Raw genomic sequence first — 72,089 nt, forward strand, 5'->3', positions numbered from 1 at the left:
TTCTTATTTTTATTTTGTAAATAAACGAATGTTAAATACAAAGTTTTTGTCTTGCCTGTGCCAGTGGTACGATTATAACACACAAGTACCAGAATCTCTCTGCCCCCAAGTTTATTAGACCCACGTCATCCAATTTCTTCACGTTACGGCACGCTGAAGCCAAAACCAACCCTTGGGTGGGACATCAAGCGATTTCAGGACCCAGTTACACCTTTTCTTCTTATATGGGGCTGATTTAGAGTTCTCAATCAGTCTGACCCTCATTATTTTAGGGATAAGGGAGGAGAAGAAAGTAACAGCAATATAAATAATAAATAAATAAGACACGGGGCATGGGGAGAACACACAGTAGCTGGGCTGATATCACTCTGCCACCCCAAGTAATTAATTAATTGATTAAATGAATTAATAATAATAATAATTCTTTGCATTTATATAGCGCTTTTTTCACTACTCAAAGTGTTCAGCAATTGCAGGTTAAGGGCTTTGCTCAAGGGACCAACAGAGCAGAGTCCCCTTTGGCATTTACGGGATTCAAACCGGCAACCTTCCGATTGCCAGTGCAGATCCCTAGCCTCAGAGCCACCACTGCACCTACAAATACATTCAAACTGTAACAGTGTACATCGATACATGTCTAGGTGTTTAATACACCTACATTTCTATATACTGTAGAAAATCGAAAACCAACTTAGTGGCTCATCACTAGATCTCCCAAACCCCAAATTCTAGAATTTTGAAATTTGGCATGGAGGTTTGTTTTAGGGAAGGGGTCCTCAATCACAGTCCTGGAGGACCGCAGTGTCTATGGGCTTTCATTCCAGTCAGGGTTCTAATTAGAACTCAGTTCTATGCCTTGTTAGTGCCTTTCATTCATCAAAGACAAATTTGAGTTACTTTGTAGATCAGAGGTCCTCAATTACATTCCTGGGGGTCAGCCATGGCTGCAGGTTTTCACTTTAACCAATTTCTTCATTAGAAACCTTTACTACTACTAAAGCAATACATTTTTTTATGGGCTTAAGTTTAGTTCTCTTGCCCGTTACAATTCAGAACACTTAGTTGCCTATTTTAGATTCTAGCAGCTGCATTTAAGTTTGCATTGTTGCCCGTTTTCTTAACCAGACATTAGTTAATAATGAGGCAGATAACCAATAAACCAGAAGCTCTCCAGCTCACATGCTTACCATGAAGTATCTGTGATAAAAAATGTTTAGAAATGAATGCAAGCATTAAAAAGCTAAATAGTTCAATACCAAGTTTCATTATCAGCATGGACTGCTTTCTAATTAGGAAACTAGTTGAAATGAAAGCCTGCAGCCACTGCGGCCCTCCAGGACCGTGATTGACGACCCCCGTTTTAGGGTCTAGGTGAGAGATAAGAATGGATTTTGCGAAACTCCTACCCTAAGGGGCCGAAACTACCCCTTCAATACTAAAATATTTTATATCTCAAAAATGGTCAATTTTTCACAGAAATGCCAAAATAAGTCAGTTTTATTGTGACTTTTACAATTTTTTTTTTTTGCAATTTTTAAAAACTTTGTCTTTATATAGGGTGGTCGAAAAATGGGACACATGCCAACTTTTGAATTTTCTTGCATTTCTTTAGCAAAATATTTCTGAAATTCAATATATGACAATGACACACATAAAGAACTGGTTTAGAAAATTCAATTCACACTATGAAGTCACGGCACCAGACAGCACTCAACATTTCAAAACGTCCTTCCAGATAAAGTTTGAATTTCCTTTACTGTGACAGAATGTGACGTTGCCGGTTACTGTGAATTGAACTATTTAAAATACATTAAAAATCATGTGATGTTGCTGATTAGTCATGTTCCGTATGTTGGCTAAGGGAATGAGCAATATTAATACCTAAAAATGACAAAATTACAGAAATCAATAACTGCCTTTTAGCAAACAACCATTAAATGAGATTAGTTCTTATCACGGATTGTGAAAACCTGCAGCCACAGGGGATCCCCAGGGCTGAGTCTGGGAACCGCGGTCTCAAATAATATAAGCAAAATGAAAGCACAGGCTGTGTATATACATACTAGTCCCAGTACCGGTCACACACAGATAATGGAATAATTAAAAAAATGTCTTCTCTTCAGTGCCTTTCCTCCATACTCATCTGTGTGTGAACATCTCTTTGTCTCTCGAGTGTGTTGCCATAAAGCCTGCTTCTCAGACCCTGCCATTATTAATGAGGCATGTTTCTCACCTCCTGATCAGTCTCGTACTTGCCGTCTTTGAAGTCGACACTCCCAGCATCCCTCATACATCTTTACTCCTCCTCCTCATGTGTCTCAGACTCGCATTTCTTCCTTCATCGCATCACCAAGGCCAAACTGACCATTCAGATTGCTTACAGGGACCGGACACACAGACCTTAGTGTTTTATTATACAGTACTGTATACACTCTTAAAACTTAAAGCTTGAGTTGCTGCTGGAAGAGCCCAGTAGGGGGCGCTTACCCTGTGGTCTGAATGTGGATCCCAGTGCAGTAACCAGGACACAGTACTGCAAAAATGGTGCTGTCCTTTACATGAGACATAAAACTGAGGCCCTGACCCTCTCTGTGCATGTTTCGTAAACAGCTGAGTGTATCCTGATGTTCAGGCTAAGTTGCCCACCATGGACTAGTCATTCTGGCTCCCTAATCAACCCCATGTGCCTAATTAGCCATCTCTTTCACCACCTAATAGCTAATGTGTGGCGAGTGTGCCGACACAGAAATTGCTGCTGTCGCATCCTCCAGGTGGAAGGTACACCTTATTGGTGGCTAATGTGGCTCCCCACTCACTACATAAAATGCTTTGAGTAGTGAGAAAGGCTCTATAAAAATGGAAGAATTATTATTATTAAATTTAGGTTTTCTTAATCTATTAGGGTCCTGCTAGGTGGCCTACCATACACTAAAGGTTTCAGTTATATAACAATAGTGCTATGAGGAACCACACAACCAGGAAAAAAACCATGAAATGCCAATAAAGAACCAGCATTTTTAAAGAGTGGAGATAGATAAATACTGATTTTTTTTTTATTAGTACGTATAATACAATAATGCAGTGATACATGCTGTTATGGTGTATTGTCATAAATAAGAGCCAGGGAAGAATTCAGATCATTTAATTTTCCAATAACCTTGTATATGAAAAACAAGGGGTGCACACTGTTAAACATCCACAAAGGTTAAAATATACACCTGAAATATCCATACTGCAGTAAAGCATTGTCATACCTGATCAGACGTTGTACAACATAAGAATGCTGTACTTTGATGGCTAGTAATTTCACACTGGGTACAGAGAGAGAAATAATTCAACTTGTATAGTGCCCAGCAAACAGAACTGGTGTATCCAGCAGGGGGCTTCAGCTCCATGGGAAAGGCAGCTTTCATTTTATCAGCAATTTTGCAGCCAATCTACGACTCTCCGCTGGCCATCTGCTGAGTAGAACTACTCCAGATACTCATTAGCCAGACCACTTTTACTGCCCTATTCGAAGGTCATCATTTACACTGCTCAGATTGTTACAATCTCTTATTCTCTAATTAACGAGGCTATATTTAGAAATGCAGCACATAGTTTGAATCTGCTCAGTAACCATGGTGGAAATATTAAGAAAACAGAAATATTGTAGAAAAGAAATTATGCATTTTAAAGCAAGCTAAATTAACCATTAACTCACAATTCTGTAAAAAGCTACGTTTCCCCCTAGGAACAAATAAAGTTCTGCCTATCTATTGATCTATATACATTGCAGTATAATCATTTATACATACAGGATCATCAGAACTACTCACAAATATCAAGCATCTGAATGTAACCAGAAATGAAAAATAACAGATAATTGTGATTGATGATCCCAATTATGTTATTGTACATAGTTTAACTAAAGAAAGCAGAAACATTCTTTACAGACAGCTGCCACAAAAATAGCAAGGGTAGTAACTAGAGAGGGGTGCACTGTGCAAAAGATAGGGAAACTATGTGCTATATTGGGGCTTTTGAGAGCCTAATCATATATGGTAATGAACACAACTAACTCACTGAATACGCAAAACATCTGGGCTTTTAAGGCCTCTCAAAGAGTCCGTCGGCAAGAAGAATGCAGTTCTGAAAAATGATAGCACTGTTCCAAGGCTTACCTGGCAGGTCCAGATCGTTGGCATCTTGTGTTGAGACTTTAACAAGTTTGGTTACCTGTTGCTGTCCAGTATTAAACATACCTAACCCTATTAAACCCTTCAGTGAAAATCCCCAAGGCAACCTATGAGACCAGAAAGATACAAGAATGTAGACCAAATTAACATAAAAAGCATTTAGTGTATTAAAGTACAAGAATATAAAATTAAAAAGATTAAATGTAAACCGTAAATAATAGAAAAATGATATTCTTACAGCAGTACAGCTGCAATGACACACTTTCAACTACTGTACATTATTGTAGGTAAATATTCATTTAGTTATTTCATAATGTAATAGCCCAAGAGATTAGCTTCCTGATCTGAATTTGTTGGAGATAAGAAAAATGACAATTCAAAAGGTCAGAGCACAAGGTGATGTGACCTCTAACTGACATTACAACCCTCACGTTCAGATGAATTACTCAGTTCTTCAGTTTACCAAATTAACAGCCACACCACCACAAGACAATTTTAGTATTTTGTTATGCGAGTGTCTCCAGTCTCTCTCTGCCCTGATCCGGTTTTTAAGCTAAGCCAGCAACCATACCACATGCACTTCAGAACAGGACATCCACCTGAAGTTAAGCATCTTCAGGCCAGGCCAGTACTTGAATGGGAGGCCATCTAGGAGGGCTTGAGTTGCTGCTGGTACAGGTACTGGTGAAACCAGCAGGGAGAGCTTACCCTGTGGTCTGAATTCTGGATCCCAATTCCCCAGTGCAGTGATGGGGACACTGTGCTGTAAAAATGGCACCATCCTTTGGATGAGATGTAAAACCGAGGCCCTGACTCTCTGTGGTCATAAAAGATCCCCGAGTATCCTTCATAAAGAGTAGAGTGTTTCCCCAATGTCCATCCATCATCCAACCCGCTGAATCCGAACACAGGGTCACGGGGGTCTGCTAGAGCCAATCCCAGCCAATACAGGGCACAAGGCAGGAACCAATCCTGGGCAGGGTGCCAACCCACCGCAGGTTTCCCCAGTGTGATGGCTAAATTGCCCACAACAGCCTTGTAATTCTGGACCCATAATCATCTCCAGTCTCTAATTGTGTGTCTCTCTCACACCCCTTCACCTCCTAACAGCTCATGTGTGGTGGGTGTCCTGGTGGAAAATTAGCTGCCGTCACATCATCCAGGTGGATGCTACGCATTAGTGGCGGCAGGAGTGGACTGGGTGTCAAAACAGCATCCTTCTGCAAGTGAGGTGACGAGGTCAACCCACTCGGCCCATTATTCATTGTAATTTTCTTAAAATTTGTGATGAGTACACAGCCTGCTACTTGCTATGAGCTTATGATATGAACTCTATCTAAACTGTTGCAAACGTAATCTGTACACACAACTTAAAATTTGACGACATGCTTAGAAGTAAAATTTAATGAAAAATAAAACTGTAGTAACATGGCTTACACGTTATTAGAGTACATATCAAATGTCAGTGTCATGTCCAAGTGCCAGTACCCTAGTAGGCTAGTAGCTTATGCAGTTCGCTGCTTTTAGTAGCCACATCATCAACAATATTGTTAGTGTCAAGTTTGGCTAGGATACTTTTCTCCACCGACCTCAACATGAACGCATCAAGATGTTTCTCCTTGTCCATTTTGCTTCATCCATATTTGGCAACAGACGCTGAATGGCTGAAATGAATGACAATGATACGAGATTAAACAAGGCCGAGGTCATGAGTGGGAGTTAATAGAACTTTACTTAATTCAATGCCAAATAATTACCCATATAGGCGGCCTAAAGCAAAGTAAGTGATTACAGGTATGACAATTATTTTCAACTCGATAATCAAACTGCTCATTTACAATGGAATAAATAACCGAGGTTATAATGAAAACCTCACATGATTGAAATGTTCCATTAAATTAACGACAAACTATAAGAGGTGACATGATTGAAGTGTTTAAAATTATGAAGGGAATCAGTCCAGTGGATCGAGACTGTTACTTTAAAATGAGTTCCTCAAGAACACGGGGACACAGTTGGAAACTTAACGGTAAATTTCACACAAACATTAGGAAGTTTTTCTTTACACAAAGAACAATAGACACTTGGAATAAGCGACCAAGTAGTGGGGTATACGGTAAGACTTTAGGGACTTTCAAAACTTGACTTGATGTTTTTTTGGAAGACCAGAAAACAATAAACTGCATAATACATAATCTAAACTAATTATTAGTACCAAAGAACGTAAATACTAGACATGAGATAAAATAAATTGCAATAATGTATATGCTAACCGAAACGTAGTGGTATCAAAACAGAAATCGGCAAAAGGCAGTTTTGACCAAATTTTTCCCTGCAACATTGTGTACTGACAACTAAAACAACTTGATGACATAATATGGTATATTATATAGGACTATATAAATCGCAGTACCAGACAGATAATGTTTAGTAGTTTAGAAGATTAATTTTAATGTCACACAGTAACCAGTACATAAAATTTATTTCATGCAATGGCCGGCCCATGACCAGACCAGAGTCCGTGACCCACCGGGCATTGCCCAAATGCCCTAATGGCCAGTCCGCCCATGAGTGGAAGTTGAAGTGGCTCCCCACTCAATGAAGTGCTTTGAGTAGAGAGAAAAATCACTATATAAATGTAAAGGTTTATTATTATTATTGTTGGGCAACGTTGGTCTGATTGCATCACAAATGAGCAAAATACACACTGTAGTTGGTCAACTCATCTTTCTTAATCTATAAAATATTACGTTTTATTCTTCTCTGTGCTGTCAATTTTAATGAACCTATGGATGCATTTTTTATGTCTTAAAAACTAAATCTTTCAAATTATGCTAAATTGTTGTTCGACTCTTCAATTTAAAAAACCCCTTAAATTTATTTAAGATGTAACAAAAGCAGTTTCTATGGTTTTTGTTCTCTTATACTTGCTAGTATTTTATAGCTCCATTTTAACAGAATTATTCTTGAATAGTACACACATTCCCTGATGTAGTCTCTTTGTCACTGACCTTTGACAACTGACTTGATAATTCCTTTACGTAAATACATCATCACTAAACTTAAGATATTCTATTGTATCCAAAAAAATAACTTACACAAAATAAACCACTTTACATTTAAAATTAATTTGCATATTAACTTTTTTTTCCTGATTTCTTATTCTTTTGCATGTTTGTAACACAAAATGTTTTATAACCTTTACCAGACTGATAGATCTCAATTACTTCTGTTCTCATTTGTTCCTGAATTTCTTTGGATCTTGGCATGATGTCTAGCTTTTGAGGTGCTTTTGGTCTACTTCTCTGTGTCAGGCAGCTCCTATTTAAGTGATTTCTTGATTGAAACAGGTGTGGCAGTAATCAGGCCTGGGGGTGGCTACGGAAATTGAACTCAGGTGTGTGATACACCACAGTTAGGTTATTTTTGAACAAGGGGGCAATTACTTTTTCACACAGGGCCATGTAGGTTTGGATTTTTTTCTCACTAAATAATAAAAACCATCATTTAAAAACTGCATTTTGTGTTTACTTGTGTTATATTTGACTAATGGTTAAATGTGTTTGATGATCAGAAACATTTTGTGTGACAAACATGCAAAAGAATAAGAAATCAGGAAGGGGGCAAATAGTTTTTCACACCACTGTATGTTTGGCAAGCAAACATTCACCAGACATTGGTCTGATAGAATTCTGATTTCTTCACCCATAACTTCTTTTCAACGTATTTCCTGCAACTTGTATTTCTAATGTCCAGTGTGTTCCGCCCTTTAGCCATAGGTTTGTCCTGAATCTGGGGAAGAAGCACAATCTAACGGTTTGAAGTGAAACATATTCTTTATGCACATCATCCTTTAATTTTATTGGAGTTCAATTATTGTTATTCTTACTGACCACTGCTTGCAAAAGCTCCTTGAAGAGAGATTCTCCCACAACACCCCTCATTTAATTTTTCAGAAAGCTCCAACTGCTTGCTGTGCTGAGTGGCTACTTCACTGATGAGAATCAAATGGGGTCAGCAGGTTGTTGTCTTATTTAAAGCTGCACCTGCTTTTAAGCTTTACTTAGTAGAGGTCATCCTTCACTATGAATCAGTGATTGCAGGTTTACTCAAGCATTTCTTGGGAAGAATTTCAAATCTATTATAATTGACCTGCAGGTATTACTTCTAAAATTTGTATATAATCCCCTGTTGCTGTCTGGGACACCCCCTACTTTTGAGATCTGGTTAAAATTTCGAATTAGTCAGCTAAAACACGTTCATAATAGTCCCAACTCCCTCTCTCTAAACATTGTACACATACATATATGGGGACAGTGATGTGTAGGGGGCATGCTGCACTCCAAACCCTGAATACATTGTTTGCACAGGCACACTATACACTCACCTAAAGGATTATTAGGAACACCATACTAATACGGTGTTTGACCCCCTTTCGCCTTCAGAACTGCCTTAATTCTACGTGGCATTGATTCAACAAGGTGCTGAAAGCATTCTTTAGAAATGTTGGCCCATATTGATAGGATAGCATCTTGCAGTTGATGGAGATTTGTGGGATGCACATCCAGGGCACAAAGCTCCCGTTCCACCACATCCCAAAGATGCTCTATTGGGTTGAGATCTGGTGACTGTGGGGGCCATTTTAGTACAGTGAACTCATTGTCATGTTCAAGAAACCAATTTGAAATGATTCGAGCTTTGTGACATGGTGCATTATCCTGCTGGAAGTAGCCATTAGAGGATGGGTACATGGTGGTCATGAAGGGATGGACATGGTCAGAAACAATGCTCAGGTAGCCCATGGCATTTAAACGATGCCCAATTGGCACTAAGGGGCCTAAAGTGTGCCAAGAAAACATCCCCCACACCATTACACCACCACCACCAGCCTGCACAGTGGTACCAAGGCATGATGGATCCATGTTCTCATTCTGTTTACGCCAAATTCTGACTCTACCATTTGAATGTCTCAACAGAAATCGAGACTCATCAGACCATGCAACATTTTTCCAGTCTTCAACTGTCCAATTTTGGTGAGCTCGTGCAAATTGTAGCCTCTTTTTCCTATTTGTAGTGGAGATCAGTGGTACCCGGTGGGGTCTTCTGCTGTTGTAGCCCATCCGCCTCAAGGTTGTGCGTGTTGTGGCTTCACAAATGCTTTGCTGCATACCTCGGTTGTAATGAGAGGTTATTTCAGTCAAAGTTGCTCTTCTATCAGCTTGAATCAGTCGGCCCATTCTCCTCTGACCTCTAGCATTTTCGCCCACAGGACTGCCGCATACTGGATGTTTTTCCCTTTTCACACCATTCTTTGTAAACCCTAGAAATGGTTGTGCGTGAAAATCCCAGTAACTGAGCAGATTGTGAAATACTCAGACTGGCCCGTCTGGCACCAACAACCATGCCACGCTCAGAATTGCTTAAATCACCTTTCTTTCCCATTCTGACATTCAGTTTGGAGTTCAGGAGATTGCCTTGACCAGGACCACACCCCTAAATGCATTGAAGCAACTGCCATGTGATTGGTTGATTAGATAATTGCATTAATGAGAAATTGAACATGTGTTCCTAATAATCCTTTAGGTGAGTGTATATTAATTAATGTGTCAATTAACTTGATTGATAATTTGAAAAACAAACATTCCACATGCAGATATACAAATCAAATTCACTGGCTAATTTAAACACCTGTATAGGACAGAACATTCCACTGGCACTCTAAAAAGGTTAAATCTCACAGGGTCACTTTCATTTTCACAGGTCCAGGTTTCACAGGAGACAAAACACAGATCCTTTGTTAAAAGTATGCATGATTTTGCCTGGACAGATAGGGGCACCAAAGTCAAATTCACTTAAACTTGGCAGATCCTCACATCCAGTATAGAGCACCAGACTAACTGTGATATCTAACAAACTGTAAAGAGTTCAAACATCTTGGGAGTGCTTTAGTGTTCACAGTTTTGTAACCAAAGAAATTCAAATGGAGGAGAGTTTTGTTTGCACACCTGTCACTTTCACATATCTCAGTGACACACTGTCTCTCTAATGCGGGGTAAACTAAAATGAGTCACGCTGCATTGGGCTGCCTTTATTTGCATAGATTTTGGAAAAGAGGGACACTAGTCAAATTCTGTAGCATATCAGCTACACTTCCATATTTGCAATCACTTGAAAAAGACAGAGCACCTCTATCAGTTTTACAAATCTGGACTAAATGAGTCCTTAACTCTTTGATGGCTGAATATTTTCCAAAAAACTCACACATAGCAATGGTTTCACACATAAGTCAACATAAAACATCTGTTGCTATGTGATGTGGCTGCTGTTGGCGTATGTTCGGCATCTCTGGCGGCAGTGGCTGTGTGGGGGCACGTCGATGGTTAGCAGGAATGCACGATGGGCCAGCTGCCTGGCTGTCTTCACACAACAGGTGGGTGGCGGTGGTGGTAGCAGTGTGACGCAATCTGGTTTGTACCTCTTGAAATCATAAGTGGTGGCCCTACCAGGAAAATGCTTCTGTAAGTGCATCAGCGACACAAAAGTATTCAGGGCCACGATCAGCTGGAGACCGATCAGATGATGCTGGTACCTCAGTTTTGTTTTTGATATCCATCCGTCCGACAAGTCAGAGTCCTTTTCAACAAAATTATGTAAAACATCCATGGAGTATTTTGCTTTGCACATTCGCTTTGGGGTCTCGCCAGATGTCAGTGCCATTTTAGAGGTTGTTTGGTCTTCGCTACTCATGCATGCGTAGCGAATCGAGGTAAAATCAACAAACCTACGTAACTTTCCTTCTAGAAAAGAGAGTCAAACTAAAACATAAGAGTGAGTTTTGTTGCAGTTTTACAGCTGATTACTGTCCTTTACTCCTGAATTTTGACAAATGTTGACATCAGTCCTGAAAGAGTTAATTGATAATCACGTCAATTCATCATTGCTTATTTCTTTAAACCTTTAGAGTTCCTGTTAAATATGAAGGATTTGTGTAATGGATATGCTGTACAAAATCACCAGTAGAGGTCATTTTAAATGCAGAACACTAAATGGTAGGACCAATAACGTGGGGTGAGGGATGTGTTTAATTATTAACATTAAATGATCCGCAACTTATTTATACAACAAATACTTACTTGAGTACAGTTGGTATCAAGTGACTATGGAAGAAATTCCTACTTGGATAAGTGTTTTTCCTGAAGTTAAAAACTTAAATTAATTTAAATTAATAGAACTGAATTAAATTAATTAACTGAATAGAAAAAAATATATTTGGAGGCACAAAAATGAAAGTACAGTTCACATGAGGTAACAAGAACTTTTTCAAGAATTGATGCATGCCTTACGTGCACATGGATTTAATACAAACCAATAAGGTGTCAAAATAGGACTACACGTACAGTTAATAAAACTCATTTTGAATGATGGCTTTTAAGTTTATAAGAAATGAAGATTAATAATACTGGAAACCAAACAATACACTGTTTGATGAACAATGAAAGTAACAATGGATGGAAGTGAGATAGTATCAGAAAATAAGTAGTATATGAAAGTCAGTATATAATAAAAGGGCTAAAGAAATAGAAGGAAAATGAACAATGTGCGAAAATGAAAACTCAAGAAATTCGTACTACTAGAAACTCAAAACTAACTTCTTCTTTTGGCTGCTTCCATTTAGGGGTTACCACAGCGAATCACCCGTCTCGATCTATCCCTAGGTGAGATGGCACTAGAGTTTCTAACTAGATTGCTTAATAAAATCTTGAAAAAGTGAGAAGATGCCCGAGAGGTGAAGAAGTAAGTTAGTACCTATTTTCAAGAATAACTGAGATGTGCAGAGCTGCAGTAACAACAGGGGTATAAAGTTAATCAGCCACATCATGAAGATATGGGAAAGAGTGATGGATGCAAGGCTGAGGGGAGGTAGTGATCTGTGAGCAGCAATATGGTTTCATACAAGGAAAGAGCACTACAGATGTGATGTTTGCTTTAAGAGTGTTGATGGATAAATACAGAGAAGGTCAGAAGGAATTGCACTGCATGTTTGTGGACTTAGAGTAAGTGTATGACAGGATGCCAAGACAGGTACTGTAAGAGGAAGTTGGGAGTAACAGAAAAGTATGTGAGGATGGCGTAGGATATCTATGAAGGAAGTGTGACTGCCGTGAGGTGTGCGGTAGGAATGACAGCCTGGTGTAAGGTGAGAGTGGGCTTACATCAGGGATTGGCTCTGAGAGCTTTTATGTTTGCAATGGTAAAGGACAGGCGGACAAATGAGGTCAGACAGGAGTCTCTGTGGACTGTGATGTTTGCGGAAAACATTATCTGTAGTGAGAAAAAGCAAAACTTACATATTGAAGAAAAGAAACGTTAACTAAACCACATTTACAATTTTATAAAATAGATGAAGGGCAAAAAGAGCATTAATCAGATGAGGAAGACTATGCATGAAAAAACAAAATAACCACAAAAGTTTTTAATAGAATAGAAACCAGATCTTATTTTTAGTTTGTTTAAATTTATATTGTGAAAGACAGTTACTGATAATGAATTGGGTGAGAAGTAAGGTTGGTACAAAAGTTAAAGCCATTTAGTTTTTTATAAAAATGTTTTGATCAGAATAACTGTAGTTTATCAATTATTTTTAAGTAGTGTGGCAGTAACCCCCAAAGAAGACAGGAACAGTTCAATCAGTTATATTTTTATTCAGTCACAGATGAGTACCTGGATTCTAATTTGCAAAGTTCCATTTTTTGATTATCTTTTTATAATTTCTTCTTCCTCCCACTTCCCCTTACATATTCAAAAAGCATTAAATCGTTTACTTAAGTATTTTATTTCATTACACTAATGGGCCATCTGTTCTTAAATTTTTTACTTGTCAGATAGACCCTAAAGGAGGAAAAGTCATCTTTTCATGTGTCAAATAGACATGTTCCTAAAGAAACTGGAAATTGTCATAAGACAGAGTGCAGTAAGCTGACCAAAGACAGACGCCTGTATGAATAACCTGCCGTTCCAGCAAAATGGCTTTGTCAGCTGTTAATCTTAAGTATCTTGCAAGCAGTTAATTTTTCTTTCACAGTAGATGTTAATGGTGTCTCTGCATTTACGACAAGTGGGGTTCTGCCCCATCTCCCTCCAGATGATGCTATTTTGTAAAACAGAAAAGTACTGCCCATGACTAAATTATTTATTGCATTGTTAAAATGTTTATTATACACTCAGCATAATCAGTATCATCACATCTTTCCAGTTTCGGCAGGTAAACACCATCACTAGAGCCCTTAAGCTGCCTCCCATGCACATGATATGGTCTGAATACAGCAGAAAACACAACCAGAGGAAAAAGATGCAACTCGATTTAATAAACCAGTTGATCTACATACAGAGGCATCTGTCTTACTTGTGATGTATCCAAAAACCTGACTTTTAGTGGGCACTAAATCCTTACCACTGCACAGTTTTCAAGACTCATTTGGCTTCATTTTCATGGAGATCCTTCTGACCTTGTGCCCGCCAGACCCTATGTATGCCTTTCTTCCTTGTCCAAAAAGAAGCATAGGACATAGAATGTATCTCCTGGTCACAAGATAACAAAGCAACTAAATTATGTTTGCATAGCAGTGGAGAGGGTCTGTTGTGTACTGGAGACACAAACATGGCAAAAAAGGGGCGCGAGACTTCCAAGACCACCAACAAAACAGCCTAGAACCTTCATTAGCCTCATCACAGGCTGCCAAACTCCACAGGCAGGCTTCAGCCTACACATGCCTGAAATGAAGCCTCAGATCTTAAGAGTTCAAACAATGTCTTAAATGTTCCAAAGTATACAAAAATGTCCCTTTAAGGAGAGGACAGATAGATAGGATTTTTGTCACGAGAGGAAAATTTGGCATTTTGCAGAAGCTCTTCAAATAAATAAATAAACACACACACACACACTGTGGTCTGAACAAACACCAGCATGACTAAAAAGAAAACTTCTGACTGGCAGGCATATTGTCACTGGTATAAAGGAGTCTCTGCAGCGTTTCTTGACACACTTTTGTTGAATTATTTGTTAGTTGAAAGTCCTGAGTGTTTATGTGTCAGAGAGAGGATGTGCGGCATGGTTCATAATAGCACTCAGTTTTGTTTAAATTCTCGCCTTCTCTATGAACTCCAGGGGGTCCAAAGTACATCCTATAACTGAGCCTGCCCTTTAATTGGCTTATTGACTTGGTGGGCCTCTCTTGAAATGACATTACCAGCCCATCACACCACAGTGTAGAAAACTGCACAGGCCACCAGAGTTGGAGAAGATGTGAAAGATGTCATTATCTACATTAAAGGAATGATGTCTTCCTAGGACAAAAAGTTAAAGGAGCCAAAAAAAGCTGTGGCTAAATGAGTTAAGTTCCAACATAAATCTTTGTAAATTTAGAATTTACTGAAAAAAAGGGGGACCGAAGGGTGAAAAGGATATGCAAAAAAAAGCAATCTGGAAGAAACAAATTCAAATCCTACAAGCAAAATCCAAGGACAGAAATGACATGAAATTCAGAGCCAGCAAACCAAAGAAAAACAATATTCACAAGAACACCAGCAAATTCAGTGAACCACTGCTGGGACCTTCCCTCCAACCTCAATATAAAGTGGGTTCCAGCCCCAAAACACAAGGTTTGGCAGTACATTTAGAGACACAGTATGTGAAAAATAAACAATAACTATAAAAAAATACTTAAATACAAAAAAAAAAAAAAATTAATACAAGCCAGGGAATGATCCCGGAATGTAACACTCAACGTGTTGCATGGCACCAAACTGCAGAGTACCAAAGTAGTTCTTTTCCTCTTATAAGATTAATGTACTCCTTCCTTTAGTAACTTGGGAAACATTCACAATATTAATAAAGCTGCTATTGCTAATTTTGAAGTTGCACTCCTGGTTTTACAGTACGAAATAAATTATCTTCATACAAATATTTCTAATGATGCATGGGTTTCTAATAAATGAATTTCTACACAGACTGATGTCTTTATAAAGTCTTCATCTGATGAGAGGTAATGTTTAAACTTATTAGAACACTGTTTCCAAACATATGAAATAATGTGTGCATTTCTATAATGCAGGTAGGACAGAAAAGTGCTAAAGAAAGTTCATTAAGAAAATGATGGCTTAACTCAATGGCAGTGGGTAATGAACCGAGGAAAGATCAATGGAGTTTACCGAAATGTGCCATTGCATGCTCTGACAGTTTGTTCTCTGATTTGATAACAGGAGAAAAGGACAATTCCGTTACTAGCAGCAGACGTAAATTATAGAGGAGAGAGGTTCAATTGTCCAAAAGCCTCTGAAAATGTGAACAGCCAGGGTCTAAAAAGTTGAGCAATGATGTGGAAGGTAACCATTTACTAGAAAGGAGCTTACTTTCTATCAATACCATGATGAGAAAAGTGTGGGCATTAAGGATGAGGATTGTGAATGGGGATATTTGTGCCATCATCAGGGGAATCCTGGCATTAAGAAGGAAGATTGTGAATGGGAGGCAGATGCTATTAAAGGAAGCACAGAGTCAAAGCCTGAAATCAAGGATATAAAGAAAAATGAGGGTGTAAAGACTATCAAGGAAGAAGACATTAAATCAGAAGTGGTGCATCCAGATGAAGACATTACTGGATTAGACTTCACAACAAGTAGACCTCTCTCTCCGTGCACAATCATTTTATTCATGTGAAGCCCAAATCCTTCAACAATGACATGACGAGGATTGAAGACAAATCATGTTCAAGATTCTTTGGGGAATGAGTAAAATTAAAACTTAGTATTCTGCTTGTGGCTGATGTGATGCTCCTCATTTGCTGTACTACTCATGCAAAGAGACGGCAGTTTTGAGAGTTCTAAGAGAGAATGAAATTAGAAGATATCATTGAGAAGTCAAAATTCAAATGGGGTAATAAAAGGAAAAATAATACTTAAATAAGCCTACAATGTGTAGCCAGAATTGTCCGAAAATAGAGCAGTAAGTCACAAGCCAAAGAGGCACATGTAACCAGAGGCAAGAAACAAGAGACATAAATCATAAGCAATAGTCATAACCAGTAAATGTAAACTAATATAAAATGAAACAAAGTTTTGTTTCTTTCACAAATCCAATCTTAGTCGATCAGTCATATGTGGTGGCGGCTTTTAAGACATCATGCTCGTCACTTCATGACCTGTGACCTCCCAGAAACGGAGCTTCACATCCTAGCAAAATGGTAAGAGTCTATAAAGCGTTGGGAGAACGTGAATAGTAGTCAGCAATATTAGCAATTCAACAAAACAAAAGGTGAATATAACCAATAGTTTCCTTGGCCTCAGAAGCCCTGAAAACCATACTCAATCTTTGGGATTCGGTTTTGATTTATGCTGTAAATCTGAGGTTGTATGTTGTTCAGTCATAGTTTCTGAACTGCTTGCATGAGAACGATTACTACAATAAAGGTTTTAGTTGTGTCGCTATGTGAAGACAAAGGTATGAAACAATTTAAATGCCTGAAACAAGTCAACATAAAATTTTTTAAAAAATTAAAAAAAGATGTTAACAGCCCTAACTGAAATATTTACGAGATGTTGCTTGGCTACCCTATTCCTGTTTGCAGAGCCGCAATCCTATAATGGATAAGGCTGGTTTGGAAAATACTGCAAGATGTGTTGAGTATGAAGATTTTGTGCGGAGATTTTACTAATCCCTCATTGTCCAAAAGGCATTCATGATATTTAGCTGAACAGATCACTTGACGTGTGGGTCTGCACAATAAGGAATAAATGGTGTAGCTTCACCAGTTTATCAGTACAAGAGAACTGTAAGGGAATCTGGTTGTCACGTCAGTGGGTAATCCTACACTGCACAGACAACAGTTGTGTTTAGGGAACATGTTAATAACATGACTTTACATGGACCACAAAAACACTCAAAGCAAGCAGCAAATGTTACAAATGAAGCTCTTACAAATGAATGTAATTGCCTACTCCATGCATAGTTTTCACAACATGAATTTCAAAAAGTGTTAAATGCAGTATGAGAAACAGAAATTTATATAAATAGGGAAAATTCACGCTCGTGTGTGGGAAACTTTGTTCCCTCATAATAGCCAAAAATTAAATACTGCACTCCTACATGACAACTCCATGGCTTGACTCAATGGCAGAAGGTAATGTAACTATGAGGCAAGATTAAAGGAGTTAACTGAAATGTGCCATTGCATGACCACTCCTCAGTCCTACACAGTCTCAAATCATACAGGTTTTGTTATTAGTGTGCCATTGACAAACTCTAACACCCAATAAATATCCAAGATAAAATTCAAAACATAGAAGTTACTGAATTATTAGAACCTGCTGTTAGTACCATAAAAACAATGAAGCAGGCTTTTAAAGAAGATCCAAAAAAGTCATCTTCTTTTTCCATTTCAATGTGGGGTTGATGTGCCTTCTCCATACAGCTCGGTCCTGCACCTCCTCACCAGTCAAGCCCTTTTCCTTCAGATCTTCTTTGGCCTCTGTCACTTTCTCTTTCCCTGTACTTTCATTCCCATCTCTCATTTGCCCACATCTTCATCATCTCTCTTCATCATATGTTGTACCTGTAATTGTGTTATTTTTTATTGTGTCCTTTTTTTGTAACTCTACACATCCATCTCAACATTCTCATTTATGCCACATCCAGCTTGCCATGTCTCAGTTCCGTACATCATTGCTGGTCTTACCACTGTCTTAGAAACCTTACCATTACCTTAACTTTTCAATCACACAATACTCCAACTGTTCCATCCACATTGCCCTCTATGGGTTATCTCTGCATGTAATTTTTCATACTGGGCTACCACTGGTTCTTGACCTTTAAATGTTTCTACTCTATTCAAGAATTCTCCCTGCAGGCTAAGTTCTGAATCCTGATCATCATTAAACCTCATATAATGAGTCTTCCTAAGTTTCTGTCTTCCAACTTCCCCTCTAATAGTGCTACACAGCACAATGTCATCAGCAAAAAGCAGGCACTAAAGGATTGGCATCTTATCCCATGACTCATCTCATCCATAAGCAGATCAAAGAGGCAAGGACTTCAAGAAGACCCCAGGTGCAGACACTCTCTAACTCAGATCTTGTCTGTTATAAGATTGGGGTATTTTACCCCAACACTGCTTTTAACTTGATTCTTCTCTCCTTAATACATATCCTGGACAATCCTCACATACTTCAAGTACTCCTTTCTCTCTCATGCACCTCCAAACCTTTTGATATGGCGCTCTGTCATAAGCCTTCTTCAGATCAATAAACACAATACTGTATGCAAACCTTTCTGTTTTTATTTTCTCAATGTTTTCTATATCCTGTCTCAAAGACTGTATAAGCTGTTCCTCTCCCTGGCATAAAACCAAACTGCTTCTTCCCTATGGTGGTCTCCTCTCTAGGCCTTCTCCCTATAATCCTTTCCAAAATTTTCATCATGTGTGATATCATCTTTACCCCTCTATAGTTTCCAAAAACCTGAATGTTGCCCCTCTCCTTATAAATGGGTACAATGACACTGTTACTTCACTCCTCAGGCATTCTCTGCATTAGATCAGATAACACATCCACTCCCACTTCCCGTAAACTCCTCCAATATTTCTATCAAGTATTTCATCTTGTCCTGTTGCCTATTTTTCTATTCTTTTCAATGTGTCTCTTACACAAACCTGTCTAATTCATAGTACTAGCCACTCATTTCCTCAATATGTTCCTAACTGTGGAAGCAGACAGCTTAAATCTCTGGGACAGCTTTCTGTATCCTTCCCCTAAACCATGATGGTGAACAATCTTTGTCTTCAGGTCATTTGAGAGTTGTTTTGTGTTCCCCATGTTGCTACTCTTCAGAGAAAATTAAAGGAGGAGGAAAACTTACAATTGACCCCCTTAAATACTCTTTCTCATTATAGGATTCACCTGTGTATGTAGGTCAGAGGTCACTGAGCTTACCAAGCCAATTTGAGTTCCAAAAATTAGTTCTAAAAGTTTTGGAATCAATAAAATGACAACGGTGCCCAAATTTATGCACCTGCCTGATTTTGTTTGAACAATTATTGCACACTTTCTGTAAATCCAATAAACTTCATTTCACTTCTCAAATATCACTGTGTGTGTCTCCTATATGATATATTTAACTGACATTTTTTATCGTAACAACCAACGATTCATACAGGAAAATAATGACTATTAACAAGGTTGCCCAAACTTTTGCATCCCACTGTATAAGACTGATATCTGCAACAGTTAAAAATAAAATTAAAGAAGCCAAATGCAGTTAGAGAAGAATATTACTACATGTAATTTCCACAACGTTCCTTCTGTGTTATAGTGGTAGAATAATATTTGTGAATAATATTTGCAGACGTTAAATGTAGGAACGAAGCCTTCTGAAAGTTGCATAATGGAATACTGCACCCAAAAATGATATTTTTTTTGCGTTACTCAACCTTTGTAGTACATAGTGATGGACTAGAAAAAATGTTAAATCTCATGTATATATGTAAAACCTAGATAATAAAATCTACAACAGAATAGACATCTATGGTTACCAACATTAGGCAACAGCAAACAATATTAAAATATCCATGGGGGGAAAAAAAATTTAAAAAATGCTATGCCTTTGTGGTCTTTCTTAACCCGGTCTTCCATCCATCCATTTTCCAACCCGTGGAATCCGAACACAGGGTCACGGGGGGTCTGCTGGAGCCAATCCCAGCCAACACAGGACGCAAGGCAGGAACCAATCCCGGGCAGGGCGCCAACCCAACGCAGGACACACACATCCACACACCAAGCGCACACTAGGGACAATGTAGAATCGCCAATCCACCTAACCTGCATGTCTTTGGACTGGGGGAGGAAACCGGAGCACTCGGAGGAAACCCACGCATACACGGGGAGAACATGCAAACTCCACGCAAGGAGGACCCAGGAAGCGAACCCGGGTCTCCTAACTGCGAGGCAGCTGCACTACCACTGCGCCACCGTGCCACCCAAAGACAAGTGTTTTTAACAAAATATTGTTAAATAAAGCACTTCTGGAAAATGCTGTTGTGAATGACAATTGAATATGCTCACACACAAACGAATATTTGAATTGTAGACCTGCCTTTTGTTGTTACATTTATATTCTTATCCACAACTGGAATACCTCAAGATTGCGTGAAATGGCACAAGTGAACTTGACTTGCTTGTTGAAGCATCTCAAATATGCAGAAGTACGAGGCAGATTTTCTTCCTGATAATGTTTTAACTTGTACTCGTCTCTTTGCACGTTCGATATCACTTGAAACGTAATGTTATCCAATGAATAAGCTGTTATAGGGCTGGACTCTTGACTAATGAATGAGGCGGAGAATGAGTCTTCAGTTCAAATGTTCATTTGTATCTGAGCGGTTCCATCTTAGTTCATAGGAGCATTTTCTGAAAGAGGTTTATTAAACACGATCTTAATAAAAATACATGTGTTTGGAATGTTGTGAGCATACAACTGGATGACTCGACATGTGAATTATGTGACATGAATAACAAAATGTCTTCATGGACCTTTCTAATATTGTTTGCTGTTGCTACAATTGGATGACTTTGCATGAGTGTATCAGCTGAAACATAAACAAATGGGTGATGGAGGGGAAAAAAAAGAAGAGGATCTATTACCAGAGTTGAAGCATTGTTTTGAGTTTTGTGTATTTCTGTAGGGGTAAGCTGCAATACACTAAATGACTGTGTCTTGTTGGGCCACTTTGTAAATGTGCTACATTTACTTAAAGCTGTGCATTTCTGTATTTCCACAGATGTATGCAAGAGTTGTGGTGTCTCTTCACCATCAGTTACTCAGCCCTCTCTTCAGCACAAAGCACAGCAGGATGGGAAGTGAAGATTTAGAATGGCCTGGGAACACCTTCAGATCCCACTGTATGAGCTGGCAAATATGGCTGAGGAACAGGACATTTGGGGATCACTGATAAGACTGTTGCCCCTGGAAGAGATTCAGACAAGCAGTGCTTAATGAATGCATGGATGGAGATCCCAAAATTCATAACATTGGATGGATAGATGGATAGATACAATACTTTATTAATCCCCAAGGGGAAATTCACATTAAGGTAAATGTAATTCCTTACACACAGGAAGAGAAAAATGTTGCATTCAATTATGCAATGAGGAGTTTGAGGCTATAAAAGTTAATATTATGAGAATATTTTAGCAGTCCTAAGGGATTCGCTATTCTCCACAATCTGTGTACAGAAGTATTTAAAAATGTTGCATTAATAGCATCCTTGCTGTGTGTAGGACAACTTGAATGGCAACATCTGAATTTAATAGAACACATGAGGCCAAATTGGGGGTAATGTGTACAGCTTTGGTCTCCATGATATAAGCAGCACTTAAAGCTCTGGTCAAATTCAAGGCACATTTTATTAACTGAGAGGCAGCAAGCATGAGCTATGACAAAAGGTTAAAGAAGTAAATGGAGATTAAGATGTGACATGATTGAAGTTGTCAAACTTATGGGCTGAATTAGTACAGTGGATCTGCCCTGTTAATTTCAAATAAGTTTAACAAGAAACTTATAGATACAGTAGGAAGGGTAAATTTTGCACAAACGTTAGAATGTTTTTCTTCAAACAGAGAACCACAGACACATGGAAATAAATTACCAAGTAGTGCGCTACAGTATGACTCTGGGGACATTCAAAGCTTGACTTGATATTATTTGTGATTAGGACTGGAAAGCTTTGCTGGGCTGAATGGCCTGTACTCACCAAAATTGCTCTGATGTTCTACTGTATCTTCTCCTCATAGACATTCCATAGCTGTGTCACAATCAGTGCTGGAGTCTTTTCTCTGTGTATGTTAAATCTGTAAACCCTCTTTGTTTAAATTTCTCTTTTAACCTCATAGGTATTAGCCCAAATCTCCCACTGCCTCCCTGCAATCTCCTCACCAATGAGTGGGCATAATCTTAAACACAGTCTCGTCAAATGGGTTATCTTGTATTTTCTACCCAGTTCTCCCATTTACAGATCTTTAACTAAGCATCATCCTGAATAAGTCTCCCTCTCACTATCGGACACTGTCAGAAAATCCTGTTGTGACACCAGATACTCTCATTATTCAATACATCTCATTTGTCACCCAGTTCAGTCATGTGTTTTCTTCATAACATTCACAATATTCCACCTTTAATTACACAGTATATTACCCTTTGTAAGGATTCTAGCTCTTTCTTGCCTGGAATATTGCATCTCTCCGAGGTGAGATCTCAACAACCACATCGAGACCACTGATGCTCCTCCAAATTGCAGCTGCTTCACCCATGCTATACATCTCCTCTCTTTCTACTGGCCTCCACTTATAACAAATAACCATCTGAACACTTAGTGTCTTCAGATCCTGACCCAATGCTATGCCTTTGTGGTCTTTCTTGACCCGATCTTCCATCCATCCATTTTCCAACTCGTTGAATCTGAACACAGGGTCACGGGGCGGTCTGCTGGAGCCAATCCCAGCCAACACAGGGCGCAAGGTAGGAACCAATCCCGGGCAGGGTGCCAACCCACTGCAGGACACACACACCCACACCCCAAGCACAAATTAGGGACAATTTAGAATCACCAATCCACCTAATCCATCCAAACGTCTTTGGACTGTGGGAGGAAACCCACGCAGACACAGGGAGAACATGCAAACTCCACGCAGGGAGGACCCGGGAAGAGAACCTGGGTCTCCTAACTGCGAGGCAGCAGGGCTACCACTGCACCACCGTGCCGCCCCTGACCTGATCTTGACAACCTATTTTACATGTGCTGGACATTAAATCATTAAAATTTGAAATTGGTTGATCACCTAACTTATAGTACCAACAATCCTAAATTTTACAATAGATGACATTTAGGATGTTTCTTAGGGGCCAACAAACTACCATAAGAGTATAAACAAACTATAAGTACATTGTGGGACAAAACTGACCTCAAGGACATATTTTCTGGGAATTTCTGCCATGACTGTAACACTTTTCAAAATGTGTGGCATCTGTGAAACATGGCAGTTACTTAAAATGACTGCAAAATTATGTAGAAAAAAAATATGCACTATCAAGAACAAAACCACTTGACAGGCAAGTCTGCTTGACTGCATTTACTACATGATGGAAAGGTGGAAGATTCCTGTCCTTTGACAAGTGAACCAAACTGTGCTTAACTGAAACCAAAACACCCTGAGACTGCATCCTAGAAATGCTATGCAGGCACCAATCTCAAAACAGCATTGATTCTGAACGTATAAAATTTGTAAATCTGTAACATTTTGTATAAATCACTTGTGCTTCCCAGGATTTCAAAATATTCTTCCCATATTTGGCCACTTTTTATCTACTAAAAAGTGTCCTACATCAAGTACTGAGGAGACCATTCAGTTCATCGGGCTAATCTTTTCAGCTAGTTTAATCCAGATTCCCTACAACACTTTGCATAAAGATAAAAATCTACTTGCCTCGAGCATTGTTCATTATATCTACTGGCATATTTTAATCAAATCCCTTAATTACTACCTATTGCATGTCCTACTTGCACTTCTATGTTAAACAATATCTTGAAAGAAGTGACAAGACTTTTTACCTGGCTTTTGTGTATGATTCACTGCATCATACATCCACTTTGTGACACATTTCTAAGTTACTGATGTTTAAAAAGCAAAGTGGCTGCAAAGACCAAATATCCAGTGTAGAGGATTTCATCAACAAGTGCATTAAGACAGAATGCGATATTGGTGAGATGGGTGCAAACACACAGCAAGCATGAGAATCGCCACAGTGGATCATCTTGTTCCAGATCTTCCTGTCCTCTCCATCTTGTTCTGTTACACCCATCACCTGCATATCCTCTCTCACAACATCCATAAACCTCCCATTAGGCCTTCCTCTTCTTCTCTTGCCTGACACGTCTGTCTTTAACATCCTCCCCCCAATATACCCAGCATCATAAAGCAACTTATACACTCACCTAAAGGATTATTAGGAACACCATACTAATACGGTGTTTGACCCCCTTTCGCCTTCAGAACTGCCTTAATTCTATGTGGCATTGATTCAACAAGGTGCTGAAAGCATTCTTTAGAAATGTTGGCCCATATTGATAGGATAGCATCTTGCAGTTGATGGAGATTTGTGGGATGCACATCCAGGGCACGAACCTCCCGTTCCACCACATCCCAAAGATGCTCTATTGGGTTGAGATCTGGTGACTGTGGGGGCCATTTTAGTACAGTGAACTCATTGTCATGTTCAAGAAACCAATTTGAAATGATTCGAGCTTTGTGACATGGTGCATTATCCTGCTGGAAGTAGCCATCAGAGGAAGGGTACATGGTGGTCATGAAGGGATGGGCATGGTCAGAAACAATGCTCAGGTAGCCTGTGGCATTTAAATGATGCCCAATTGGCACTCAGGGGCCTAAAGTGTGCCAAGAAAAACATCCCCCACACCATTACACCACCACCACCAGCCTGCACAGTGGTAACAAGGCACGATGGATCCATGTTCTCATTCTGTTTACGCCAAATTCTGACTCTACCATTTGAATGTCTCAACAGAAATCGAGTCTCATCAGACCAGGCGACATTTTTCCAGTCTTCAACTGTCCAATTTTGGTGAGCTCGTGCAAATTGTAGCCTCTTTTACCTATTCGTAGTGGAGATGAGTGGTACCCGGTGGGGTCTTCTGCTGTTGTAGCCCATCCGCCTCAAGGTTGTGCGTGTTGTGGCTTCACAAATGCTTTACTGCATACCTCGGTTGTAACGAGTGGTTATTTCAGTCAAAGTTGCTCTTCTATCAGCTTGAATCAGTCGGCCCATTCTCCTCTGACCTCTAGCATCAACAAGGCATTTTCGCCCACAGGACTGCCGCATACTGGATGTTTTTCCCTTTTCACACCATTCTTTGTAAACCCTAGAAATGGTTGTGCGTGAAAATCCCAGTAACTGAGCAGATTGTGAAATACTCAGACCGGCCCGTCTGGCACCAACAACCATGCCACGCTCAAAATTGCTTAAATCACCTTTCTTTCCCATTCCGACATTCAGTTTGGAGTTCGGGAGATTGCCTTGACCAGGACCACACCCCTAAATGCATTGAAGCAACTGCCATGTGATTGGTTGATTAAATAATTGCATTAATGAGAAATTGAACAGGTGTTCCTAATAATCCTTTAGGTGAGTGTATAACCCATGATATTCTCCAAATCTACCAAAGATAAAATAGCATATTATAAGCTGAAAATCCGTAAACTTACTGTACTGTTAATATGAAAAATATATTCCTGCGGTAAGCTCACTGTGCACATAATCTTAGACTGAAAAGAAAACTAACCATTAGTAAGGAATGGTGTCTGTGCATCTGGGAGCTTTAAAAAAGAATTGGGACTACACAATGAAAGTAAGGTAAACTGTGGACACAGAGATGAGACAGAATGGGAGACATGTAGACCAATAGACACTCACAAAAAAGGAACAACCAGCCTCGATGTGCCACTTATAAGCTCTGAGGGAATACAAACAGATGAGTGAATCTCTAGAAGTGATGACGATTTACATGAAAATGGGACTCGGCCATGTTCAATGATCCATAGAAATGACATGTGAATAACTCGGCCCACAGTGCTACTCAATTGAGGGTTAGTAAGAGGAGTCTTCACTTGCTTTTCTGGTGCTTCATCTGTGTCGTTTCTCTCTGTGTTTTGTAAGTACATCCCTTGGGGTGTGGTCCTCTGACTGAAAATCAGAACTCACTAGTGCTATGCCACCAACTGCTTCATTTTCTAGTTGAACCTTTGCACTGCAGAAATATGCGCTGTGTAAAGCAACAAAATGACCAAGCTAGAGCTGCAACAACACAGAAGAACTAAGGAAGAGGTTCTTTAGCTCCAGTATCAGGATCCTGTGGAATTCAGTAAACCTCTCGATTTAGTGATGGCATATTAAGTCATGCTTTTGTGTGTTCTTTTTGTTTACAGTTTTGCCTTTTGATTTGAAACCTGCACCATACCAAACTCCTTCCTGCCCAAAAGCAATGTGTAAGTGCAGTGGCTAAGTAAAATGTTACCCGACATTGTTGGCAGATCATGCTTCCTATCAGATGTGGTGTTTGCTGACAGAAATGCAAAACAGCATTTCTAAATAAAATCTGTGACTTTAAGTAATTATGGCAACAGTGACAGATTAAATGTGTCTCAAATTTGTCACATTTTTCTACTTAGGGTTTCAAGTCTGTTCAATATACACAAAGATATGACATTCAGAATCATCTGAAATAAACAATGTGTGGTTAGTGCAGCTAGATGAGGTGGTAGATTTTGATAGTTTCATATTACCCATGCCATTTTCCTACTGTAGCTTTCATGTAAAATAAAAAAAAAATCAGTTAAGTGCATAGTGTGTACAACTGACTAAAATTTACATTTATGTAAAATACTGTATATACTTAAGTATTAAAAAACAAAGTGCCAGTTGTATCATTTTTTTTACCTAGGTTTAAATCATCTTAACCATGTAAGCCTGTGAGCAAGTTTAAAATGCTAGGTCTATGGTTTGTTTAAAATAATAATATTTTAGGAATATGAATTAAGTTATCCTAATTGTTTAGGCAAAATTCTTTTATTTTTAACAGAAATTTAACAACATTATAATGTTGCATGTTTAAAGTTAACACTGTAAGGCAGAAAGAGTATTTTAAAATACTGGTTAGGAGAAGTCATTTTTTATGTCAAATATGTTCTATTGCACAAAGCAACAAGCTATACATGATACAGTCTATGTTTTGTTCTTTAAAAAAATAAATCTATTATTGAAAGTACCTGTATTCAAAAGTTCTTCAGTGTATTTGCATAAAGGAAGCATTAGAATTACACATTTTTATTCTGCTCTCTTCTAACTGGACATACACAAAATATATATTTTTTTTCCATAGAGATGTTAAAATAATAAAGCATACAAAATATCACAATATGCGTTTATTCTATATATATATATATATATATATATATATATATATAGAATATATTTCAAGTTTTTACTGAAATTTAAGAAGTTCAAGCAAGTGTATGAACTGAAATGGTACAAAGGTAAACTGTCGTTAGGGAGTTTGTTATCAAAAACTCAAAAATAATGTAATTTTCAGAGTTATACAAAAAGGCCTTTTCTGGAAGCAAGTAATTGGTTGACAACTTACAGCTTTTCTGCAGCAGTGGAAGTTAATTACAGTAAGCTTTGAATGTTCATGCCAGCAACTCATACATATGTCCCAACGTATGTTGACTACGTACAAACCCCTGTGTCTGTATAATAGTGTTGGAACAAACTGTGTGACATGTGTGCTGCACCTTCTGGGGCATTATCAGGACAACACTGCACTGTATATTGCTGTCATAATGGCAAGGAGGAGGCAAATAATAAATGAAGACAGACAGACCGACCATTATAACCTTTAAATGTGGTGGTCTTTCTGTTACAGAAACTGCAAAGAAAGCCAAGTTGTCAGTAAGAAACTTGCAAACCGGAGGAGACTGCGCAGGAGAGTGCATACCCGACCATTCAGAGTGCCTCAGTCGCTCTACACAAGAAGCCGAGAAAAACAGATATCCAGAAAGGTCGTCGCTTCTCATCCTCATATGTTCAGTGATCCAAGACGGACGCCAATGGAATAACGGAGGTGATACGCGCACTGAGAATGGGGAAAATGAAGTGCATTGATTAATTAAGCCTTTGCACTTCAGACTATGAGGTACTGCCACTGTGTGGCCATAAGCAAATTACTTACACCTGCCTGTGCTCCAAATCGAAACGCAAACGAAATGTAAACAATTGTATCTTTATAGGCCTAATGTGTGTTCGAACCACTCGACGGTACCCACGCCGCCCTAATAGAAACGCGTCCAAACTCCACATCACTCTGTCTTCTTCTTTTTCTTATTTCGGATGCTCCCGTTAGGGGTTGCCACTGCGGATCATCTTCTTCCATATCTCTGTGTCCTTTGCATCTTTATCTGTTACACCCATCAACTGCATGTCCTCTCTAACCGTCCACATCAGTCTATACATACCGCAATGTGACTAACGTCTTTGACGATGAATTACGGTGCCACTGTCATTTTTTTCTCTCCTTCCCGCACATGTGTTGTCTTTCTGCTTCTGCTGCACAGCCTTTGCGATTTATGAGTCGAAACTCGCGCCATGGAGTCTCCTGGTGTCATTCCGCTTCCATTTCCGTCGCTTGATTGACGTCATCATCAGGCCAGGTCCGGAAAAGGTGCGTTATTTATAAGATGTATGAAAGTGGGGCAAAGCAAAGAAATCAAACCGTCTTTCTCTCCTGTCATAGAGGGTTGTGCACATGTATCTGCGCAGTTGCGTGTAGTGGTTTCAATCTCGCGATGCAGTCATTCATTTATTTTCATCTTCTGAATTTCTTTATAAATCGCCGTGGCTCACAGCCGCTGTCACTTAGTGCGAATACGGGATGCTGCGCGCATTGAGTTCTCCGGGATTGGGTGAATGGATGGATACACATTGAGAGGGATAGGGATGGATGGCTATTCTTCATAAAAACACTGCAATGATTTATGTGCTTCTCAATTTAACACTTGGTGTCTTATCTATGACAGTTTTGGAAATTGTAGTCAGATTAATGTTCAATCCCAACCAAGCAAATGCAAATTGGATTGGGGGCTGGATGTTACAACACTAATATCAAATGCGCAATGTACGGTGTTAATCATAGTGATAAAAGTAAAAGAGAATTAATAAAATCTCATATATATAGACAGGATTGTTTTCCAGAATATAACAAACGTGGTCCTTAGGAAGTCGTTTTTCGGCAGTAATGACACACAGGGCCGTCTTGTATGGGCATAATGGGCACTGGCTGGGGCCCACGATGTTTTTGATGTATATGTATGTTTCTCTGTTATGCAATCAAAACAGGGGCCCCAGCGCACTACTTAACAGCCTATGGTTCTGCTAAATCGGCCCTGGATTTAGTAAAGCATTAATCTTTAAATTTATACTGACGTTGTAGACTTGGTCAATTCCGTAAACTGTTCAGTTTTCAAATGCAGCAGTAGGAACGGTAAGGTTTTTCGTGCTGATCACCTGCTGGGGGCCACTTGCTCAGGTATGCATTTAAAATAGAGCAAGTCTTCGTTTTATGATTTTTAAAAGGGAAGATGATTTGGCAGTTGTATTTATTAATAATAGCGCATGTTTTTCTGGAATCACTAAATTGTTTGGAAACTACTTGTAATGCTGAGATCACAATTAATAGAAGTTTTCATCTATGCCATCAAACCTCACTCTGTTCTATTCACGTGCATTTCTTTTTACAGTTTAAGGAGGAACGTGAAAGTCTTTGATGATTTACTGCTCAGTTTATCCAAAACATCAATTAAAGATGTTCTCAGTTTTTGCAAGGAAATTATCAGAAGCAACATACTTGCTACATATTGCATTTCTTTAAATACAGTGTGACTGACTACAAAATACATTTTCAGCTAAGATTATCTATCTATCTATCTATCCTATCTATCTATCATTTGTTTGTTTCTTGTACATTTCACTTCATACAATAATGTGCATGGTGTGTTTTTGTCACAACTTGACAAAAACAGGCAACAGAGATCTTAGAAATCTCACTTGTACTCGTCACTTGGAACTGTAAAGGTTTAACAGTAAACTAAAGTGTAAACTGTGCAGTTTGTTAGTCGGGCATTCATATTTTCTGTGTAATGAGAATTCAGTGTTAGTCTCAACACCTACATTTTTTGAAATCTATTTAATGTGTTTTATTTGTTTGTTTATTTAACTGAGTCATGTAAGCTTTTCTTCACATGTCCAGTAGTGGCATTTGTCTGCCTTAACTGGCTGATGAAGTTTGAATCGGTAAGCTGCTCTCCACCTCTGAATTCACTAATTATATGTATTCTGAGAATTGAGACACAGTTTTTTAGTCATGAGCCAGTGTTCTGCTCTTGAACTGTGTGATCCACATTTTTAAAGAAAGACTCCTGAATAATGTATGATTTGAAAAGCTACAAAAATGAGCCCGTGACACAGGGGAAACTTTATAGACCCCTGTTGTTTGTTATAATATTTCTTGAGCTTCTATAAAAATATCTATCTATCTATCTATCTATCTATCTATCTATCTATCTATCTATCTGTCTAACGTAGTGGCAGTAAACAATTTGTTAAAATATTAAGCATCTTTAGAACAAGCCAGTTTGTGCAATGGCTATCACTGCTGCTTCAGGGATTCAGCATCCTAGCTGTGAATTTCATGTTCTATTGTTATCAGCTTGAGATGTTTGTTTTCTCATGATTTGCATTTTATACATACATTATAGTGCTGACATCCACAAAGACATGTTAGGCTAATTGCTGACTGGAAACTGTTCTTGTATGTGTGTACACTGTGGTCCCCGGCCGGGCTCCAGCCCGACTTGTGCCTCCTCCAGACCGCGAGGGGGCGTCCGTCCTGGTTATGTAGGGCGCCTCGGGTAAAGGGCTTGGAAGCCCAGCCCTGTAGGGACCCGTGGCCACCGCCAGGCGGCGCCCCAATGCCTGCATATCCCTGGAGCCCAGCACTTCCTCCACACCAGGAAGTGCTGGGGGGAAGACGACAGGGGACACCCGGACGGCTTCTGGGTGCACAGCCGGCACTTCCGCCACACTGGGGTGTGGCTAGGACTGATTGCCGGGGAGCAGCTGGAGCCCATCCGGGTTCCCATTTAAGGGGCCATCTCCCTCCAGTCAGCAGTGGATGTCGGGTGGAAAAGGACAGGGCAGGAGAGAGGACGGGAGGCGGTCAAGAGAGAGGCACAGAAACTGAAAGGCCTGGACTTTGGGGGATCGGTGCTGGAGGCACTGGGGGTGTACGTAAATATATTGTAGATAATTGTTTATAATAAATGAGTGTGTTGGGTGCAAAAAAGATGTCCATCTGTCTGTGTCCGGGTCCCAGTCCACAACACATATGTGTTCATTGATGGAATGACATCCTGTCAGTGGCTGTTTTCTACCTTGATTGCCTTGTCCATGAATTACATTAACTGGTTTTACTTTTGGGAATGTTAGCATGTTATAGTATTGACTGGCATATAGTATAGTTATAGTACAAAGATACAGAATAAAGTGGGAAAACCCACCAGCTACAGTAGCACAGGTGCATGAGTTCAAAGTGGCAATCAGTGACTGATGCTTTGACAGTCTAGTAGGACATCTAGAACTGCTTCAGAAAGTGGCAAGAACGATGGGATAAGTGTGTTCAAAGTGAGGGGGAATATTGGCAATGTGTCTTTTACTGTAATCATTTTTTTTTTTATTTAAACATTCACCGTATTTTATGATCACACCTCGTATATTATGTAAACTCATTTTCATAAATCAGGAAATTTTTTTAATAACTGAAGAGAGAAAACATCGCCCAGTTATGTAAAAAACATCACGCTTTTCCCCCTGATAACTCTAGACTGGTGCTGTTAATGTGCTGTAGGTATAAATAAATAAAAATATTACATAATAATAATAATAAAAGGAGTTTTATTTGTATAGCACATTATCATAAACTCAAGGTCACTTTACAAGAAAAATCAAAATTATAAAATACAAGCATTAAAATGTTCACAAAACACAGAGCATTATAGAACATGTTAGAATATATAGCATAATATTTTTTATTATTGTAAAAAATGAACTGATGAGTAAAGACTGTCAGATTTAAATAAAAGGATGATAATGTTGAATAGAAAGATTTGTTTTGAGATGGGACCTAAATGAGGATAAATTTGCACAGTTATGGAGATGCTGTAGAAGTATGTGTTAGATTATGGGAACAGCTGCTTTGATAGATAGATAGATAGATAGATAGATAGATAGATAGATAGATAGATACTTTATTAATCCCAAGGGGAAATTCACATACTCCAGCAGCAGCATACTGATAAAAGGAATATCTGTCTCCCATAGTAGACAGGCATGTAACAGGAATAGAAATTGGACCAGATTTTGAGGATCTGTGTAAGTGTACTGGTGTGTAGGTTCAGAAATGTAAGAAGGAGTGAAACCAGTTAGATCTTTAAATGTAAGGACAAGTGAGTTACACTCTATACACGCTGCTATAGTAAACCAGTACAACTGAAATAGAACAGACACGATATGTGCAGATTTCCTAGTGTGAGGGGAATGAAGAATTTTGAATTTATTTCAGTTTGTTACTATATTTGCAGACAGACCTGAAAAACAGTGAATTACAGTAATCTGCACTAGAAGTGATGAGAGCACAAACAAAAATTTCTGTATCATAAAAGCTAAAAGAAGACCAAAAACAGTAAATGTTATGATAGTGACAAAATGCTACTGTAGTCGAAGGAAAGAGATGTGTGATTAAAAAGAACGTGTAGGATCAAAAGTAACACCAAGGTTACGGACTGCACTAGAGGGGGAACACTGTGATTCCATCTCAATTAAGGCAGAAGTCATTAAGCCTTGAAAGAGTGGCTTTGAATCCAACAAGCATAGCTTCAGTCTTTTCACGGTTCAGAATTACGACAGGATAAGATAGAGGACCATATCTGACCATTGTAGGGTGTTAGCAGACTACCAGCATGGGTTTAAATGGCAAAAGTTGTTCTTCACAAATTAATTAGAGTTTTCTGGGAAAGCAAGGAAATGATAAGATTATGGAGGTGAATACAAGTAATTTAGCTTAATTGACAAAAAGCATTTCAGGTGGCACATCACAAGTGGCATACGTCAGGGTCACAGTGGACAGATCAGTACAAAATTCGCTTGAACACATTATGGTATAATGAATTGGTAGAGATGAAAAGTGCGCCAGCTTGTAGACTGGTGTGTTGTCCTGTGGTCTTATAAAAATGCAAAGCTGTAACTGGCACCTTAATAACATATGCAGACAGCACTAAATTAGGTGGTTAGGCGGGTAAACTGCAGCCAAGAGTTAGATTTGATATGTGGTCCATAAAATTAAATTCAAATTGTTATAAATAGAAAGCAAAAATTTATTTCTATTATCACACAATGAGGGATATGAAGACATACAGTTTATCGTTTGAGAAAGTCCTAATGAAATGACCAGTGTCAACATCCAGATAGTGTTCAGAAGCAATGAAAATGTTTAACAGCATGTTGTGTTATATAGCCACGATCCCTGAGTGTAAAGCAAGAGGTTATGTTTAAACTAATCAGCAAAGTTCTGAGGTCTGAATGGCCAGAGACAACAGATAATGAGCTGCAAGTTAAGACTGAAGAAACTGAGTTAAATGTGTTTGGTGCTTTTTGGCTCTTTTTTAATATGTTGTTCTCTAATTTGTTTACAGAGTTAAAAAAATAAGAAAGAATCCATTTTCAGTAGTAGATGAATGGCAAGATTATGGAGGAGAAAAGTCCATTTGCCCAGCAGCCTCTGAAAATGGAATATAAATGTGAAATTGCATACTCAGAAGAGGCGAGCAATGACGAGAAAGGGAGGAATCGCAAACTACACAGGGGTCTCCATGTCATGAATACATGGGATAAAAAAAGTGTGGTTATTAAGGAAGAGGACTGTGAATGGGAATACCTGCACCTTCAGGAAGAGAGTCCTGTCATTAAAAAGGAGGATTGTGGATGGGAGGCAGAAGGTGTTAAAGAAGAGTCTGGGTCAAATCTTGGGAATAACGACCTGGCGAAAAATGAAGATGTAGAGAGTATCAAGGAAGAATTCATTAAATCAGAGTCAGTCGCTCAGGATGTGTGTCCAGATGAGGAGGTTACTGCAGTAGGCATCTCGCCATGTGGATTCCGCTCCATGCAGAATCATTCTGTTGATGGGGACTCTGACTCTTTCAAGACTGACATAAATAAAACTGAAAAAGCATCATGGTCAAGTTCTTCTGGGGAAGGTACGTGTAAAATAAAAGCTCATTGTGATGTCTGGGGTAGACATGATGTAATGAGGCCTCTCTCTCTTCATTTTTAAAGAAGTTAAGGATTTCACTTTTTACATTTTGTTCTGAAAAGTAAGATTCTTTTTAAAACTTACTACCATAATGGCATAGATTTGAATTGAAAACGTAATTCAACCCAGACTAATTTCTTCCTTGTTAGTCTCCTAAAGTGGTACCTTTAAGTGCAATGTCACAGTTTAGCATCATTAAATCAAGGAAAATTGCAAGCCTAAGTGCTGTTTAAAATGGAAGTGTGCAGATATTGAGCATACAGGAGGTTTTTTACAGGTGTTACCCATAATTCCCTAAGGGTGCTGATGGACATTTCAATCACTTTTAGAATAGCAGTGGGGAGAGTTGCAAGTTAAAGCCCAAAGTGTCAGAAATACAAACCTACCTGAAAACCTAGACAACATTATTTTTAGTGATGGTGCAACTCACAGCTTTTTCTTCTGTTATAATAAGTAGTATGCCTGCTCACAGATTCCTTAGTCCTTTTCACAACAAAAATTAATTTGGGTCCTTCCATGTTAAATCAACCGATTTTCCAGAAATCCCACTCACTTTGGTCTCAAAAAATTCTGAACAAATACCAAGTGTACGCACATTATCCAGTAGACGTCCTATAATTTCCAAGATACTTCCGATTTTGTGAGGGGAGAAGGTTGTCAAATGTGACCCAGCTTAAGTTTTTCATCAATTTCACAAGACCATATCTCCATAACTAAACCACCTAGCAGGCTCGAATTTTGCAAAGGAACAAAATCAAAATGTTTGGTCCAGATGACACTACTTGGTAAGAGCAGACCTTCAAAAATGGAACAAAAAAAATGTTTGCATCTTTGGCTTTGCCATGTTTAGGCTTTCATAAAGTAGACTTCTAAATGATACAGCCTGCTGATTTTTTTTCCATGTTTAGATACCTACACAGGGCTTTTCAAAAGGTTATAAACAAGAAACTGCATCAGGGTTTTGACCAGCAGACCTCTCAAATGGGAAAAATCATTTTGGGTCTAATTTTCCGACCAGCTTAATGCACTGTGGGAATGTCCATGCATTTAAAAAAATATTTTCCGGTATCCTACATCGTCCCTTCTTTCTCATAAAACAATTCTTACTTAACTTATGTGAACCCTTCATTTTTATTTTCCATTGTAAACATGGTTTAAATTCACCAATTGTCAGTAATGATAATCATCAAGTTCTTCATCACTAACTTGGGCATTGGATTAAAGGAAACAATAAATCACCAAAGGCACATTAACCACAGCACAGGAACAACAGCTGCTTGATTTCTCATTAAATACAACACAAGTTACAATGAAACCAGTAACGGCACACTGCACAATAACATGCAGTGAATACACATGACTTGATCATTCATCCTCTTTGTACGTTTAGCATTTGTTTGCTCAGAGGTTGATGCTTTTGCTGCTTCCTGAGCAGCTCTTCTTTTCTCTACCCTAACGGTCCACTTCTTCTCTTCTTTCATCGACATCTCTTTGCATTAAAACTGATTAAGTCAGTTTTTGCGTTGCAATTACTTAGTACGTTTTTTTTTATTTTTTACTTAAGCTAGCACTTAAGTCTTCAAACTGCCTCAAGAATGATTTAAGATATGAAGAGGTAGGCAAAGGTGGTAGAAATGAGAACGGCTCCCGTACACATAGGCCACACAGCCGCCCTGCTGGCCGCTGGAGAGAGTTGATTCTACACTAAAATAAAATAAAAATAAAAAGAGGAATCAACAATCATCACCCCGAAAGCAGATGATAGACGTCACGTAGTATATGTGCACCAAATTTCAGGTCAATAGTTCAAACAGTTTGCAAGCTGCAGGTGTTTTAAAATCCTGGACAGACAAACAGACAGCCACGGTAGCCTATTATATATAAAGATGTTAACATCTTGGTATTGCGGCAGCATGAATGTGACTCATTTCATTTCTGTTTCAGTCGAAGTGCAGAGTGTCTTTGATGGTACTGCAGCCTCTCACTGACTGTTGTAGGTGCACTAAGCAGTTCAATGACAACTATCATCTCTAGGTGGCCAGTGGAAACACTGTACAGGAGAGTTTGGATGCATGGAACATATCAGGATGTTTGATTCCACTTCTCACTTATCACATCAATCCAACATTTATATTCATAGGTATACCCGACATAACCTCCGTAGGACACGTGGTCTAATGTGAGGGATGCATTTGATCCATCAGGAGTTTGATGGCGAGAGGACAGGATCTTAGCTGCTGCTTCAGTGCTGAATATTCAGACAATCAATTGACTTTCTTCACCAGACACCCAGCTGATTTTGAGTTTGCCATTTTCTGTAGGTGGTGTTCTCCAGTACCAGGTACTCTTTTGGTCATGGAGAATCACATTCTCTGTTCAGCAACTTGAGATAGGAGATTATCATTTGATCAGAAAAAAGTTTGACATTTTGGCAGTTTACTGATTGAAAACTCAATGAGAACCATTATTGACACATCACGCATTCAGCCCGTGTTTAGGATGGACAATAAACATTAAAGATTTGCAAAAGAAAAGTAAGATTTGTGTTTTGAGAAAGGAGGAATGAAGGGACAATGCAGAATGAATGAAACATATTTTAAAAATTATCTGCACATGCCATTAGGATGCTCTGAAAATGAAACCCAAAATGATTTTTTTTGGATTTTAATGGTCTGCTGTTCAAACCCTGATGCAGTTACTTTTCTGTTTATTGCATTTTCAGAAAGTCCTTCTAGGTACCTGAATAAGGAAAAAGAAATTAAAAGTCTGTGTTGCCTAAACATAGCTAAGCAAATAACTCAAAGAAAATATTGGTCAATTTGAAGGGGCTGCTTTGACCATGCAGGATCATCTGCACCAAATGTTTTAATTTCGTCACATACTATACCAATTAATGTACCAGCGTGCAGTCTGATCCTGGTCAGTGATTTAGTTCCTGAGCTATGAACTTGTGAATTTGATGATAAAATGAGGCCAGATAAACTCCATCCCCCCCACACACACTTCAGTAGATTGTAAATGGGAAAGTATTGATCTTACATCAAAGTAATTTTACAGGGTGTCTCTTGACTAACATGGGTACACCTAGTATTTTTTGCAGAATTGTTTGAAACCAAAGTGCATGGGCCATTGGTTAATTTGACATGGAATGATCCATTTCTAATTAGCCCTGTATGTAAAATTCAGAAGTGAAGCATTGATGGGTAAACTAATGTTCTGTTACTTAGCCAGCAATCAGGTCTGGTCAGGTTGGGGAGCATGCACTAGTACAGCGTGTTGTCGCACCCACCACACAACAAAACAACTCGGGATCCTGATTTGGCAACCCCCCAGGCAGACAGGCGGTCCAGTCCCACTCTCCGGAAATGACCATCTATATGCTGTAGGATCCTGTGAGCTGTAACTTTCTGCTGTTAGTTTCAGCCACAGGTCTTGTGCATAATATTCCATGTTTATGAGCTGAATGCCGAGGCTTAATTCAGTCACAGTCGGCTGGGAATCCAGCAAGACAGCTATAGAGGAATCCAGTTTATTTAATAGTGGACTTATTCCATAGTGGGTTTTTTTTAAAATTAGTACAGTGGACCCTTGACTTACAAACTCAATTCATTCGCGAGGGCTGGTTGTAACTCAAGTTGGTTGTAAGTCAAGACTATTTTTCCCTTAAGAAATAATGGAAATACCCATAATGCACTCCGAACCTCCCACAGCAACACTTACTTAACCTTTTCATAATAAAAAGGGTTGTATAATGTGCATAATTTACCAAAACACCAATAATTTTTCTAATGTACTATCCAAAAAGTTATAAAAAGTGCCTAGCCTACCAGAAACAACAATTTCATACTGTACTCACCATTTAAGTTGACATCTTTCGGCTGCAGGAAGGGAGGAGGAGGAGAATGAAACGGAAGGTGGTTATTGTTTAGAAGGAGCCTCCTTATGCAAAACTTTTCTTTGTAAAATTGTCGAGATGGTGGATTTCGACATGCTGTACATATTAGCGAAGTCGGTTACACGAACACCACTCTCATATTTCCACACAATTTCCTTCTTCGTTTTGATTGTGATCGCTGTTTCTCAAGTTAATAATGACAGTAGTCGAGCACTCAGTTCAAAGCTGGTCGTGTTGAGAACTGCTGTAATAATACACTCCAAAGCAAGCCGGTGCTGACTCAGCCTGATGACATCATCATGTGCCGCGCCAGCCGGCTAGCTAATATCCCATAACAATCACTTTCTTTACCTTCGTTACCTTCTCTTCCTTCCTTAGCAGTTATGCGTCTTGCTTGCCATGGTCTTAGTGAATTATATATAGATAAATCACTGCACTGACCGAAATTACGTCCACAAGCACATGTATCTGGGCTCCGACTGACGCTTACGAATGCTCTCGGCTGTTTGTTTACAATCGCACAAGCGGATACACGTGACCACATTCAGGTCATAACGCAAGATGTTGGTCATAAATCAAAACAAAAATTTTGGTCGTAAATCAAGTTGTTCGCATGTCAGGCCGGTCGTATATCAAGGGTCGACTGTAACCTCGAAGTTAGATTTGATTATATTTGGTTTTGTTAGTTGGAGATCGGTTATGTTTATTTATGTTTAGTACTAATTTGTTGATGCTTTGCAGTTTGTTTGAGTTGTGAAATTCCCCCTGCAGAACTGAAATGATGTTTTCTGGTGTGTGTGTGCGTGTGGCATGGGAGAATTGAGTCATCTTTCTAAGGATAGTTGTGGCTCCATGCAGTTCTCAAAAGACAGGATGCTTTTGGAATTGGACTTGTCCATATCTTCCTTGCCAGTGTTACCACATCATACATTGAAATCATCCAATAGGATGAACTTTTTTGAAGAAACCGGTCTATACCACATCACAATTTGAGTAGAACTAGGGATAATGACACTGGTTCATTTGAAACAGTCACAAGTGTTGCCCAGATGTTTCATGCAGTAAATGTCATCAGTTTGTTTTCTGTAGTTTCAACAACACAGAGGAGCAGACAGGATACAAGGAGATAACAGTGTATATTTATGCATCTCTTTTAAGACCCTTCATTTTTCTCTTTGCAATGAAAGCAGACCTTCTAGTATCTGTCACCTATCTCCAGATTTACAACTCTTTCCTGTTCACCACTAGCTCATCACAGCAGGACTTGACAGGATGGTTGTGGGAGCCTTTAAAAAGGACAATACATTTGAAATATGTTAACATGAAGATCCAAAACAGCATCCTGTTGCAACCTTTCTCTGCCTTCATACACATTATAAGACAAGCATTAGAGTTTTGAAATTAGCATGCTTTCACGTTTGTGGCAGACATTCATTTACCCCAAAAATATATATTGATAAGACATATTATTAAAACAAACAAACTCCAATAGTGGCTTGCACTGTATAGGCTGGTGGGCTGCAAGGTTTTTGTCTGTGTTGATTTTTTTTTTGGTATACCATTTTGTTCTTCTTTTCAACCTGTAATAAATGTATATGTTTAATATGTCACTGTGCTCTGTACAAATACTTTATAAATCTACTTTTCCTTTCTACTTACATGTACAGCTAACACAAAGCCAGATTTAGCACACAGGGGCTCATCATTTATCACTACTAGGCAAGCAATAGAAGACAAGACAGGGCAACTGCAAAATGGGCATTGTATACTATTTTTGTGTGTCAAAGTCAACTTGAGTCTGTATCCTCTTTGCTTTGTTTGGAATGGCATAATTCACCGAAGTGGGGGCCTGCACATGAAGAAAGAGTATACAACCTTGGAACATTGCCCGGCACATCTTTGAAGCCGACGGACAGATGGGAGATAACGTCACCCGATCCGGAAAATCCTTCCAACGCAGCGGCGAAAATGGCAGACTCTACACATCAGGCCCCCACTCCCGAAGGTCTTGTCATGGCTTCCTTCGTCTGTTAATGCAGCGTAAACCGTCATTAAAGAAAGTGAAGTTATTTCTCCTATGTGATTTCTTACCGCTGTATCACTAAGGGAGGGGGTATTGCCTTTTTATATTACCGTGTTTCCCTGAAAATATGACCGGGTCTTAAATTAATTTTTGCTCCAAAAGATGCACTAGGGCTTATTTTCAGGGGATGTCTTATATTTATTCATGTATAATAATATACATTTATCCAAATACAGTCATGTCATCTTCTTCTGGAATACCGTCATAACTCTCCACATTCAAACCCTGAATTTCTTGCTACTCCAGCCGCTTTTAGGATCCTCCAGGATCGTTGTGCATTTAATGAATGGTTCGATGTGGCGAAGCAAAATGCCGGCATGCAAATGCATTCGTGCGTGATTTTATATTCAAGCGTCGCATATTCTCCAAAGTAATGACATGATACATTTTAAAAGTCTCACATACCATCTTCTGTGCCATCTTTTTTTTTTTTTTTGCACCTTTACAATACCCTCAGAATGTATGGCAGCGTATTTGAGAAACAGAGAAAAAAAAATAAGGACATAATGAAAATGTCTATTTTGTGATTAAAGTAAAAATTTCGGCTTTAACCTCGAAATGTCCACTTTAACCTCGTAGTTTATTTTATCATTAAAGCAGACCGTAATAAACGTCATCTTAAAACCGACCCAGTTGTTAAATCGGTGCGCGCTAATGGGGATTCCTCCTGAACTGACAGCAGCAATCGCCAAACAGAACACATTACATTTATGATATTCCAACTCTCTGCACCCTTTCATGATGAAATGCATTAAAATATGAATGTTACATTTTACAGATAAATCATTAACTTTGTTTAAATAATGAATACTGCTAATAGTTACACATAGGGGGTGGCAGAGTGGTAATGTTGCTTTCTCGCAGGGAGTAATGTCCCTTGTGTTCCTTGCCCAGAGTTTGCATGTTTTTCCAGGTGGGTTTCCACAGTGGGCTCAGTTTTCCATCCAAGGACATGAAGGTTTGGGGATTTGGTGTATGTGAGTGTTTGTGTTCACCTTGTAATGAGCTGATGCCTCATCCAGGGATTTTGTTTCTGTCTTACGCTGATGTTGCTAGAATGGGCGCATCCCTGAATTGATGGATGTAATTATTAAACATCCTTTTCAGAGATATTGTGGCAAGGTGTCCTAGGAATTTAATGGATGTTTCGGGTACACGCGTCACATCGAATGAAGTATAAACCTGGCCTTAGCCGCCTTACTTTTCAGCTGACGATCTTGACTAGGGGTTATTTTCGGAGTTGGTCTTATTTTCGGGGAAACACGGTATATCTATATAGATTCATTTTATGTAAGTAATTAATAATTAAAAAATAACTTATTCCAACAAGGGAGCTATTGCCCCCTGCTGGATACACAACCCTACCTCACTTCACCTTTTTGTTTGTTTTGGTGATCGAAGAAGCCATTTGAATAGACAGTGCTTTGGAAAAAGCATTCCTGATATCCTCCTTTTATTCTCATAGTTGTCTGGAGTTGGACCTGGAGTGATACCTAAGTTATCCATCTCTCTTTCCCAGGCTAATGAATGAGAGATATACAGTTATAAGGTTTACCCTGTAGTTCTGGGCCTTCTGATGGGGCTTTATCTAGTTTAGTTTACCTCTTGAAAGCCATTGTGTCACAGACCTGTATTTAACACTTCTAATCCTGTTTAACCCTTCAATTAAACCCCTGACCACACTCTACCTGAACCTCTGACACCAGAAAGATGTAATAATCTAGGCCAAATGAATGTAAAAAAGTTTATCTTATACAGTGGGTATGGAAAGTATTCAGACCCCCTTCAATTTTTCACTCTTTGTTATATTGCAGCCATTTGCTAAAATCATTTAAATTCATTTTTTCCCTCATTAATATACACACAGCACTTCATATTGACAGACAAAAAAAAAGAATTTTTGAAATTGTTGCAGATTTATTAAAAAAGAAAAACTGAAATATCACATGGTCCTAAGTATTCAGACCCTTTGCTCAGTATTTAGTAGAAGCACCCTTTTGAGCCAATACAGCCATGAGTCTTCTTGGGAAAGATGCAACAAGTTTTTCACACCTGGATTTGGGGATCCTCTGCCATTTCTCCTTGCAGATCCTCTCCAGTTCTGTCAGGTTGGATGGTAAATGTTGGTGGACAGCCATTTTAGGTCTCTCCAGAGATGCTCAATTGGGTTTAAGTCAGGGCTCTGGCTGGGCCATTCAAGAACAGTCACAGAGTTGTTGTGAAGCCACTCCTTCGTTATTTTAGCTGTGTGCTTAGGGTCATTGTCTTGTTGGAAGGTAAACCTTCGGCCCAGTCTGAGGTCCTTAGCACTCTGGAGAAGGTTTTTGTCCAGGATATCCCTGTACTTGGCTGCATTCATCTTTCCCTCGATTGAAACCAGTCGTCCTGTCCCTGCAGCTGAAAAACACCCCCACAGCATGATGATGCCACCGCCATGCTTCACTGTGGGCACTGTATTGGACAAGTGATGAGCAGTGCCTGGTTGTCTCCACACATACCGCTTAGAATTAAGTCTAAAAAGTTCTATCTTGGTCTCATCAGACCAGAGAATCTTCAGGTGTCTTTTAGCAAACTCCATGCGGGCTGTCATGTGTCTTGCACTGAGGAGAGGCTTCCACAGGCCACTCTGCCATAAAGCCCTGACTGGTGGAGGGCTGCAGTGATGGTTGACTTTCTACAACTTTCTCCCATCTCCTGACTGCATCTCTGGAGCTCAGCCAAAGTGATCTTTGGGTTCTTCTTTACCTCTTTCAGCAAGTCTATTCTCCCCTGGTAGCTCATCTTGGCCAGACGGCCAGCTCTAGGAAGGGTTCTGGTCATCCCAAATGTCTTCCATTTAAGGATTATGGAGGCCACTGTGCTCTTGGGAACCTTAAGTGCAGCAGAAATTTTTTGTAACCTTGGCCAGATCTGTGCCTTGCCACAATTCTGTCTCTGAGCTCTTCAGGCAGTTCCTTTGACCTCATGATTCTCATTTGCTCTGACATGCATTGTGAGCTGTAAGGTCTTATATAGACAGGTGTGTGGCTTTCCTAATCAAGTCCAATCAGTATAATCAAACACAGCTGGACTCAAATGAAGGTGATCTCAAGGATGATCAAAAGAAATGGAAAGCACCTGAGTTAAATATATGAGTGCCACAGCAAAGGGTCTGAATACTTAGGACCATGTGATATTTCAGTTTTTCTTTTTTAATAAATCTGCAACAATTTCAAAAAAATTTTTTTGTCTGTCAATATGGGGTGCTGTGTGTACATTAATGAGGAAAAAAATTTATTTAAATGATTTTAGCAAATGGCTGCAATATAACAAAGAGTGAAAAATTGAAGGGGGTCTGAATACTTTCCGTTTCTACTGTATATTAAAACTCAAATATCACATTTTAAATGCAAATTATATCTAAAATAATACTTTTGCTTGCTGCCTGTTTTGACTAGTAGCCTGTTACTAGTACAGTTAGAACCTAAGTAGTAAAGAAAATAATATTCAGAACTTATAAAACAGATTCAGACCCCCCCACCCAATCTTCAACAATATCTATATTTCTTTCAAAACTCATTATATTTTTATATAGAATTTCTGCTCAAAAGTGTCAAAAAGAAACTCCTCCTTCTTAACATAGTTTCCTTTTATGTTTAATAATCATTAACACATTTGATTAACTTTTCATTTCCCAGCATAAGTAATACTTCCTTATTTCAAATTATATTTTAATTCCCTTTTGTCTGTTTCATCCTTAGTATTAATAAATCCACTTAGTTCAAAATTTCAGTTATTTTGTGCAGCACTTAAAAGTGGACTTGTCCTTTATGGTTTTATCTGATGTCTTTAATTTTCAAATTTCCCAGGCTAGCAGTCATGACAGTTTCAATCTTTTGATGTATGAGTTCCTCCAGTCCATTTCTGACCTGATCTGGTCCAAGCCTGAGGTTTCACTGGTGGGTCAGAGTTGTGCAGCACAATTACATTTGTGTGTGTCTGGCTTTTTCTGTCATTCAGAATTAAAATCAAACCAGTGTGTGTTGCAGAAAGAAGAGAATCTGTAAATTTGTAAACTCAAAAAAAAAAAAGAAGAAATTCTGCACTAGTCGATTGTTTCCTGCACATCTGATATTTACCTAAAATTGTGCATTTATGTATTTCTGCAGATTTACAGCTGAGTGGCTTTGTCTCTCCACCATCAGTTATTCAACCTTCTCTTCAGCATAAACCACAGCAGGAACTGCATGATGGGAAAAAGAAGATTCCGAACTTGGCATCAGAGATTTTAATGCCAAATCCTTTACATGGTAGTTGTCAACCTGTTGAAAAGCCAACCAGGACTAACACAAGAAATATTCATCAAGAGGTGCAAAGTTCACATTCAGTAGCATTAGTTGTCTGTGAAGATTCGAGGAAAGCTTTACAATGCAATTCTGAATACAAAGATACAAACAGTTGTATAAAATGGAAAACACATTGCTGCTCTGAATGTGGTAAAAGATTCACCACTAGTACAGACCTTCAGAATCACTTAAGAACTCACAAAGAAGAGAAGCCATATTGCTGTTCTGACTGTGGCAAGCGATTCGCTTTCAACAGCAGTCTTAAAATACACAAAAGAATTCACACGGGAGAGAAGCCATATTGCTGTTCTGACTGTGGAAAAGAGTTCTCTCACAGCCGCAGTCTTCAGTTACACACAAGAATTCACACTGGAGAAAGGCCATTTTGCTGTGCAGAATGTGGGAAACAATTTTCACAAAGGGGTCATCTTCAGACTCACAAAAGGATTCATGCTGGGGAAAAGCCTTATTGCTGTTCTGAATGTGGAAAAGAATTCTCAACCAGTAGCAATTTTCAGACACACAAAAGAATTCACACTGGAGAGAAGCCATATTGCTGTACTCAGTGTGTTAAGCGATTCACCACTAGCACCGATCTTCAGAATCACTTAAGAATTCACACTGGGGAGAAGCCATACTGCTGCTCCGAATGTGACAAACGATTCTTCTGTAGTAGTGCTCTACAGAAACACACAAGAATTCACACTGGAGAAAAGCCGTATTGCTGTGCTGTATGTGGTAAACAATTCTCTGAGAAACGAAGGCTTCGGGTGCACACAAGAATTCATGATGGAGAGAAGCCATATTGCTGCTTTGAATGTGGAAAACAATTCTTCTGTAGTAGCCAACTTCAGAGGCACACAAGAACTCATACTGGAGAGAAACCACATTGCTGCCTTGAATGTGGCAAACGATTCTCCACCAGTAGCCATCTTCAGAGACACACGGCAATTCACACTGGGGAAAAACCATATTGCTGTCTTGATTGTGGCAAACACTTCTCCACGAGTAGTCATCTTCGAAGGCATGCAAGAATTCACAATGAGGAAAAGAAATCCACCCTCTTTTAATAAATCGCACAGGACTGATAATTAAATGTAAAAATAAAAAGAGGAATATTCCAGGAGGGAATCTCTATCACCCCTCTTGTTCTGGCTGGAATTAAACCCACAAAGCACCCTCCTTGATAATGTCTGTCATGAATTTATCATGCTCAAAATCAACTCCATCCCCAGATAATCACTCACCTTTCCTTTGTAGTTGACCTGAAATGATACAGCTCCAGAAACCAACACCTTGGAGAGCAGTTACACTTGATAAAACAATTATTCAAATGATATCCAAGTAACAGCCAGACTTGATAAGTGTGAAAATGCAATGTTCATGATTTGATAATTAACAACCATAGAAAATCTCAACCACAATCATGACTCTGTCATCAGAAATTTGAACTGAGAATCCAAGCAATAAAGCAAATAATAACTCCCTGAAATTGTAGACTGGTCACAAAATGGTCTCCATAAATTGGACCATAAAACAGTAAAACACAGCATACACATTAACTGATACATAAGAGTCAATGCTTTACATCCTGAGATCTGCAAGAGGCATGGGCCTGATTGAAATCGATGCCAAAAATATTGGACTTCACGATTACCTCATGTACTCTAAATACCAACATGTACAGGAAGTATTCAAGCATAAAGCCTAAAACAACCTCCATTATAAAGCTTAATCAGCTATTTGCTAAATGTGAAGGCATGACAGAAGCATACCCACATGTGTGAAACAGTGGGAAATATGCAGCCCTCTTGCTCCATCCTATATAGCTCAAGAACTTATTCATGGATGGCTTACAAGGGGTGAACCAACACCAAGAGATGAGCACCTAATTATGCCTGCACAGGGTAGAGGTCTGCACACAAATGTGGTTTAAGGCATCCAGAGGACAAAGGCAAAACAGAGTAGTCTTGATTTTGTCAGGCAGATATAGTAACAGTCACGCATGTGGTTGATGGTTATGAGGTCTTGATGCCTGAAGTTTATATTTCCAGAGACACAACAAAGCTGCCAGATTCATACACTGGAATACATGCAAATAATACAACCTAAAAGCTCAAGAGATACACTGGAGCCACATGCCAGACTTCATAACAGAAAATGAGGAGGTGTAAGTCATTTGGGGCACACCAAACACAATGGACAGAAAACCGTTATTAAACAACAACAATTAAATAGCTGGACAAAGTGTGGATAATAGATTTTTCTTATCAAAGTGGCTATTTCAATATGAGAGTGAAATGAAGTACAGTCAGAGCTATGCAGCATGTGGAGCAAAACCATTAAAACTGTGTTAGTGGTGTTGGGATTCACAAGAATAATGTGAAGAAAGGACCATATTAACATCATGCCAGTTACGATCATCCGCTACAGACCACAAAAGAGGGCATCAATTCAGTTTACTTTATTATAGAGTTGTTCATATGAGTTTCCTGGAAAAAATACAGCTATTTGATGGAGTCTTTGCTGAAAATTTTTGAGAATAACTGTAAAGGTAAAACAACATGTTTTAACTGTTGAATGATATTCACTCCTGCTTTGAGAGTGTCTGCGCCAAACCATTTTGGAGAAGTCAACATTCAAGAGGAACTGTATTTCTGTTTAGATTGATTCCTCCAGATTCACTAGCCACAAAGTCTTAAGAATTCACACTGCTTTAGAGAAATTAACCCCTTGAGACAAACCAGCCATCTTGCTACCTTGAATATGACAAAAACATTCTCAATAATGAGAAGTCTCAATTCCACGCCAGATTTCACGCTGGAGAAAAACCATATCGCTGTTCTGAGGGAGCCAAACAATTCTCCTGGCAGGTAGCCATCTTCAGAAACATACCAGAATTCACTCACATCACAATTCCCAAAATGAGTAAGCTAGAAGAAAGAAGAGGACAACAAGTAGAGTTGACAGTGATCAGGCCAGGTTGTGAACCTGACAGGTTTTAGAAGCAGCACCAATAAATGTGCTGCCTTCTGTCATGAGTCTCATTGGATAGTAGTATTCAGACGTCTTCTTCAGTTTAAAGTGATGCATTAGACCAGACTATATTTTAAAATTTCTTGTATGTTTTTTTTTTCTATGCTGCCTTTGTGAATAAAATCTTGCATGTAGTGTATATTCGGGCTTCCTTAGTTATATTTCAGGTTTTAAAAACTAAAGAAAACTGTTAGCTTTAATTATGTTCAGTCAAATGAAGCTTTTAAGTCAGTTTAGAGCAGCAACATAAGTAAAAAGGCAAATCCACCTTAATAAAATCTGTCACATTGATATATGTCTGTCATTCCAACACATGGCGCATCACATACATTTGTAATATAAGGCATTGCATTTGTCATTCTAATAGATGGCACATCACAGACATTAAGAATGCTTTTACAAATCTCTTACCAAGTAGCATATAACAGAGATATCCATCCATCCATCCATCCTCTTCCGCTTATCCGAGGTCGGGTCGCGGGGGCAGCAGCTTAAGCAGAGATGCCCAGACTTCCCTCACCCCGGCCACTTCTTCCAGCTCTTCCGGGAGAATCCCAAGGTGTTCCCAGGCCAGCCGGGAGACATAGTCCCTCCAGCGTGTCCTGGGTCTTCCCCGGGGCCTCCTCCCGGCTGGACGTGCCCGGAACACCTCACCAGGGAGGCGTCCAGGAGGCATCCTGATCAGATGCCCGAGCCACCTCATCTGACTCCTCTCGATGCAGAGGAGCAGCGGCTCTACTCTGAGTCCCTCCCGGATGACTGAGCTTCTCACCCTATCTTTAAGGGAAAGCCCAGACACCCTGCGGAGGAAACTCATTTCAGCTGCTTGTATTCGCGATCTCGTTCTTTCGGTCACTACCCATAGCTCATGACCATAGGTGAGGGTAGGAGCGTAGATCGACTGGTAAATTGAGAGCTTTGCCTTACGGCTCAGCTCCTTTTTCACCACGACAGACCGATGCAGAGCCCGCATCACTGCAGATGCCGCACCAATCCGCCTGTCGATCTCACGCTCCATTCTTCCCTCACTCGTGAACAAGACCCCGAGATACTTGAACTCCTCCACTTGGGGCAGGATCTCTCCCCCAACCCTGAGAGGGCACTCCACCCTTTTCCGGCTGAGGACCATGGTCTCGGATTTGGAGGTGCTGATTCTCATCCCAGCCGCTTCACACTCAGCTGCGAACCGATCCAGAGAGAGCTGAAGATCACGGCCTGATGAAGCAAACAGGACAACATCATCTGCAAAAGCAGTGACCCAATCCTGAGTCCACCAAACCGGACCCCTTCAACACCCTGGCTTCGCCTAGAAATTCTGTCCATAAAAGTTATGAACAGAATCGGTGACAAAGGGCAGCCCTGGCGGACACTGCACTGCTTCCCCCTCCTGAGACGCCGGACGGTGGACCAGAATCTCCTCGAAGCCGTCCGAAAGTCGTTCTCCATGGCCTCTCCAAACTCCCCCCAGGCCCGAGTTTTTGCCTCAGCAACAACCGAAGCCGCGTTCCGCTTGGCCTGCTGGTACCTATCAGCTGCCTTCAGAGACCCACAGGACAAAAAAGTCCTATAGGACTCCTTCTTCAGCTTGACGGCATCCCTCACCACCGGTGTCCACCAACGGGTTCAGGGATTGCCGCCACGACAGGCACCGACCACCTTGCGGCCACAGTTCCGGTCAGCCGCCTCAACAATAGAGACACGGAACATGGCCCATTCGAACTCAATGTCCCCCACCTCCCTCGGGACGTGGTTGAAGTTCTGCCGGACGTGGGAGTTGAAGCTACTTCTGACAGGGGACTCTGCCAGCCGTTCCCAGCAGACCCTCACAGCACGTTTGGGCCTACCAGGTCTGACCAGCATCTTCCCCCACCTTCGAAGCCAACTCACCACCAGGTGGTGATCAGTTGACAGCTCCGCCCCTCTCTTCATCCAAGTGTCCAAGACCTGAGGCCTAGGGTGTCCTGGTGCCAAGTGCACATATGAACACCCTTATGCTTGAACATGGTGTTCGTTATGGACAATTCGTGATGAGCACAGACGTCCAATAACAAAACACCGCTCGGGTTCAGATCGGGGGGCCATTCCTCCCAATCACGCCCTTCCAGGTCTCACTGTCATTGCCCACGTGAGCATTGAAGTCTCCCAGCAAAACGAGGGAATCCCCAGAAGGTATGCCCTCTAGCAACCCCTCCAGAGACACCAAAAAGGGTGGATACTCCAAACTGCTGTTCGGCGCATACGCACAAACAACAGTCAGGACCCTTCCCCCACCCGAAGGCGGAGGGAGGCCACCCTCTCGTCCACCGGGGTAAACCCCAATGCACAGGCTCCGAGTCGGGGGTCAATAAGTATGCCCACACCTGCTCGGCGCCTCTCACCGGGGGCAACTCCAGAGTGGTAGAGAGTCCAGCCCCTCTCAAGAAGATTGGTTCCAGAGTCCAAGCTGTGCGTCGAGGTGAGTCCGACTATATCTAGCCGGAACCTCTCGACCTCTCGCAATAGCTCAGGCTCCTTCCCCTTCAGAGAGGTGACATTCCACGTCCCAAGAGCCAGTTTCTGTAGCTGAGGATCAGACCGCCAAGGTCCCGCCGCCACCACCCAACTCACACTGCACCCAACCTCCTTGGCCCCTCCCATAGGTGGTGAGCCCATGGGGAGGAGGACCCACGTTACCTCTTCGGGCTGTGCCCGGCCGAGCCCCATGGGTGCAGGCCCGCCACCAGGCGCGCCATCGAGCCCCACCTCCAGGCCTGGCTCCAGAGGGGGGCCCCGGTGACCCGCGTCCGGGCAAGGGAAAACGTCGTCCAAGGTTTTTATTCCTTATTAGAGGTTTATTGAACCGCTCTTTGTCTCATCCCTCACCTAGGACCAGTTTGCCTTGGTGGTTCTACCAGGCATAAAGCCCCGGACAACATAGCTCCTAGGATCATTGGGACACGCAAACCCCTCCACCACGATAAGGTGACGGTTCAAGGAGGAGTAACAGAGATATGTGCACTGCAAACGTTAATGCTTAGGTCTACATTGATCACTGTGTTGTCATCAAAATTGTTCTAAAAGAAATTTGACGAACAAGAGTAGACCATTCTGACCATCAGGCTTGTTTGTTTAGTTAATAGTTAAGCTGAACCAGTATCTCATCCAGGCACTTTTAAAATGTTGTCAAGGTTTCTGCCTCAACTACAAGACTCAATTGTTTGTTACAAATTGCTATAATATTGTGCATCTTGGTTTTAGACGTAAATGCACTTTCCTTTAATTTCCACTGCTGCCCTTAAGTATGCTATTTGCCATTTAATCAAAAGAATTTAACTCTTAACTACTTTATCAATGTATTTCATAATCTTGATGACCTGGAAAAGGTCCCGACACAATCTCCTCTGCTTCGAGACTAAAGAGGTTTAATTCTTTCAGTCCATCACGGTATGACATGTCCCTAAATCCTGGGATGCACTTGATTGCTCTCCACTGCACAGCTTAAAGTGTCCTTCTTGTGGGGTGGTAACTAGAACTGCACACAAAACTCTACATGGAATGTCACTAGTTCATTACATAGCCTGAGCATCACATTTCTTGGTTTATATCCAACAGTTTTTATGATTTAACCTAACATTTTATATATGGTTTTAATCGTTTATGCACATTGCTAAGATGATGAAAATGTTGAGTCAATGTAAACCAAAGAATCCTTTTCAGAGGTTGCTTCCTGTAGGCCAGTGTCTCCCATCTTGTATTTATAACTGATGTTCCTTTTGCTACATCAAACTTCATATTCCAGGTGTTCATCCAGTTCTGTTGGTTGTCCAGGTCTTTTTTCATTTTTTTGCCACTACCTCAGTGTCTGCTATTTCCCCAATTGTAGTGTCATCTGCAGATCTGACAAGTTTACTGACTATACCAGAATTAACGTCATTAATACAAATCAGAAAAAGGATAGACTCATAAAGGCTACAACTGATGACCTCACTCTGTCGTCCTCTTATCTGTACTCTTTGTCTCCTGATGGTTAATCGATTTGAGATCCAGCTTTGTAGACTACCTCTGGTGCCCAGGACCTCTAGTTTTAGAATTAATCTTTGGTATGGGATGACCATATCAAATGCTTTTCGAAAGTTTCATTAAATTATGTTGTATGCTTTACTTTTGTCAACTATAATCAGGTTTGTCAAGATCTTCCTCTTATAAACCAAAGCTGGCTGTTATTTAGTATGTTATTTTCATATACATACTTTTCTAATTTATTCCTTATTATAGTTTCTATAATTTTGCATGGCACAGAAACAAGACTAATTGGTCTGTAATTACTAGGATCCATTTTGTCTGCCTTCTTGAAAATTGGAGTCACATTTGTAACTTTCCAGTCCTCTGGTACGTCTTCTTTCTGAAGTGACTACTCAGATATACTTAACAAGGGTTTATAAGTGACGTCTTTCATTTCTTTCAGTACAACTGGTAAAACCCCATAAGGTCTGGCGCTTTTATTAATCTGCAACATATTGAGGACCTGAAGCATACCTGACTTTACTATTTTAAAATCTTGGAACACTGAGCTGTTTTTTACTTCTATTTGAGGCCTTCCATGTCTTTCTTTCTTTATGAATATTTCTCTTAAATATGTATTTAGTTCTTTTGCTACTTTTCAATGATTTCTCCTAGTGCATCTCTGAGGTTTCTTAAATTTACCGAACTGCTGCCAGTCTCTTTTAGATTATGGTCATGCACCTTCAAGTAGTTTTTGTCCAGTTTAGAGTTGTCAGTCGACCTGATTCTCTTTATATTGGGATGTGGGGAAAAGAAAGTAATAGCCAACTAGACCACATGAATATGGAGATAACTGACAGTAGATGGGTTTGAATTTGACCCTGGATTCCTAAATGTGTGAGGAATAAGTAAAAACCACTCTGCCAGCCCATTTGTAAATGTATTTCAGAATGTTTCGGGCACGTAGCTTATGCAAATACTAAAACTATTATAAAGTTTAAACTTAATAGAGTATACTTTGAGTAGGTGCAGTAGAGTATAAAAAGCATAACCTGGAATAAGCTTTTAAATGCGCAAACAGTTGCGGAAAAGTAAGATGACCCAAAGAGATTCTTTCAGCATTTTAATCGTAAAAGAAATGTTAAGTGCAGAGTATTAAAAAAAGTACAGTTGAGCAACAATACAGTGGTGTGAAAAACTATTTGCCCCCTTCCTGATTTCTTATTCTTTTGCATGTTTGTCACACAAAATGTTTCTGATCATCAAACACATTTAACCATTAGTCAAATATAACACAAGTAAACACAAAATGCAGTTTTTAAATGATGGTTTTTATTATTTAGGGAGAAAAAAAAATCCAAACCTACATGGCCCTGTGTGAAAAAGTAATTGCCCCCTGAACCTATTAACTGGTTGGGCCACCCTTAGCAGCAATAACTGCAATCAAGCGTTTGCGATAACTTGCAATGAGTCTTTTACAGCGCTCTGGAGGAATTTTGGCCCACTCATCTTTGCAGAATTGTTGTAATTCAGCTTTATTTGAGGGTTTTCTAGCATGAACCGCCTTTTTAAGGTCATGCCATAGCATCTCAATTGGATTCAGGTCAGGACTTTGACTAGGCCACTCCAAAGTCTTCATTTTGTTTTTCTTCAGCCATTCAGATGTGGATTTGCTGGTGTGTTTTGGGTCATTGTCCTGTTGCAGCACCTAAGATCGCTTCAGCTTGAGTTGACGAACAGATGGCCAGACATTCTTCTTCAGGATTTTTTGGTAGACAGTAGAATTCATGATTCCATCTATCACAGCAAGCCTTCCAGGTCCTGAAGCAGCAAAACAACCACCACCATATTTTACTGTTGGTATGATGTTCTTTTTCTGAAATGCTGTGTTCCTTTTACGCCAGATGTAACGGGACATTTGCCTTCCAAAAAGTTCAACTTTTGTCTCATCAGTCCACAAGGTATTTTCCCAAAAGTCTTGGCAATCATTGAGATGTTTCTTAGCAAAATTGAGACGAGCCCTAATGTTCTTTTTGCTTAACAGTGGTTTGCGTCTTGGAAATCTGCCATGCAGGCCGTTTTTGCCCAGTCTCTTTCTTATGGTGGAGTCGTGAACACTGTCCTTAATTGAGGCAAGTGAGGCCTGCAGTTCTTTAGACGTTGTCCTGGGGTCTTTGTGACCTCTCGGATGAGTCGTCTCTGCGCTCTTGGGGTAATTTTGGTCGGCTGGCCACTCCTGGGAAGGTTCACCACTGTTCCATGTTTCTGCCATTTGTGGATAATGGCTCTCACTGTGGTTCGCTGGAGTCCCAAAGCTTTAGAAATGGCTTTATAACCTTTACCAGACTGATAGATCTCAATTACTTCTGTTCTCATTTGTTCCTGAATTTCTCTGGATCTTGGCATGATGTCTAGCTTTTGAGGTGCTTTTGGTCTACTTCTGTGTCAGGCAGCTCCCATTTAAGTGATTTCTTGATTGAAACAGGTGTGGCAGTAATCAGGCCTGGGGGTGGCTACGCAAATTGAACGCAGGTGTGATACACCACAGTTAGGTTATTTTTAACAAGGGGCAATTACTTTTTCACACAGGGCCATGTTGGTTTGGATTTTTTTTCTCCCTAAATAATAAAAACCATCATTTAAAAACTGCATTTTGTGTTTACTTGTGTTATATTTGACAAATGGTTAAATGTGTTTGATGATCAGAAACATTTTGTGTGACAAACATGCAAAAGAATAAGAAATCAGGAAGGGGGCAAATAGTTTTTCACACCACTGTATACAGAAAGTGAAATAGCAAATGCAATAAACTTGTTTTTTTTCTGTGGTTTACACGTATGAAGAAGTCGATAATCTCCCAGCTGTTACAGAGAATAAAAAAGAGATACTTAGTGAAATGGAAATTATAGAGAGAGCTGTGCAGTTTGGATTAGGAAGGCTGAAATCAACTTTATCTCCAGGACCAGGTTACAGGTTTGTGAGTACATCTCTCTATATATAAAATCCAATGTCTGTAGGTCTGTCCACTTTTCACGAGAGAACTACTTAATGGATGTAGATCCGTTTTTTTTTTTTGGTAGAATTTGCTTGAACATTCTGGTTCATTTTGCAACTTCTCTTATTGTGTTATATATCATAGTTCACTTGCGCTACCAATTTATTTGCACCAATCCGAGAGAGATGCAGTGGGCCGAGGGGAGGGGGCGGAGCCTCCTCACTCACACGTCAGCCATGGAGCGTGTACCTTACCTCCGCTAAGCCAGCTAATGAGAGAACTACTTAACAGATTTAAATCAGGTTTTTTTCTAGATTTTCCTTGAACTTTCTGGTTGATTTTGCAACTTCTCTCATTGCGCCAAGAATCATAGTTCTCCGGAAGGAGCGATATATTCACTCTAATCCGAGACAGAGTCTGCAGGCCAAGGGGATTTGTCATATCAGTAAACACAAACACAGCAAGCAAGCAGGGATGTTGTCCTGCATTGGTTCTCTTTCTCAGATTAAAATAACAAACATCCTCCATTCCTCAGAGCGAAGACAGAAAGTGAGAATACAGCCAGATCTGTGGACGATTTTTAATGTTTCCCACATCAACTATTGGGCGACAGGCAAGTTACGCGATGAGCCTGCAAATTTGCAGTTGAACCAGCAGCGGACAACCAATTCCTGCCTGTTTCAGCACACAGCACGGTTGGGAGGGGGGTGCCAGAGTCTCAAAAATCTCACAATATATAAATGATTTGGATAGAGATATAAGTAACAATCTGGTTAAGTTTGCAGATGATACCAAGATAGATGGACTGGCAGATAATCTGGAATCCATTATATCATAGCAGAGGGACTTGGACAGCATACAGGCTTGGGCAGATTTGTGGCAAATTAAATTTAATGTAAGTAAATGTAAAGCTTTACACATAGGAAGTACAAATGTTAGATCTGAATACATCTTATGAGAAGGATTTAGGAGTCATAGTGGACTTATCGCTATGCCAGGCAGTGTAACAGAATGTAAGGATGTATAGCGCCCTGATGTGTGGAGTACAAGTCCAAGGCAGTTCTGCTCAAGCTTTATAACACAGTGGCGAGACCTCATCTGGAGTCCTGTGTGCAGTTTTGGTCTCCAGGCTACAAAAAGGACATAGCAGCACAAGAGAAGGTTCAGAGAAGAGCAACTAGGCTGATTCCAGGACTACAGGGGATGAATTATGAGGAAGAATTAAAGAGCTGGGCCTTTACAGTTTAAGTAAAAAGATAAAGAGGAGACCTGAGTGAAGTGGTTAAAATTACCAAAGGGATTCAATGAGTGAATACTGTCTCCACAGCACCTCTAGCAAGACCGTCTCTGATTTTGACATGGAAGTTATTCTTAGGTTTGGGTGTCCTATAGCTAAATGTTCTGCTTCTAATGGGACTCCTGTTTTTCTTTGGGGTTTTAGGAAGGTCTGCGTCTTGTAATGATATGAGAAATAATATGTCCCATAAGTAAGTAGAAGCTGATACAGAATATGTAATATTTGGATCCTTAAATTTGCTTTAAGAACTTCCATACTTCTGTGGCAGGAATTGGGTTCTAAAGTAGAGCTGGTTTCAATAAGTATATGGGGATGCACTACCAGTCAAAAGTTTTAGAACACCTCATTTTTCCCAGTTTTTCTTCATATTTAATCAGATAAAAAGTGGCCAAATATGGGAAGAATATTTTGAAATCCTGGGAAGCACAAGTGATTTATACAAAATGTTACAGATTTACAAATTTTATACGTTCAGAATCAATGCTGTTTTGAGATTGGTGCCTGCATAGCATTTCTAGGATGCAGTCTCAGGGTGTTTTGGTTTCAGTTAAGCACAGTTTGGTTCACTTGTCAAAGGACAGGAATCTTCCACCTTTCCATCATGTAGTAAATGCAGTCAAGCAGACTTGCCTGTCAAGTGGTTTTGTTCTTGATAGTGCATATTTTTTTCTACATAATTTTGCAGTCATTTTAAGTAACTGCCATGTTTCACAGATGCCACACATTTTGAAAAGTGTTACAGTCATGGCCGAAATTCCCAGAAAATATGTCCTTGAGGTCAGTTTTGTCCCACAATGTACTTATAGTTTGTTTATACTCTTATGGTAGTTTGTTGGCCCCTAAGAAACATCCTAAATGTCATCTGTTGTAAAATTTAGGATTGTTGGTACTATAAGTTAGGTGATCAACCAATTTCAAATTTTAATGATTTAATGTCCAGCACATGTAAAATAGGTTGTCAAGATCAGGTCAGGGGCGGCACGGTGGTGCAGTGGTAGCCCTGCTTCCAGGTTCTCTTCCCGGGTCCTCCCTGCGTGGAGTTTGCATGTTCTCCCTGTGTCTGCGTGGGTTTCCTCCCACAGTCCAAAGACGTTTGGATGGATTAGGTGGATTGGTGATTCTAAATTGTCCCTAATTTGTGCTTGGGGTGTGCTGGCGCCCTGCCTGGGGTTTGTTTCCTGCCTTGTGCCCTGTGTTGGCTGGCATTGGCTCCAGCAGACCCTCGTGACCTTGTAGTTAGGATATAGTGGGTTGGATAATAGATGGATGGACCTAAAATATTGAAAAGATAAGCAGTAAACCACCAGAAGTGTAAATTTAATGTTTAGGTTAGCAAAAACAAAAAATGTAGAACCTAAGAAGCTCACATTTTAAGGACTCCTAGAGGCAGACTGTCACATCAAGAATAACTTCAGGTGGGTCAAAAGGAAACACAATTACACTTTTTGAAGACAAAATACTCAAGTAAAAATCAAAGTACAGTAGAACCAAGGAGTATAAAGTAAATGACAAACCAAGAGCAGGCAGAAGAGAGGCTGTCTGCCTGAGTCTCCCTGAACATATCTCAAATGTCTCAAAGTCCTATCTCATATTTCTTTATTTTCTTTCTTTCTTTCTTTCTTTCTCTCTCTGCCATCTCCAGTGTCATATCCACCAGTCAATGGACCTTCACCTTAAACTCTTCTTCTAATTAAAGGCTGCCTTTCTCTATGAGTTGACTTTAAACTCTACATCAAGTCACTTTCAGGCTCAGAATCGCATCCAAGGTTGTCCTGCTGTTGTTAAAGAGAATCCATACAAGAGCTCCTTGCCATGACTGCTTGTGGCATTGCACCCTTGAGCCTTCAGGTCGTCACCTGCTTTGTTACAGTACCAGCCTGATCCAGAACATTCTTTTTTTATTTTATTGTAGTCTGTAGTAGCCAGGTGGGTTTCACTGCTCTGGTGTTCTTTCCATACCCTCATCCTCTGTTTGCTGTAACGACCCACTAAATCTTTACCAGGGTATTCAGCTCACATAGAGGACAAATGGCCCCAAAGATGGAACCTGTGTGCAGATAGTACAAATAGTTCATAAAGTGGCTCAGATTGTGCAATATTACAACTGCAGTGCAAGTTTACATTGAGGTTCTACCAGGAACACTTAATGGACAGACTGAGTGTGTTTATAGCACTTGGAATGAAGCTGTTTCTGAACCGCGAGGTTCATGCAGGAAGGGCTCTGAAGCATATACCAAATAGGAGAAGTTCAAATAGATTGTGCACATGGCAGAGGCAGTGTGTGCTAGAAGCTGCATCCCGATAATCCTCTTTGCTCTCGACACAATCCGCCGTATAGCTTTCTGATCAGCTGCTGTAGAGCTGTGATTCCACACTTAGATACAGTGGGTTAAAATTCTTTGAGTGGTGCATTGAGAGTAACAATGCTAAAGCAGCTATGATATTTGGAATAGTTTGGCCATTTTGTGGACCATTATATTGTTACAGATTGATTACAATTAGATACCTTAAATTTATAAATGATATGCAGTTAATTTCAAAGTATTTGATAAAGCCGCGTTAGGGAAGTAAATCTAAAAAATAAAGGGAAACCACACAGGAACAATAGCACTGCTTTGACACTGAGTGCCACCAGTTTGCAAAACCGAGCAGAGAACTTGGCGTATGCACAGGGACTGAGCTGGCATGAAAATGTGCGTGGCTTTACACCAAGTTTAGATTTTATACATCACAATGTGAGCGCAGAAACAGGCGTGTTGTTTATATATGAGGCCCCTAGTGTTCAAATGTGCTTGAGTTAAAATATAAAAGAAAAACATCGTTGCCAAACACTACTCTGAAAAGTATTAGTTTTCCAGAAATTTCCTTAAAAACAAGTAATGGAGTAAACCTCTGTGTGTGTCTTGTCTTTTGTCACCAGGAAACCCTGCATTTTAAAACTGGATGTGTTTCTGTTTCAATTTAGGCAGTTCATAGTGAATACATTTTCATTGGCATTAGTGGCTACATAAATTGCTTTAACACTTACATTTTTATTACTGCATTTTCCTAGATGGTGATGCCAGGGTGGGATCAGTGATTTGATGTCAGTTGAGACAATTACTGACATAGGGGACTCAGATAGAAGGCAGTTCAAACCTAGCATGTTCTTGTCTAAGCTAAAATTATGGGGGCAGAGCTTTAATGAAAATACCGGCAACTATGCGTGCTCTAATGCACAGTATGCAAATATTGTGAAAATGAAAATTGCAAACTCTATTTTCATTTTTATCCCATTTTCATATTATTATAGTTTTTCAAAAAAAAAAAATTAATTTTTATTTTAGTTATCCTCAGTCTTTACCTGATCCACTGATAATCCCTTGTGATTTCATAACCTAGAAAAAGAACCTCAGCTTTATGGAATTCACAGTTCTGTTCTATGAATAAATGATCTTCTCTGAGTCCATAGGGTGGAGTGGTAGCTCCGTGGCTAGGGATCTGTGCTGGCATTTGGAAGGTTGCCAGTTTGAATCCTGTAAACACCAGAAGTGACTCTACTCCGTTGGGCCCTTAAGCAATGCCCTTAACCTGCAGTTGCTTCATCCTGTATATGATGTTAATCTGCGTCCAGCCCTGCAAGTAGGTCCTCCAACTTGCAGGGAAAACTTGGGGGTTGGTGGCAGGATTGACACTCCAGCTACTGTAAAAAAAACCTCATGCTGTTGCAGTGTGGTGCTGAGGTGTCACCCGCTGCACTTGGGTCCCAATCCAGGGGGTTTGTAGTGTGGTGGGTGCAGCAACATGCTATTAGTGCATGCTCCCAACCCCTCTCTCGCTCTCTCTCTGAGCCTTTGTAACACCTCTCATTGTGAATGTGTCCAATTCATTCCAAAAATGAGCATGTCATTAACGTATTCTAAATGTTAAGAGTTTGTGCTGAGATTACTGTGAATAATGAAACCAGTAGATTGAAAGGGCACTACTGAGCAAGGGCTGGGGAAGGCAGAAGTCAAAAAATGTAAAGCTATTGTGATGAGCAACTAAGCATACTCCTCAATTTCAGCAAAGTGAAGACAGAATATAAAATCCCAATAAAAACATAAAGCTGTGATTTTTAAATCTGCTTTCACCTGAATTAAATCAAAACAGTAAAATGAAAAGAATTTAATGTCTTCCCCATCGCAACGTTATTTATTTACCAACTTCATTACCTGACAGGCAATAGAATAAATATAATGATATTTCTTATTTGATATCTCTTGCCTTACGTGTACCTTCAGTGCACCTCCTGCGTCTCAGGCTGTTTGGGTGCTTCTCAGACTATCATTTCAAAGTGTGTCGCTCACCTCTTGTCCCCTTTTTTTGATTGCTGCCAATGGTAGACGGGCTTGCCTTACTCAGTGTGAAAACATCATTCATCTTCTTGCAAACACATTCCATCGTTGAAGGTGACTTTCAGAGTTCCTCTGATGCCTTCCCTTGGTACCCTAGTGTATCTCATCCTTTATCGCCCGGCACTTCCTCCTTTGGACAGTGCAATCAAAGCAAAATGGGCCAATCAGATTGCTCAGAGGGACTGGACACACACACACAATTAGACAGTAGCATTTTATTATATAGGAGATGTTTTAAAATATACACTTATTTCCAAATTTGGTGCACACATCTCATTCCAAAAAATGCTTGGCTATTAAAACAGCATCCATGAAAGGCTCAGACATTGGTGATCAAGGAGAGGTTGCATTAGAACATTAGTATGTTTCTGATCATTATCTTCTTTAGAACATTAGAACAATCTAGACGAGAACAGGCCATTTAGCCCAACAAAGCTCGCCAGTCTATCACTTATTTCTTCCAAAAACAAGTGTAGTTTTGAAAGTCCCTAAAGTCCTACTGTCCACCACACTACTTGGTAGCTTATTCAATGTGTCTATTGTTCTTTGTGTAAAGAAAAACTTCCTAATGTTTGTGTGAAATTTACCCTTAACAAGTTTCCAGCTGTGTCCCCGTGTTCTTGATGAACTCATTTTAAAATAACAGTCTCGATCCACTGTACTAATTCCTTTCATATTTTAAACACTTCAATCATGTCACCTCTTAATCTTCTTTTGCTTAAACTGTAAAGGCTCAACTCTTTTAATCTTTCCTCATAATTCAACCCCTGTAGCCCTGGAATCACCATGTCGCCATGTTGTGAAAAACTGCATGATCAAATAAACCCACAGTTCAGGAACAGCATTTGTCTGCGCTCAGTTGCCAGGAAGTAAGGACTTTCACTCTCAAGAGTGTATAAAATAGATAGATAGATAGATAGATAGATAGATAGATAGATAGATAGATAGATAGGTCACTATATAATAGATAGATAGATAGATAGATAGATAGATAGATAGATAGATAGATAGATAGATAGATAGATAGATAGGGCACTATATAATAGATAGATAGATAGATAGATAGATAGATAGATAGATAGATAGATAGATAGATAGGGCACTATATAATAGATAGATAGATAGATAGATAGATAGATAGATAGATAGATAAGGCACTATATAATAGATAGATAAGGCACTATATAATAGATAGATAGATAGATACATAGATACTGTAGATAGATAGATACGGCACTATATAATAGATAGATAGATAGATAGATAGATAGATAGATAGATAGTGTAAGATATGGCCGGCCATGTACCCCGGCCAATACCCCCAAGCCGCCAGGTGGAGCCCTCCTTGCAGCATGGAGGTCCCCAGAAGACCAGCAGGGCATTATGGACCATGTAGTTTTATGCACCTCCCTGCTGGATGCCATGGGGCCACGAGAGGGAGCTGCAGGGAGGACCAAGAGTTCTTCATGCCCTATGACCCGGAAGTTCGTCATAGGAAGAGCGACGGGCTTCCGGGGTGAGAAAAAACATCATTTACCCTGACCCGGAAGGAATAAGGACTTGTGGACTGTTGGGAAGGAACACCTCCGGGTCAGGGAATATAAAAGGACTGTGGGAGCTCCCAGTCGATGAGCTGAGTTGGGAGGTAGGGTGGCTAAGCGTCTGGGAGTGGAGGATTGTTTATTATTGTGGTTTATTGTTATTGTGAATTGTGGAGAGGAGCGTGCTTTGTGCACTTATTATTATAATAAATATCATCTTTGGACTTTTACCTGGTGTCTGACGTATAGTCTGAGGGTACAAGGGTGCGAGAAGCATCTTATTCTGTTACAATTGGCGTAGCTCCGGCAGGATTCTCTGGCCGTCAGTTTGGCAGAGGACCTGAATTTAAAAAATTTATTGTGGACAGAATATCCCGGGAAGACAGCGTCACGACACACACAGAAAAATCGCCAGAAACCTCATCTTTATCAAGTCCGTCATGGGGAAGAAGAAGACAAAGCAGAGCGCCAGCAACAGCGGAGGTCTAGCGCTCGGCATTGCCTGCGCTCAAGAGGAGCTATGGAGCAGCTACGATTTCGGGAGAGATTTCGGAGGAGGACGTCACCGGCGAGGTATGTGCTGGGAATGTACTGAATAATCTTTTAAATTAACACATGATGTCCCATGTACATACCTCCCAGATGTCCATCCGAAGGCTCTGCGGAGGCAGAAGACAGACCCAAAGCGATGGCGCTCTCTTTCAGGCAAGCGAGCAACCCGAAGGACTTCCGATTACGGGTGCGGCAAGGGACACGTGACCTACCACGAAGGATTCCAGGAAGGTGGCGTTCCATGTTCAGCTGTTTGTGGCTTCACCCAAGAAAAGACGGACTTGGTTTTCCGAAGGGAAAAGGGAGATGAGCGAAGCACCGCTCTCCCTACAAAAAGTAAGGAGGTCCGGAAATGACTGATCGGTCTGTCGACAAATTGATGCAGACTGATGCAGTCAGCCAAAAGCGGCACCGCGGTCCTCCAAAAAGAACTCCAAATCCCAGGCTCCCTTGCGGGACCTGTCGAAGCACGTGCCAGGAGCGGCCGTGTTTATTGGCTCCCAGCCGGAGGGTAAGGCTAATGATGGCTTGAGCGTGCCTCCGGTTGCATTGAATACATTTTTGGACGTGCACGAGCTGGAGAAGTTGCTTCAGCCCGTGCACAGTTTTTTACAGGTGGTGCAAACAATCCAGACGATCGTTGCAGACTTGAGAGGAGCGCTGAAAAGCCTATGAACAAATTAAATGAGTACCTGCGGCGATTGTCTCGGGAGCCACCTGTCTTAATTGATTTAGCGGTACAGGTAGGTAAAGCCGGTACCGTATATAATGAAATAGGGACGAGTGACATGGGCCGCGTTTAATCCATAGCGGGTGCCAAGTGGATGCGTGCCCTACAAGAGAGGCCGGTACAATAACCGAGTGGCCAGCGGAAGGGCTAATCGATCCGGGGCAGCTACACAGTGCTGACTCCCGGAGCGAGACAGCCCTAAAGATGCCGCCACGGTAATTTATAAAGTAAAAGGGGTGCAGACAGTAAAGGGTCTCTCTTCATCTAGTAGAGACTCAGACTGTGGACAAGCCTCAGATCAAGCAGGAGATCCCGAAAATAAAACGGGGTCTCCTGACAAAGAAAGAGAGAAAGCACCATTAGAGGCGGCAGGGGTTTCACTCCCAGCAAAACAAGGGGCGGACCTAACATTTCCTAATTGTTTTCAGTCCCGCAGGGGAGAATACCAGGAGGACGGAGGCAGTGCTACGGGTGCGAAGGTTGGGCCACATTTGGCGATACTGTCCTTGGAGAGAGGGGACAAGATATCAAACTGGAATAATATTCCCCCTAGGTTCTCCAGGGACCAAGATATTCAGATTAATCAAGGCTCAACCGGAATGTCCTCTTGGAGGAAGACTTCCTCTCGGGGCAGGCGCTCGAATCTTTATAATTCGTCGCTGGGGAATACTGTAAGATATGGCCGGCCATGTACCCCGCCAATACCCCAAGCCGCCAGGTGGAGCCCTCCTTGCAGCATGGAGGTCCCCAGAAGACCAGCAGGGCATTATGGACCATGTAGTTTTATGCACCTCCCTGCTGGATGCCATGGGGCCACGAGAGGGAGCTGCAGGGAGGACCAAGAGTTCTTCATGCCCTATGACCCGGAAGTTCGTCATAGGAAGAGCGACGGGCTTCCGGGGTGAGAAAAAACATCATTTACCCTGACCCGGAAGGAATAAGGACTTGTGGACTGTTGGGAAGGAACACCTCCGGGTCAGGGAATATAAAAGGACTGTGGGAGCTCCCAGACGATTAGCTGAGTTGGGAGGCAGGGTGGCTAAGCGTCTGGGAGTGGAGGATTGTTTATTATTGTGGTTTATTGTTATTGTGAATTGTGGAGAGGAGCGTGCTTTGTGCACTTATTATTATAATAAATATCATCTTTGGACTTTTACCTGGTGTCTGACGTATAGTCTGAGGGTACAAGGGTGCGAGAAGCATCTTATTCTGTTACAATAGATAGATAGATAGATAGATACTTTATTAATCCCAAGGGGAAATTCACATAATCCAGCAGCAGTATACTGATACAAAGAAACAATATTAAATTAAATAGTAATAAAAATGAAAAAAAATTAAAATAAAATTAAAATAAAAAATAACAGCTACCGGGAATCCAGAGATATCTCTGTTCGTACAAAAACCAATTCTGAATGCCTGTGCTCTTCTACCCTCTGGATTGCAATGCATTGTATTAAAAACAGACACGCTCATGTGATAGATACAATCACAAGGGTCCGGAATACGTTAGAAAACCAAACACCACTTACCCCTGCCTAAGTTCAGCTAGTATTATGCATGAGAAAGAGGATGGTTTATTTCTTCCTTTGCAGAGAAAATGCAACATCCATTGCTTCCATGAAAAATCTGAAAAGTTGAGTTTACAGACCGCAGCACCCATTTCCACTGTGCCTTAGTCCATTTCAGATTACCACATTGTGGCATGTTGTGGATGTTATTAACATTTTTGGATGCAGTGACAAACCTTCTATCTTTTTGACAAAAAAAAAAAAAACCCTGCCTCTACACGACTACTTGATGGTTTACTTGAGGCATTTTGTAAGTTCTAGAGCAAGATGCAGAGGACAGGAAAATATGGAAATAGATGATCCGCTGTGGGGACACGTAATGGGGGCAGCCGAAAGACAAAGAAGAAGAAGAATTGGATATACTTTGCCATGACTTCACTCTCTGGTTTGGAGACCACGTACACCTTTTCTAAAGGAAGTGGGGCACCAGTAATAATTTGAAGGAACAATGACATGCATTAACAGGTGGCAGTCGTAAAAATATTTTATTAAACATTTCCTGGTAGTTTTTGAATGATCAGGAGGAATGTGAAATGTGTTGTAATAAAGGACAATTCATTGCCTAATTTATTGTTGCATTATGACACTGGAACCATGGAAAACCTAAAATAAACTGTCAGTGAATGTATCCTTGAGAATTTAAGTCATTCCTGATGTAGTACACCGATGTGTAAAATAGTAGCATAAATTAAATATTCTAGATTTCCTCACCCAATCGGTTTGCCATCAAGTGACAGAATGTTTGGCTTTCTCAGGGGAGCATGTGATGTTTTTGTAGCAAAAAGAGTTATAGTAAAATTCCCTGCAGCTCTTGAATTGATCATTCCCATGAGTTTTTATTACAAATGATAACTGTACCATTAATGAGTTTTTAAAGAGGGCTTGACTACATGTGCCCACCCTAACAACCCTGAACTGCTTGAAAATGCCTGCCTTTTAAACGAGGACATCCTGACTTTATTTTTTCAAGCACATTGTAGATTAGAAAATGAGATCATATATGCCATGTAACTTTGCGCTTTGTTCCGTGATAACAATTTACATATGAGAAGTCTTCATTTCTTGTACTGTACTTAGGACTTTTAAATGTTTAGATAAATTAGGGCTTCATATAATGCTTAATTCTGAGGTGTGTTTCTAGAGTATACCATTTATCTAAAGCTGGTTGGTGAACATTAAAATATATTGAAATGTGTTATGTAGATTAGCCAAACTGATTAAAGGAAGCTGTCTGCTAGATTTCTTCAGTCTGCCATGATGCTTTGAAGAAGCTTCACCTATAGGTGCAAATTAACATAATGAAGGCTCAAGACTCTTTTTTATTTAGTATTGTCTGCAACTTTGCTTAGCTGCTTTGGGCACACTGCTGCCAAATGTCCAAGATGCCTCAATAAAAGCATCACTTTTCACTAACACGGTGTTGTGGTTCTTTAAAACTGAAGCTGTTTTTTCCAGGGCTGTGGAGTCGGTAGATAAATCCTTCAACTCCGACTTCTTAGTTTCTGGTACTTCTGACTCCAAGTCGCTGACTCCTCTGTATTTAATATGCTAATGTATTTTCCATGTTGATTGGAGGAAGGCAACGTACACGCCATTTAACCACAGAACTACTGGCTAGGAAGCTGACTCTGTAGCGTATTGGCCAGTTTAAACAAAAGACAAGAACCCCTGAACACACATCAGGCCATAGCAGTGGAGTAGAGTAGTGGGGGCGGCAAAGAATTACTGTATATTTTAGTCATTTAAATTGAAATACCTAAATAAGGGGACAGCGAAATTTTCCTCCGCCCTGGGCGGCTGACACCCACGCTACGCCACTGGGCCATAGCACACACCTCCACCTACATCATTACACTTGTGTACACTCAAATGAACTTGTTAAACACATTATATCTGAAATAAAATGAAAACACTTTTTGTAGTGTACCATAATCCAGATTACAACATGAGAATGTCTGGTTGTATAATAGCTCAGCTGAACTTCACACAAGTAGTAACACAACTATGCACGGGGCATTGTTCTTACATCAGAGAAGTACTTAATTATGACTGTTGTTTGTGAAATGGGACATTTGAACTTGCTGTTTTTTTTTCATTACAATTTTAATTTATTAGGACTCAGAGTCTGTACATTTTCCAGGTGACCAAAATTGTCTCTGACTCCACAGCCATTTTTTTTCCCAACTTCCATGGGCTCTACAGTGTTTTTCCTGTCTAGATGAGTGTGAATAAAACATCCTTGTTTCTCTAATTTCTCTGTTTTCCATTCTTCTAGACAAGTAAACACTTTTTAGCACCAGCGCTATAATACCATCTAAAGTGTTACCCCCATGATGACTGGCCAGCTCATCCTTTATTTTGGGTGCTAAGCCTTTTTAAATAAAGAAATCAGCGTGGCTTCCTCTCATCCCCACCTCAGCAGCTAGCATTTGATGTTAACTAAGTAGTTAGTTAGTTTGTTAATAGGTATTCTCCTCTGCCCATGGTTTGTTTCCTGCCTTGCACCCTGTGTTGGCTGGGATTGGCTCCAGCAGACCCCCATGACCCTGTAGTTAGGATATAGCGGGTTGGATAATGGATGGATGGATGCTATTTTCCCATTGACTTTGTTCTTGTATTAAATTCAGCTCACTGCCACCTTTGAATAAACAGGCACATCAAATGTCTTGCTTAATGCCCTTTTGAGTGCATCTATCGAAAAACAGCAGCAAAGACTTGAACCATGCATTGGGAATGCCAAGTCAAGAGGTCTATCATTAAGTTGAGATAATAAGAAAAGCAGATAGGTAGGTGTTGGGCTACAAATAGAAAACTATACCGGTTAAAGAAAACCCCACTTCTCTTTGGGTCACCACGCAGTGTTTTCGTTTTCGATACATGAATATAGCTGGATAGGTACAATTTAATCACTGAGAAACTGCATTTAGCCCACTAACAATCTATCATAGCAAGAATATCATTTCCCTTATTGGTTTCTTTAGATCTTTAATTTCCCCTTACATATACCTAATATAGGGCGGCACGGTGGCGCAGTGGTAGCGCTGCTGCCTCGCAGTTAGGAGACCCGGGTTCGCTTCCCAGGTCCTCCCTGCGTGGTGTTTGCATGTTCTCCCCGTGTCTGCGTGGGTTTCCTCCGGGCACTCCGGTTTCCTCCCACAATCCAAAAACATGCAGGTTAGGTGGTTTAGCGATTCTAATTTGGCCCTAGTGTGTGCTTGGTGTTTGTGTGTGTCCTGCGGTGGGTTGGCACCCTGCCCAGGACTGGTTCCTGCCTTGTGCCCTGTGTTGGCTGGGATTGGCTCCGGCAGACCCCCGTGACCCTGTATTCGGATTCAGCGGGTTAGAAAATGGATGGATGGATGGATATACCTAATATTCCTACAAGAATGTCTCTGGGCCTATTTTTGCTGACCAAGATTCTATTTTGCCAAATAATGGAAGTACAACAAGGAGTAAAAGACTATGAGGTGAAAATTGTAATTTCCTTACTTATGATTTTAGAGTACACATGTTCGTTGGTCTCTAAAAATGAGTTCAGTAAGGTTCAGGATTTTGGAGGCCAATGAATCTACTGGTTACTTTCATTGTTTGCTTTCATGTGGAAATGACATTCTCTTGCGGCATCCTCTTTTTTTCTCCTACCATTTTGTTGATGGTTGTTTTGTCTAGGAATGGCACACCAACCCGCAACAAAAGCATCCTAAAATGGTGGCATCAGAAGCAAAAGGATTGCATCACAAAAATAGTTTTTTGATTAGTTAAAGTGTATCACTATTTGAAAATCCTGTGTCTGTTAATCTTTTTGACACTGAAATAAAAGCTACATTCCCATCAGGCCTTTTCTCTTTCAGCTTTGTCTTTTCCTTCCTTATTTTAAAATTTTCTCATTTCTGCTTTTTAAAAAATTTCTCCAATCAAATGCCTTCTATTTGCATTCTTTATTTATTTTGTTTTTCATGTGACGATTTGGATTTTGTACAAGTCTTCCTGACAGAGTCTTTAGCCGGAAAGTCAGGAGTTGTTGTTGTGAAGTGGCAATTCATGATTTTATCCTCATCAGACTTCCAGACTGTATCTAGTCCTCATTATGCCCTTGCTCAAGGTATATTTAAAGAGTTTTGATTTTCCATTGTGGTGGGAACAGCAACTTACTTGATCTGGCTGGGCACTCCATTGGCAGATAGTTTCTTCACACTGTGAAGTTTCACTGCTGTCACCACCATCACCCACCTAAAAGGTGTGCACCTTTTTTGTTTTGGAAGACACGCAGGCCACTCTGAATCTCCTTTATGCACTGATGTTAAACTGTGAAAGCATTTTTGCCTGGATGATATTTGATAGCGACTTTATCAGAAAAGGAGCCCAACATTCAAATTTAATAAAGAAGAATCGAGTAGCCTTTAAGAATTTCTCAGATATTTTTCACTGCTTGTGCCCAGTGTGAATTTTGGTGTGTTTCTGAAGATTGCCTATTTGTGAGAACTGTTTGCTGCATTCCATGCAGCAATAGGGTTTCTCTCCAGTGTGAACTCTTTTGTGGACATGAAGGTTGCTGTTTTGAGAGAAACATTTTCCACAATCAGAACAGCAATATGGCTTCTCCCCTGTGTGAATTCTTGAGTGGATTCGAAGCAGATCAGTGGTTGAAAATCGCTTATTACAATCAGAACAGCAAAATGGCTTCTCTCTAGTATGATGTCTGTTGTAAGAACAATGATTGCCACAGTCAGAAGAGCAACACAACTTCTCTCGAGTGTGAAATCTTGTATGCGTCTGGAGATGGCCTACTTGTGAAAATTGTTTGCCACAGTCAGAACAGCGATAAGGCTTCTCTCGAGTGTGAATTCTTATGTGTGCATGAAGATGACTTCGTTGTGAGAACTGTTTGCCACACTGTGAACAGCAATATGGCTTCTCTCCAGTGTGAATCCTTCTGTGGATTTTAAGGTCGCTATTTTTGGAGAACTGTTTTCCACAGTCAGAACAGCTATACGGCTTCTCATTAGTGTGAATTCTTCTGTGTGTGTAGAGGTGGCTTACTTGTGAGAAGTGTTTGCCACATTGGGAACAGCAATATGGCTTCTCTCCAGTGTGAACTCTTTTATGGGTATGAAGATGGCTAATTTGAGAGAAACGTTTTCCACATTCAGGACAGCAATATGGCTTTTCTCCAGTGTGAACTCTTTCATGGGTATGAAGATGGGTTTTGTTGGAGAAATGTTTTCCACATTCAGAACAGAAATATGGTTTCTGATTCATATCACTCCACTTCTCTGTGCATTTAGAAGACATCTCCCCATCTAAGCCGATATACAAACCTATTGAAGTTGTATTTTCTTGTGGTTGAGTGTTGATTGGATTTGTTCTTGCTAGCTTCATAACAGTCTGAGAATTGTCCTGTAAAGTGGCCGGGGTCAAACATTCTGATCCAGATGTCAGTATCTTCATATTTTCATTTGGTTGTATCTGCTGAGGTGGGTACTGAAGAAATGAAGACATGGAAAGATTGGCACTCTCTTGATTAACTGCAGAAATACAAAAATACCCAATTTTATGTATATATAAGAATTTTAGAAAGACATCTCACAAGAAGCAATTCATTAGTGCAGAATGCTTTATTATGGTTCATCTAAACCCAGCTCTTAACAAACCAACCTGGTACATTCATTGTTTTGGTGACAGATTTACTTTTTACCCAGGAATACATTCAGTTGAGTAGTACTGAAACACTGACTCAATGAGGCCGAAAAAGACAAAAGATGAACATGTCAGTGAAACATATTCAATAAGTGGCTGTACAATGGGTGGTATGTAGATGTAGTGGTTAGTACGCCTGTACAGAGCTCTTGGGTGGATTCCTGGCCCAGTCACTACCTATGGGGAGCTCTCCTCACATATGCCTGGGTCTTCTCCTGATATTTCAAAGATGTGGAGTTTATATTAACTGCTGCCACATAAGTGTGGGTTTGTAATGTGAGTGAATGTGACAGATTCATTCAAGGCATACTCACACATGCAGGCCTGCTTCCTGTCTTGCGCCTGATGCTGTTGTGAAAGGGGACAGAACCTAACACCAAACTGGAAGTGGATTAATCAGATTCCATAACAAATCAAATGATGGCACATGTAATCCCTCTCTCCAGATGTCTATACTGGCTTCCTGTAGTGGCACATATTAAGTTCAAATCCTTGAAGCTTGCCTACATAGTCAGTTGGTCAGCCCCTATGTTAATGGAGACATCAGCTCCAATGCTCCTTGACCACAGGTTTGCTGTTTAATGGTGTCTGGTGATGCCACCTCTGCGTGGTATCAAATCTCAGTCCATACTCCTTTCATGTGCAGCTCATGAGTGGTGGAATATGCTACCCACCTCCATTAGAGATTCTGAGCCTCTCAACGTGTTTAACTCTGTCAGGGCTGATGTCGACAATTGTCAAAATTTAGGAGTAGAGGACAGTAGTCAGCTGTAAACTGCAACAAAACTCGCCCTTACATTTTAGTTCGACTCTCTTTGCTAGAAGGAAAGTGGCATAGCTTTGTTGATTTAACCTTGATTCCCTACGCATGCATGAGTAGCGAAGAGAAAACAACCTCTAAAATGGCACCGACAACTGGCGAGACACCAAAGCAAAATACTCCATACTCCGTTTTACGTAATTTCACTGAATGGGACTCTGACTTGTCGGAATCCAAGTTTGATGCAAGTGATCTGGAGATGGATATCAAAAACAAAAGTGAGGTGCCAGCATCATCTGATCGGTCCCCAGCTGATTGTAGTGCTGAATACTTTTGTGAAGCTGATGCGCCTACACAAATGTTTGCCTGGTAGAACCACCTTCTAAGATGTCAAGAGCTACAAACCATATCGCATCACATTGCAACCACCACCGCCACCCACCTGCTGTGCTAAGACAGCCAGGCAGCTGGCCCACTGTGCATTCCTGCTGACCACTGAGGTGCCCCCACACAGCCAATGCCACCAAAGAGATGCTGAACATGCACCAACAGAAGACATAGCAACAGACGTTTTATGTTGACGTATGTGTGAAACCATTGCTTTGGGTGCTTTTCAGAAAACTGAGTTTTTTGGAAAAAATATTTAGGCCTCAAAGACTTAAGAAGCATTTGAAGACCCTTTTGTTGGTTGAATTTCTGTCTAATTGATATATGCTGTTAGCTTTTGTAACCTTTTTTGTTCAGAGCTCTTCACTTGTGATGATCAATTTTGTACCTTTGTCATGTAACACTTGCTCACAAACAGTCCTCCAGATTTGAGGTTTTAATTGAGTATGTTGAGTACATCGCTTTAGATAAAAGTGACAGCTAAGCAAATAAATGTACATCTAAAATTATACTCAAGAACAGAAATAGCACTATTCAGGGATAGACTGAATTTCTGATAAGAGTGAAGAGCTGTTTTAGTTTTTTTCCTTTGTCTTTCTGCTTTTCCTTTGTTTTCCCTGTATGGATTTTAAAGTAAATAGTTGTTT

The 72,089-nt window shown here is 40.2% G+C and overlaps 2 protein-coding genes across 4 annotated transcripts in view; one reads left to right on the plus strand and one right to left on the minus strand.

Moving 5' to 3' along the window:
- The first annotated feature begins 27,965 nt into the window (after nt 1-27,965).
- LOC120533187 (gastrula zinc finger protein XlCGF57.1-like) lies at nt 27,966-46,947 on the plus strand. 3 transcript variants are annotated; one of them, XM_039759924.1, is made up of 3 exons: nt 27,966-27,988; nt 33,597-34,160; nt 44,343-46,947. In XM_039759924.1, the coding sequence occupies exons 2-3, from the start codon at nt 33,635-33,637 to the stop codon at nt 45,587-45,589; spliced, it is 1,773 nt and encodes a 590-aa protein (XP_039615858.1). In that variant the 5' UTR covers nt 27,966-27,988; nt 33,597-33,634; the 3' UTR covers nt 45,590-46,947. The 3 variants fall into 3 exon arrangements, with proteins under 3 accessions (XP_039615858.1, XP_039615857.1, XP_039615859.1); XM_039759923.1 differs by lacking the exon at nt 27,966-27,988 and adding an exon at nt 28,443-28,513; XM_039759925.1 differs by lacking the exon at nt 27,966-27,988 and adding an exon at nt 28,473-28,502.
- A 20,946-nt stretch (nt 46,948-67,893) lies between these two features.
- The window catches only part of LOC120533194 (zinc finger protein 436-like), an 8,321-nt gene continuing 4,125 nt past the window's right edge, over nt 67,894-72,089 (minus strand). The window contains exon 3 of the mRNA XM_039759945.1: nt 67,894-70,123. Coding sequence (XP_039615879.1) covers nt 69,021-70,123 — 1,103 coding nt within the window. The 3' untranslated portion in view covers nt 67,894-69,020. The remainder of the gene's footprint in view (nt 70,124-72,089) is intronic.

Source organism: Polypterus senegalus, chromosome 8 (assembly GCF_016835505.1).
Source record: "Polypterus senegalus isolate Bchr_013 chromosome 8, ASM1683550v1, whole genome shotgun sequence".
NCBI lineage: Eukaryota > Metazoa > Chordata > Cladistia > Polypteriformes > Polypteridae > Polypterus > Polypterus senegalus.

Excerpts from the sequence above, each read along its gene's own strand:
- LOC120533187 (XM_039759924.1), top strand. The coding sequence starts at position 33,635 with ATGAATGGCAAGATTATGGAGGAGAAAAGTCCATTTGCCCAGCAGCCT. Across the intron at positions 34,161-44,342 it reads GTCAAGTTCTTCTGGGGAAG|ATTTACAGCTGAGTGGCTTT; the intron begins GTACGTGTAAAA and ends GTATTTCTGCAG.